The sequence below is a fragment of the Corvus kubaryi genome, unplaced genomic scaffold, assembly GCF_017639235.1.
Source record: "Corvus kubaryi isolate FWS band 111438036 unplaced genomic scaffold, C.kubaryi_AGA036_p1.0 37398, whole genome shotgun sequence".
Taxonomy (NCBI): domain Eukaryota; kingdom Metazoa; phylum Chordata; class Aves; order Passeriformes; family Corvidae; genus Corvus; species Corvus kubaryi.
The window spans coordinates 13553172-13611059 of NW_024581137.1; the positions used below are offsets into that span (position 1 = coordinate 13553172).

General features: G+C 44.3%; 2 protein-coding genes across 2 annotated transcripts; one reads left to right on the forward strand and one right to left on the reverse strand.

Moving 5' to 3' along the window:
• Positions 1-9777: 9777 nt before the first annotated feature.
• Positions 9778-35984, forward strand: CDCP1 (CUB domain containing protein 1). The gene is made up of 9 exons (XM_042043677.1): positions 9778-9909; positions 22415-22618; positions 23930-24286; positions 25609-25977; positions 28213-28440; positions 29143-29523; positions 29845-30210; positions 31440-31521; positions 32723-35984. The coding sequence occupies exons 1-9, from the start codon at positions 9834-9836 to the stop codon at positions 33171-33173; spliced, it is 2514 nt and encodes an 837-aa protein (XP_041899611.1). The 5' UTR covers positions 9778-9833; the 3' UTR covers positions 33174-35984.
• A 9885-nt stretch (positions 35985-45869) lies between these two features.
• Positions 45870-54173, reverse strand: CLEC3B (C-type lectin domain family 3 member B). Its single transcript, XM_042043718.1, has 3 exons — positions 53888-54173; positions 49099-49197; positions 45870-47777 (listed from the first exon to the last, which is right to left on the reverse strand). The coding sequence occupies exons 1-3, from the start codon at positions 53991-53993 to the stop codon at positions 47377-47379; spliced, it is 606 nt and encodes a 201-aa protein (XP_041899652.1). The 5' UTR covers positions 53994-54173; the 3' UTR covers positions 45870-47376.
• Between the last annotated feature and the right edge of the window lie 3715 nt (positions 54174-57888).

Consider the following 57888-nt stretch of genomic DNA (forward strand, 5'->3'; position numbering starts at 1 on the left):
CAGGGATCAGGAAAGAAAAAGAAGTTGAAAAAGATGTTGAGCCTTTTAAGGCAGAAGGACCTTACATTGCTTGCTGTTGCCAGCATGTTCTCCTTGTCCGATAAACTGGACATTTGTAAAGCAATTTTTCACCAAGTCTGTGCTTCTCCTAAGGATGATAAGTTGTTTTAGTGTAAAGTAGATGTTTTTTGAAGTTCACCTCTGAAATCCTAGGGAGAAGTTCTTCTTGCTGGAAGCGCTATTTGGTGTTGGAAAAGTCAGCATATGTGCCAGGTAAATACATTCTGATTTGCAGATCCTGTGGTATTTTTATGATGTCCACAGGCAACGTCCGGCAACTATCTTCTGAGAAATGCTGATCCTCTAGTACGTGCCTTTCACTTGAGTTTTGGTCTTTAATATATGAGCTTTGGGATCTGTGAATGTATCATCTCTGTGGCAGAAGTACAACAGCTTGCATTTAGAAGTCAGTATGCAAAAGAGCAGTAGATAAGCTGTAGGCACAAAAATAGAGCTAAACCTCACCCCAGGCCTGTATGTTACCAGGTTCTACAAAAAGTTTCTGCTGGCTTTGGTGACTGGACCTAACTGCATCTAACTGGATCTAACTGGATCTAACTGGATCTAACTGTAGACTTTGGTTAAAACAAAACTTTAACACTTCACGTTATCCTGTTGGGTAGAATCTCACTTTTTTTTTTGATACATTCTGTATAACTTAAAATAACTTCAGCATATTCTCACTTCTTTCTCATTAAACACTTCCAGGAAAGTCTTAGCAGTTTTACATGTGGAATAAGAAGTTTAGCTTTGGTTTCCTGGACAACATGCTGCAATTGAACCTATAAGAGCACCACTAAATCTCATTCAAGTCCACAACTGTCTTTAATCCCTGACCTAGTCCTTTTTCTTCCATGCCCATATGAGATGGCAAATATTTTTCCAGAATAGGACTAGGTATGAGTGACAACAGAAAATCTTGGGATGCAAGCTCCCTGCTTGGGAGCTTTATAAATCCATGATGGGAAGATGGTGAGTGCCAGGCACAATCAGTGTCTTTGTGTATTGGATCATTTCAGTAACAAAACCCCTTTAAAGGCAGAATATCATGCAGTAGGCACCTGGTTCACTTTCATAACAAAAGCCATAGGCCTTTATGAAGGCATGGGAATGCTAATCCCTGCGCACAACTCAAGGAGGAAACTTCAATGTCTCAAGCTCTTTTCAGCTTTACCATGTCTTTACCAAAATAGCTGATAGTTCAGGCACATCACTAATAGTTCCCATATAGAAGAGACCTATTTCATAGGTGCCAGTGTGGGAGCCATGGGGAAGGGCTGGTTTCCCCTTGGAGTCCCTTACATGTCTCAGGCTGTCTCTGCTGAGTACACATACAGGCGTATGTGCCATTTGGTAGTGGTATTCTATTCTACAAGTTATTTACCACACATAATATTTATAACTTTGGTTATCAGAGCTTGAACATCTGTACCAGAGATGTCTATACCAAGTGACAGAGATCCATACAGTATGCAATAAATAACCAGAGCTTACATGACGAGGAATGTTCCTGCTGTTAAGCTGGCCTGTTAGGGTTTCACTTAGCGACCGATAAAGATGATGAAATATGAATTCCCCCTGACAAAAAATTGGGTTTCTTCCCAGCAGCTCAGAAATGCCTGAGCCTTGAGGCTCTCTCTGCTGTCTCCTTTGCCTGTCTGTGTGATATGTGATGAGCACTCCCTTCCTATGCAAGCAAGTTACTCCTTTCTGGCCACAGTGTCTCATGGGGGAAGGCAATAAATTTTTTTTGCTGAACCACCCCTGACCACCATTTGGGAGCAGATGGATACAAACCAGCCAAACAGCCACTCTGGCCTGCTGGTATGTTTTTTTTTCTTCCCCTGCATTTGGCATAGTGCAAAGCAGAAGTGGGGAAAGCAGCCCCTCATGAAGTCCTGCTTGTCTCCCTTCCTGAGTAAATCCCCTTTAAACTGTGATCAAGAAGAAAATGGTAACTTTATATCCAGGATATATGAAAACCTAGTGGGGGGGGAGCACTTTTTCTCCCATTCTACTGTAACAGCACCACATTCTTCACACCCAGTTTCACGGGAAAATTACAAGCTATCTGTTTATTGAAGCATGCCTGGGGATAAATCCCACTCGTCTTCTTTAGGTGAATGAGTGAGCCTTACTGCATGAGAAGTTTGGCCAGGGGCAGAGCTGGCTCGCAGTCTGTGCCCCACCTCCCCCTGGCTCAGGGAGCAGCTTTTCGCATCCCTCTCCACTCTGCTGCTCCATCCAGCCCCGCTTGTGACGTCTCAGGCAAAGGGCAAAAGATGACAAGATAAGACCTTGAGCATACAAGTTGCAATCTTTGCAGAAGTCTGATTGTCTCATCATTTTCACATCAAGGCTATGACGAGGAAAAAGCCCCACGGTAACTAATCGATGGGAGAGCGACTAGTCAGCTCCAGGGCTGTTCGTTTTGTGGCGTGAAAACATTGAATAAGCAGTAACAAATGTTTCTGCACTCCCTGTGCAGACCTGCCAAGTCAATTCAGAGATATCAACAAGAACATTTTAAATGTTTTGGCAAGAGAAAAAATTCTATAAGCTATTGAGGTGCTTTGTGGGTGTATTTTCAGGTAACAAGCCTTGGCTCAAAGCCCTGCATTCAAGCATCACTGAATATCACTCATATTCAAAAACTAATCAGAATCAGCATTCAAGTGCTGTAAGCACTATGTTTCCTACAATTCATCTAACCACCATGAATAACTTGGAAATAATTAAGCTTTTGACCAAAATTATGTGCTGCATAATTTCAGTCTATAGACTTGATTTGTTGAATCCAAAATATTCCATGGATCATTATTATAGCTGGACACATTTTTTTTAAATGAATGATCAATAATTTATATGTTATGACAGATCATGCAGAGTTGTCTTGCTTATTTAGCATCGCGTATATCCTTGATAAACACTGTAATAGAGTAGCTCCCAAATACACTTCAACTCAGGAAACTTCCTCTGATCCTATATGGATAGCAATGCAAATAATTATATTTTATTGTCAAAAATTCTGTTTTATCCTGCAGACATGGACTTAATCCTGTCTCCAGAAGGTGGAGTGGACTAGATCCAGTGTCAGTACAACATTGATCATGTTGATAACATAATTATCTAAGTACATACCTACATTTATCAGAAGGGTCCTGACTCTAATGCACCTTGGCCTTTATGTTTGCTGCTCTCCCTTGCTCCTCCTGAGTCACTTGCTTCCCCCAAGAAGTGACTCACCAGACCTGGTCAGGGGTGCAGGGGCAGACTTAGCCTGTGGAACCACTTCAGTAGAAGAATAGCTTTGGCAGAAGAATTGCTGTAAGAAGTTATCAAGGGAATGAAATATGCTCGTATGGCTCACATTTTCACAAATACATAAAAGACCATGTGGAGCTGTACACCTGGCAGGCAATAAAAACCCCACCTCCTTCCTTCCATATTTGTTGAGATAGTCATGAGACTTCAACTCTTTCTTCTCCACACAGCTGCAACGCACAGCAGAGAGGAGCTGCATCCCACAAAAGCTGTGACAGATGTGCTGTATTACTACGGCTGGATGTTCCTGCTAGGATTGAAGCAGAGGAAACAATGTCTTTGGTTCTCTTGAACAGAGATGAGAAAACATAAAAAGCTCTCGCATCTTTCCTTAATATTAACCTGCTCTGTCTTAATTAGTCTGCTAGGGTGATGCAGCTACAGTATAAGGGGAATCGATAACTTCCATTAAGCATGGTAAGTAAAACTAACTCAAAAAATAAATAGGCTGTTACACATTTCCATGCCTACCTCAGGAGGTAGCACATTCATTATATTCCAGTAAGCTTCAGATAGCGATAAAAATACACCAAAAATTTCCTAGGGTTGAAAAATGCGTTATTTCCTGTGCTCTTGCAGGAGATGCTGTACTTTTTACCATTTCCCTGCCATACTGAGCTGATCTTCCAGCCCAGGAAAGCAGATGCTGTGCATCATTGCTGTTCTCAACTGCAGCAGAAGTGGGAAGCCAGCACACAGCAATTTCCCCAGTAAATCAGCCCCCAGTGATGTGTAGCTGCACTCACCCCTGTCCGGTGTGTACAGGCACCAGCAGCCTGGGTTGTGCTCCCTCTAACACATCCTCTTCCACACTATGTGCTTCTCCCACCTTTGGCTCGTGCATTTCCAAGCTCTGTGGAGCAAGGCTCATCCTCAGAGCTGGCACAGTGACAAGGCTCAAGCTCTCCATGTGAAGTAACGTCTTCAGGCATAACCCTGGTATAAGGTCATAAATCAGATGCCTGATCTGATCTTAACAGAGGAGATGAAATACTTGGAAATTCATCTGGAACACCCTAATTCTCACCAGCATGGGTACTTGTCTGATGTTCTTTGGGCAGCTGGATGAGTGTTGCACAGCCAGCTGAAAGCTGCTTTGGTTTACCCAGTGAAAGCAAATACTGTCTCATACAGCAGCTGTGTTTCAAGCACGATTAACTGCATTTTGATTGCTCTCTTTGAGTCTGCACTGGCTCTTCTACCACCTGCCTCATGGACATCTGCACTGAATACACAGCCCTCGGTTCAGGATTCACCAAGCTTGTTCTGGTGGTCAGAGCAGAGTAGAAAGCACCATCCTAAAAATTACTCAAGTGAACCTTGTCTCCTTAGGACAAAGAGCACCTGTGTTTCTCTTTCAGTGTGAAGTGATTGGATATTTTCTCATCAGAATTTTCCCTGGCCTGACCATAAGGGTCTATGCCCTCATGCCTTTATGATTATTACTTTAATGATTTCTTTCTAGGTGAAAAAAAGTAGGGAGTGGAATCTCTTAGTGACAACAATTGGTAGGGACAACACTGTCTCAGTCTTTGAGGTGTTTATTTAGCTGTTACACACACTGGATGGGGGGATAAGGAAGCTGAAGTGGGAGGTTTGCTCCTCAAAATCAGTATAGTTCAGAATTCATGTGCTTCCCTTTATAGCATTTCAGTGTTTTCTGGCAACTTGCTATGCATAATTTATAGGGCATTTCGAGGCAAAGGATATGATTTCCATACTCAAAGGAAAGGTGTATTTCCCATAAACAAATGATAGGAATGTTTTTGACTAACCAGCACATACCTGGTTTTTCTTACTGTATCCCGTTTTTTCCTCTTTCCTGTATTCTTTTGTTAAATTCACATGTCCATGATGATTAATCCCCACCTTTCCTCAGAAATGTGTCGACATTACTGTGGTCACCCAGTCAGCAAAGCTCACCAGTGAAATGCAGTACATGGCCCATGTGAAATGGCTGCTACAACACACTTCAAGACTTGCAGAAGAATACCATAAAAGCGGCAAATAATGTTAATGAGGATTAAGCTGTATGATTTTCAACACTGTTTCCAGCTGGACCAGGGCACTTTGCATTAAGCTAATGAGAGGTGAAAGCCAAATTAGACATTCTTGATGGAGCTTTCATTGTGTGTAGGCGCACACTGACTGCAGAAGCAATTATTTTTCAACCCGTGGGAGCTTCAATCCATAGGCTTGCACACCATGTCAAGCTGATCCAGTAAGTCTGGCCCCCAAATCCGACCCAGCTGACTCTTGTTCTTTTCCGGGAAATGACCGTAGAGCAGGGAGGAAGAAGAGTGTAAAATGACACGCGCTGCTCTTGCTTGCCTCCAGCCTGAGAGGGTAGGTTTGCTTACAAACCCTTTCACATTTAGCCTACATTCGGACTAAAAGTCCTTCCTGTCACTGCCAATATATAGGCATAACCAAAAAGATGAAACCCAGAAATGTTTTAAGCAATGAAAAAACCCCAGGATGGAACAATTAAAAAGAAATTATTTGTCTTCAATAAAAAGACAGACTTAGGGAATTGTTCATCAGCTGCAACAGCCAAAATAGACATGTGGACAAATTGACAGGATCACAAGAGTGTTCACCTTCTCAAAAAAGTACACCGTGGTGAAAGCTGGTAACTACTTCAAACGAAAGTTTGGTTAAAAGATACGTGAAAGGAAGAGTCTCTTACTCTTCAAATTTTTCTTCTTTCTTCATCTTCAAAACAAGGGTGAGGCAGTTAAGGTCATAGCAAAGGAGATTAAGTTACTTTTATGTTTAGCAGATAAACTCTTGTCACTAGAGTGACAGTTCTTCACCTGTGGTACTCACTTTTTGCAGAGGGGAAAAGTCTGATTTTAGCAGGGTGCCTATTTAACAGCATTCACTGTCAGAAGATGCTTCCTTACCTCCTAGATGCTCAGATATCATCACATAGGATGATGCACCTCCATTTGAACTGTACTCGGAGGGTCAGGGTGTTTTGGGGTAGAGGTGTTGGATTTGTGTGGCAAGGGTTTGGTAGCAGGAGTGGCTTCTCTGAGAAGTTGCTAGAAGGCAATGCCAGCCAGTCCCAACACAGATCCACCACTGACCAAGGCTGAGTCCTTCAATGACAGCAGTAGCACCTCTGGGACAACAAATGCAAAGAAGGGGAAAAGGAAGATAACCTGCAGAACAGCATCAGAGAGAACAGCGAGAACATGTGACAGAAACAGCCCTGCAGACACCAAGGTCAGTGCAGAAGGAGGGGCAGCAGGTGCTCCAGGCACCAGAGCAGAGCTTCCTCTGCAGCCCCTGGTGCAGACTATGGTGAGGCAGCTGTGCCGCTGCAGCCCATGGAGGTCCATGGCGGAGCAGAGATCCACCTGCAGCCCACAGAGGGATGTGGCTGAAGGAAACCCCCATAGGAAGCCCATGCTGGGACACGCTCCTGGCAGGATCTGTGGATTCATGGAGAGAGGAGCCCATGCTGGAGTAGGTTTGCTGGCAGGACTTGCACCTCTGCAGGGACCCACACTGGAACAGTCTGCTCCTGAGAAGCTGGAAGGGACCCATGATGGAGCACTTCATGAAGAACTGCACCCGATGGGCAGGACTCATGTTAGAGAAGTTTGTGGAAATGTCTTGCATGGGAAGGACCCCACGGTGGAGCAGGAGAAGAGCATGATGAGGAAGGAGCAGCAGAGACAACACGTGATGAGCTGAACTGGAACCCCTGTTTCCCATCCTCCTGTACCACTCAGGGGGGAAGAAGGTAGAGAAAACTGGGAGTGAAGTTGAGCCTGGGAAGGAGGGAGAGATGGGGGAAGGTGTTTTTAAGATTCGGGTCTATTTCTCATAATCCTACTCTCATTTGATTGGCAATAAACAAAATTAATCTCCCCAAGTCAAGTCTGATTTTTCTTTCACTCTATTTTCTCTCCCCTGCCCAGCTGATGGAGTGGCTTTGGGTACCTAGCATTCAGCCAGGGTCAACCTGTCACATGCATGGAACAACTCTTTAACCAACTCTGCCAGCCCCTGAGACACTGCTATAGCATCCTGGTATGCCTAGACAAAATGTGTGATGGAGGCTGACTCCACTGCTGCTGATCAGCGACAGCCACTAGGACTGCTGCCACTGTAAGGAAGCACATAAGCTGTGTGCTTCCCCAATGAAGCCAATGGAAAATCCTTCACTTTGTGTTGATGATGTTCCCCCCATAAAATTATATGTATAGACAGTCAATGTTTTTCGATTTGAAGCGGTTGTTTCTGCATGCTTTCCCATACCAAGTATATGGGTATATTTAAAATATCTTAATATATTTATATTTATATTTAATATGGGTATATTTAAAATATCTTAATCCAACTATCTACACTGTTTATGCAACAGTAGATGTCCAAATCTACTAGAAAGTGACTCTCAAATATGGCCAGTCCATCACATGCAGCCCTCTGGACCCTATGGAGGAGGAGCACTTACTCTCTTATCACAGCAGGAAAGTCATACAGACTGTCTCTTGGCACATCAGCTCCAAATCAGAGCAAACTGAACTTAGTTGTCTCACAGACGTGATGTTAGCCTGGCCAGCAAATGTTTATAGAGCTTACAAAGGGATTAGATGGTGATGTCCTTGTTTGGAAATTCTGGCAAGCTGCTGGGAAGACTGAGGACAACACAAGAGCAGCCAGACAGTGGGCAATTTCCGGTTTTGTGCACCAGAATTACAAATGACAGACTAATGTTAAGATTTGTAATGGACATAAACACATGTCCATTTTAGGAAGTCTAACTTCTTAGGAAGTCTAAGCTTTTTCCATGTTTAGATATTTTTAGGGGGAAAAAAAAAAGAGGAACTGTAAGGTAATACAAAGCGGAGATAAGAATTACTTTTAGTGGAAAAGTACTGAACTTTATGAAGATGTGAAATTTGGTAAGACAATTAACATAAACTAAATGCTTCCTATTTCTCCAGTAGAAGAAAATAAAAACTCTAGACCTCCCCTATTTCCTTAAATTATGGAAGTGGTATCAGATCTGATTTGAACCCCTCAGAATCTTTCTATTCCTCCTCATGTGACCATAGAACTCCTATCCATTCATTTCTCTGCAGTCATATAACCACTTAATTACTTTCTTGTTAACACTACCCTGTTCTAAAGACTGATTTTTTTCCCTAAATATATTTTCTTTTAATTGCATATTCTTTGTTAAGGTGAGTAAAAAGCCGTACTATGCAAAAGATCACTGAAAAATAGATTTATTTATAAAAGAGGTGTAGGGATCTCCCAGGAGAGCTGAGTATGCTCACTGCCAGCTGAAATCAGCAAGGGCAAAGAGTCATCTCCAAAGCTCAGTCTCAATTCTGTAACAGGCTGCGAATTTATGATCTTATTAGGACTTTTCTCCTTTGAACGTGAATATTCCTGTGTACATTCCCATACATTCCTATAACAGCCAGGTGCTGCTGTGGGCTAGTATAAATGTATTGGGGTTTTGTAATGATAGCACCAAAGAAACAAATGCTCCAAAGCAACTGCATGGATTACTAGAAGATGAGCTGTCTGACATTAGTAAGGTATTTAGTCATTGGGTAAACATCTACTCCAGACTATGTCATGATCGTTTCTGCTCAGAGTTTTCCCTTGAAAAGTCCCCAAATATTTAACAAGCAAGATACAAACTACTGTTCGTTGGGAGGCACCTACTTCTGTCTGAAACGTGGCACTTCCAAACACAGAATGGTTTGGGTTGGAAGGGACCTTTGAAGGCCATCTAGTCCAAACCCCTTGCCATGAGCAGTGACATCTTCAAATAGATCAGCTTGCTCTGAGCCTTGTCCAACCTGTCTGTGAATGTTCCCACCACTTCTCTGGGCAACCTCCGCCACCGTTTCACCACTCTCATCACAAAACATTTCTTCCTCATATCTAGTCTGAACCTGCCCTAGTGGTTTAAAACCACTACCCCTTGTCTTATTGCTACAAGCCCTACAAAAAGTCTGTCCCCAGCTTTAAGTTCCCTCTAAGCATCGAAGCTCAGAGATGCTTTGGCAGGCAAGGGGCCCTTTACCCGGTAACACGCCGGCCACCCTCCAAGGGGGAGAGGGGAGCTTGGTGACCAACAACGCAAACCCCTTTCGGTAAGTGTTAATGATGTCAGGAATGGGCAGGGAAAAGCGTTTAGGGCAGGAGTAACACGTCTCTGACAAGGACCTGGGCAGGAATCACACCTCTCTGACAAGGACCCGCACCTCCGGCGCCCCGCCAAGCCGGCTCCACCCCGCTGCGCCGGGGCAGGAGGCAGCGCCCGGGCGGGGACGAGCCAGCCCCGCCGCCCAGGAGGAAGAGGAGGGATTTCACCTGCGCTGCCCGTCCCTCCAGGTGCGAGGTGGAGCAGGAAGCGGCGGCGGCGGCGCCGGAGGGGACCCGCGCCCGCCTCGGCGCCGGGTCCATGCGGGGAGATGGCGGCGGGCCGGGCGCTGGCCGCGCTCCTGGCCGCGCTCCTGGCCGCCTCCGCGCAGCTGGTCCCGCGGGAAGGTAGGGACAGGGACAGGGATGGGCCGGATCCCCCTACCCCCGGCTCGGTTACCCCTACCCCCGGCTCGGTTCCCCATCACCCCCAGCCCGGGCTCAGTTGCCCATCCCCTCCCCACCGCGCCCGAGGGGCTGCCCGGGCCGGGGGGACCCGCCCGGCGTGCGGCTGAGCCCGGACTCGCCTTAGTTGGCGGCACCGTAGGCGGGAGACTGGTGACTCTGCCTTTATCCCCGTGTCCTGCTGCTGATTTAATGACTATTAGTTATTGAAAAGAGGCAGGGGTGGTGGTGCGGATGGGATAGAATCGCATCCGTAATGTTTGTGCGGTGGGACATTTCAGTTTCAGCGCTTCTCCTCCGAACGCTCTCTTTTTTTCCTCTTTAAAAATGCTAACAAGATAAATTTGATCTTTACATGCTCTCTTGGTGGGGTATTGAATATGCAAGTAACTTTACAAAGTCCTTTTTGCTGGAAGCCAGAGGGGCAGCTGAATTCTCTGTAAAGGGCAGAAGCTCCTAGGACTGTGTACTGTGTGAGATTGTGCAGTTGCCTGAGCTTTTCAGCAAAGAGAATATTATTTATGTAGAGCAATGGGTGAACTGTAGATGCAGGGAAATGGAAAGGTTTATATGCCCATCTGAGTCAGATGGTTTAATGCTCACTACCAGCTCTGCATCTCTTGAAATCCCTGGATGTTTGTTGCAATCCCCCTGTATCTAACCCTATGTTCGACCCCAAAAGAATTCCAGCTATGGACACAGGGACAGTGTGTGGTGTTTTCTCAATTTCCAAAGCTGCTTGATTGCAAAAAATGCCCATCCTCAAGACTAAACAGTCTGTTTCACTGCTATCAGTAGTCCTGTTAAAGGCTCTTGAAGTATGAGTCCTTATGTACAAAATAACTGGTGAGTTATTTGCAGTGACTATGAATTACTTAAAGAGTCTGATGTGAAATTTGTGCCTTTTTAATATTTCTATTACCTTTAACTACACTTCTACTGGAGTGGGGCTCAGGCCGTTACTATTATAAACAATGCACTCTAAATGTTTCCTGTGAAATTGGGCAGCCCTGAGGTTTGAGTTTCAAGCTGTGTAGTATTTTAAATAAAATATTTGCATTTAATGTATTGCCTCTGAGTTGAGTGAATAAAAGCAATTTGCCTCTTTAAGTCTCTTCAAAGGAAAAAGAAAGGATATTATGCTGTGGTTAATTGTGTTTTGTTTTCAGAGTAAACAAAAGTTTAAAACCTTAGATGGGTCAGCACTAGAAGCAGAGAAGGTAGACTGTCCAAGGATCTTGGCTTAATCTGGAGGAACTTGGGAGAGAGAGAGCTCGCCAACCACTGGCCTTGCCCTTTGGTAAATCCTGAAGTAGATCTTTAAAGCAAAGTTAGTAAGAGTGAAGTTGCACAAAACACCACTGAGAGACACAGTGGTTTGCTGCCACTGATGGTGGCCCCTCTTCCTACGTCCTTCAGTCCCTTCCTTTCCAGCTGCATGCTTCTGCCTTCTGGTCTGTCTCCTGCACAAGCACCACCACTCCTGCGTGCCAGGTCCTGTGTCATCCTCTCAAACTCTCTAACGTGGTGCCTTCCTCCTCTTTGTGACCCCCCAGTTCCCCAAAAAAGGTGGCTCAGTCTCAGCCACACTGGCAGCATGGGTTGGCAGGCTGAAGGTTGTGATGATGTGAGTGGGACAGGAGAGGGAAATGGTGCCTTCCCGGGTTCGTTGGCACGTGAGATCTGGTGTGTCCTTCCTTCCAGTGGGAGCTGCTGTTGTTATTGCACAACCAAAACTGTTGGAACATTTCCCTGAGCAAAGGTTTGTCCCGAAAGCCCAAGAAAGCTCAGGTTAAGATTTTCCTCTGCACTCCTATGTAGTTTGTAATTTTTAAGGAGTTCTTGTTGCCCTGGTGCTGATGTTGGTACTGGCTCTGCTGTTGCTGTGTTTTGGCTGCCTCCCTTTCCTTGGTTGCAGCTTCCTCCCTTTCAGCAGGGCTGGGTTTAGCCTGGGTGTGCACATGGGGTGTGTATGAGGTACATGTGCCTCTTCCTGGGGAGTCGTGATGCCCTGGTGGGATGGCTACAAATTTTGGTGTGCCTGTCTCTAAAGCTGTCTCTTGTCATCCTTGATGAAGTTCCTTCTCCTCTCTCCCTCCACCCTCTCCCTCCACCCTTTCCCAGCAGGAACAGTATTACAGTGATGTTCCTGTAGGAAGGTGTAGGTCAAGCGTGGCTGGTCACATTGTCCTCAGAGGAGCTTGTGGGTTTTCTTGAGATGCAACTTAATGCGTAAAGTAAATTATCAAATGAAATACTGGTTCTAACTTATAGCTGGAAAACTACAGAAAGAAGTATTTGGTGTGATAGCTGTGCACAGACGTGGGAGTGTGAACAGAGTATTGCTTAGCTGACCTTTGAAAATGTGTTTTCCAACTGAAAATGTTTCTTTGAGGCACTAATAATGAAGTTAATCAGACTTTTATGCTGTCTTTGAAACATAAACAAACGTTTCAGGTTTAAAGTATCCTTATAAATGTGATAAAATCTGCATATATATTCTGGGCTTTGTCTTTAAAATGTCATTGTTATAATAAGTGAGTTTAGAGATAGTGCCGTGTTGATTCTTGCTCTACCCTCCAGTTACCTTTTTCTTGGCAACTGACTGATTTGAGTCACACGTCAGTCTTAACATGTAAAGCTGCTTCATTTAATAAAATAAAAAACCCTAAGCTGTTAGCAGGGTCTTTCTGCTGCTCTGACAGAATATAAATAACTGCCCTGTTTGTTCTCCTCTGAAAGTCAGTGGAAACTGGATTATTTCCATTCTGAATCATTCGATTGAGACCTCTCCTTTTAAGACTACAACAACGTATATGTGTTGAAACTTTTTTTTTTGCTTGCCTCATGCCGTTATCAGTCTGGAGTGCTAACTTCTTACTCTCTAGAAACTAATGTGTTTATAGTAAATTATTTATAGTGTGTCCCAGTTCTGGTACTACTGCCTTAAATTCTCCACCAGAAAATACCCTTAATTTTTTTTCCCCCCACAGTTCCAGAACTTTGTGTGTTTGAGATGCTTGTTTTTAAGAGGTGAGCCTTGTCTGTGTATATTTTTTGTTCATCTGTAAGTCTGAAGGGATGTAGAGGTAATGTGAAGGCCTGAGTGGGTACGTGAGGAGGTGGGAACATGAAAATATTTGAGGATTAATACACTGAGCTGACGTTATTGTCCACAGCAGCAGAAATGACCACCAATTTGAATGCCCCCCCAACTAGAGATCCTCAGCAAGGTTGCGATCTCTGGAGCTGTGTGAATGAAGTTTCTCCAAGAGCTGTACTTTTGATCCTGGGCTTACTCATACGCTGAACTGGAAACACGAACAAATAGCAGCCCTTTGGCTACAAAGTGGCCCAGGAGAGAAGAAATGGGATGTGGTGAGCCAGCTCCTCCTGAGCCTGGCTCCTTAGGTAGCTGGCGTCTTTTTTGTGCCTGGGGTTGTCATTTGGTGCGGTGGCTCATCAGCCAAACAATAATTAGGGGAAAACGTGCTGAAAAGGATTACTTTTTGGCACTGGCTCAAGGCAAAAGACTAGTCAAGGGAGAGACAAGGTGAGAGAATTGGAGTCTGCTGAATCTCATGTCCAGAGTAGCACCATGGACCTGTGACATGGACGAAATTTTGTTAGCTAGAAAGTTGTCCTCCTCTCATTTTTATTACAATTCTGTGTGTTGTCCTGCTATACTGCAATGAGTTTCTAGATACAAATCAGGGCTTGCTCTATGAAATAAGGGAAAAACCTTTCCCCTGCCTGATGTCAGATATCATTTGGGTCACTTGTGCTCAGGCTTGTTAATTGTTTATAGGAAATATCTATAAATAATGTTGGAATAGAAGAAAAAGTAGGAGAAAAATTACTGAAAAATAATCTGACCTCTTGAAATATGTAATAGCAGCTGCGGTATTTACATAAGTAAATGTTTCTGGGGTTTGGTTTATTAACGTAGCCCTTATCACCCAGCTTAATTGATATTTATACAGGCATATGTTAAATTAAAAGCTTTGTGATCCACAGCTGCCAACCCCTCAGTCTTAGGCAGAGGCTGAACAACTCTGCACTTAGTGCATTCCAGAAATATTTCAAATATGAAATAGCATGAGGAGCCATCCTGTGCTGAGAGCAAAGTCAAGATACTTTTGGCTTTACCTGTGTTAACTAAAGCTATGGGTGACAGGAGCATGGTGTGTTTGCAGATTAGTGTAGATCATGGCTGAGTAGCTCCTTTTTGTTCTTCACCAGTTTCTCTGTATTGATCACATTCTCATTTGCTTTTTGTAGTTGCTGATGGCAAAACATGACCTTTTTCAGGTCCTGGGCAGTGAGAGATGAATGGTAGAGAAGAGCAGTGAATGTGTGTGGAGTGGTACCCCTTTGTGTTGTGGCCAGGGCGGGATCAGTGATGGTGCTGGGTTGTTCCTGGGGCTGTGGGGGAAGCAGGGGCTGCTCACCACTGCCATCAGTGGGCTGTGCCGCTGAGCTGAGCAGTAGTTCTCTTACAGCAGCCAAGCCCTCCTGCTCTCTTCTGGGTGCTCCCTGGAGGTCTTCCTTTGGATGTTTTCTGGTTTTGGTGTCCTTGGAAGGGCTCCTAGAAAGACTCAGCTGCAGCAAAGCGTGTCAGGCTAGAGGATATGGGGAAAATGGCCTTGGATGCCAGTTTTGATCTAAATGAGCTCTTTTTTGGGCTACTCTTGTAAGCTTCTGTTAAAATATTTTTTTAAATCTGCACCTTTAGTAATTTCTGTAATTTATAAACCTTTGCACAATTGGGGGAAAGAGTAAAGACGTCACTTTAACACAAAGCACTTCCACCAGTTTCTGGGACAGCATCCAACTCACTGATGCTGCTCAGGTGTCTCTATCAAGCCTCAGCTCTGGAGAGGACAACACACCCACTGCAGCACGGGTTGGCTTGTTGGAACCAAACCATTAACCAGTTCCTGAAGAGCATCTGCTGACTTTTGGTGCTCTCTTAGTAGGATTCAGCCAACAGAGCCGGGTCACCATCCCTTGATTCATAAAACTCGAATCTCTTGCAGATGTTACTGTACAGTTTCTTCTTGCTTCACATCTGCTTGTGCCACCAGGGCGTGAAGGAAAGGACGTGGGCTGGGCTGTGCTTAGTAAATTGTTGGCTGCTGGTTTTTATGTTAGAGCAACATCTTGAGTTTCTGTATTGGCTGGTGACAGAGGTGAGGATTTGCTGCCTGCAGCAGGGCCTGCCTGGTGTGGATGGTATTGATGTGGCCTCCTGGAAGACCTTCAGCTGAAGAATTGTGCCATAGTGTCTAGTAGATATGCATTTCAGGTATGTTAGTAAGATATAATCTGCGTGTGAGTGTAGATTTTTTAATCTATCTCCTGTACAGGGGACAAGGTCTCTACTTTGCCTGTTCTATTGGACAACTTTTAACAACCATCCACAAGGGTGCAAGGGGGCAGCCTGCTTTGAGCTGTGCCTTTTGATTTCTTGGGGAACAAAGTGAGTGTGGTTACTTGATGTAGGATCAAACTCTTATTTTGGGAGGTACAGTAATGCTGGCATTTTGGAGTTGGCTTTGGCTTTTCTGAGTCTCTGGCTGTGAGACATTAGCATAAGGAGAGAGCCAGCTTTGAGGAGTGGAAAGGGATGATCTGGAGTTTCTCAGAAGTGAGAGACGGCAGGATGTTTAGCGTGGGAGGGATCCCTGATTGCGAAATGTGCTTTTACACCTTTGTTAACCAGAGCCAAGACCGAAGAGCTGCTCAGACATGCTCCGAGATGTTGTCCTCTTGCTGGCTTAAATCAAGGTAGGGATAAAAACTGTGCAAGCAAACACCCCTTTGATCAAGGGAGGCTCTTGCTGGGACTTGTGTGGTGTCAGTGTTCCTCGAGCCAGTGTGACATTTTCTCATCAAGCCGTGCAGACCCGTGTGTTGAACATTTTGTATGTTGTATGCAAGCTGGTGATCAGCTCATACACGGTGTTTGATGAGCTCTCCATCTCACCTCCACAGAAGCAGCAGCACTTCATATCTGTAAAATAATAGTTAAGAAAAGGCAGCTCAGAGTCAACACTTTCTCCCACTTGTGGTGAAAAAAGCTTCTTTTAAAAAAATCTATTACACGAGTTATATGAGTGTCTTAATTATCTTTCAAAAAGGTTCTAGAGAAAGGGGTAGAAGTACAGAAATGTATAGTTGTTCGGGGCTTTTCCCCCAGTTATTTTAAATCTGAAGGGACTTTATTCCTGTTACAAATTAATGAATTAACAACTTTTGAATGAGCAGCCTTGCTGGCCTGGGGTGCTGACAGATCTTCTCTGGTGAATTGTGCTGGAATGGCTTGTAACATCACTATGCCAGTAGTGTCTGCCCTTCCTGATGAGGAGAGAAATGTGTGACATCCCGCCTGCTTTGCATCCCCATCCTGGCTATCAGTTTAAACAATCAGTGAAGATTAGGGGGCAGTACTGTGATGGCGGAGAAATGGGTATTCTCCCCCAGGTGCCCTCTCAAGGTGTGTTTACCACTGGCATAATAGCAATTGGCAGCATCTATCTGTAAGAGTTTACAAGCTTTGCAGATTTTATCACTGTAATTTTCTGGGTGATTCCCTTAAAGCAATCCTTTCACAAAATATGGACCTCATATCCCAGGCAAATGTGGTGGTGGAAGACAGGTCCAAATATGAGGAGATAATCATGTAATGTAGATAATAGTTTACCTTTTAAATGTAAACAGAAAACCTGGTTGGTGTACAAAGTCAAACAGAATTTCAGCAGCTTGCAGCTGAAGAGGAAAGGTTGGCTGCAGTTTGTGATGGTGCTTGTGATCCCCTTTTTGCTGCTCATGGCACTGTTCAGGAGGTGAGAGGAGTCCAGGTGTGTGGGTCCCTGACTAACTTTGCTAAGGGCTTGAAGAATGTGAAGGCAGTCACCTGGATTACATTGCAGGTGAGACTGGAGGATTGAATGATGCTTGGGCAATTGGGTGCTGCAGCTGAACTGGAGAGTTGGACTCAAATTGTGAAAGAAGTTGTTAATAACACAGGTGCAAAACAACTGAGTTGGCAAAGCAGGGAGATGTTTACTCTCTCAAATATTTTTTGACGTGTTTTTGGCCAATTTGAGTGAACTGTGCAGTGAATTGTGTTGGAGGTGATGCACCACCACACTGAGTTACTGTGTTGTACCCCTTGCTTCCCACCCCCTTGCCATGACTCTTGCAGCAGATTATGTGTAGTGGAATAACCTCAGCAGGCTCTGAATGTACCTGCAGGTCAGCATCCCTGCAAGGGCTTGCAGGAGGCAGTGAGCCTGTAGGAGAGCCTGCCCAGCTGTAGAGGCACACAGCATCCCTGTGCCATCCTTGTTCCAAGCTGGTGGCACGATACACTGCAGGGAACGAGCCTGTTCTCCGAAGAGGTGTGTTGGTTATGTGGGTTCAGATCCCCCTGGGGCAGAACAGGGGTTTGGATACAGGTATTTCCTAATCGGAGCAAGTGCTGCTGCTACTCGTCTTGCACAGCAGCCCGGCTCCTCCAGCTCATGAATGGGGTCTGAGTCAGCTCTATCCAACTGGGTTTCGGTAAAAGTGGCTGTCATGGAACAAGCCCGTGATTTAACTGGAATGAACAAACCAACAGTTTGTGTACATAATTCTGGGATAAATTAACATCTGGGATTTTGCTGTGTGTTTTGTTTTCTTGGTCTGTCTGGGGCTTTTTTGATTGTTTTAATCCATCCAGTCAAGTCATGTGAAACAATCCATAGATCTTTATGGGTAAATTACTGCAATAAAATGCAGCTGTCAAGCCGAAACTGGTTGGACTCTGTTCTAGCTCCTGCTTTGTGTAGCAAGGCACTTTACCTAGCCATAAAAATTGCTGTTCTGCCAAGTCCTTTGCTTGTGCATACTTACACACACTCTCTGTGGGTGCCACTGCCCTGACTTGCTCGCCAGCTGTCTTCTACATTGCACCCCCTCTTGTACAGGAAAAATGTCCTTTTGGCATTTATATGTACATGTTACAATAACTATGAGATTGTCAGATGCAAACACTGTGAATAAATTTAGGCTCAACTCTCTGGAGTAATCGAACTTGTTTTACACTATGCAGTTTGCTTCTAACCCCAGTGGGAGAGCTCTGAGCAGTAACATAGAAGTTTGGAAATATCGTACTGTTGAGAAAAAGCTGTGCTTGTGCAGAGAGGGGCATTACTCTAGTGATAGAGGGATGCTGTGATGACACGACTCTCATGAAGGCACGTTCTGAAATGAGGATGAGCAGTAGAAAAATCCAGTTGTGGAAGGGAGGGTGCAGATTGAGATAAGGGCAATTGATGAAATATCCAAGGGAGGCTGCAAAACTGTAATTGCTTAGAGGAAGAAAGAATAGGGTGAGATCAGCTGTCTGCATCAGCTGTGAACCAGCTCGGGACTGGAGGCTTTACCTCCAACTGAACGATATCATTGTTGTATAGACAATGAGATGAGATGCAGCTTGGCAATGCTTCCTCTTGTTGGTTTGGATATCCTGTGTGTCATCCCTGTGCAGCAGCAATAAGGCATAGGAATTGCTTCTTTTCAAGACGTGTGTCCGGTTACTGGTAATCCCAATAAAAAGGCATGCAGTGCGAGTCATAGACAAAGACAGAGTAGTGTGAATCATGAGTAGACTCACTCGTCTTCATAAAAGCTCTCCAATAAAGGTGCTCTTTAAGTAGTCTCTCTATCGTGCTGCTCATGTGTGGCTGTAGTTTGGAGGGTTTTAGCCATTTGTTCATTTATTTTTTAGCATCTTTGGGATCACTGGATATACTTTCTGCATGATTCTATTATTCTGCTTTTCCTATTAGATTTGATAGTCTAATGCAGTTTAGCACACCCCTAGCAGCTGGCTGCTGTTGGCATTACAGCACCGTGCTCTTATTTCTTGGCCAAAATTATTTTCTGTGGATTTTCATCTGTGCAAGCTGTTTGTTTATGTGCTAAAGGTGTCTGTTCTCCTGAGGGCTTCTAGCAGGCAACTGTGCTGGCCTAATTTGGTATAGATCTGCATCATTGTTGGCTACTGCTGTGATGATATATTGATCATTGAAAACATTTCTGTGATTTTGGGCAGGTCCTATTTAGGAAAGCTGAGGAATGGGACAAATCTATGCTGGAAAACTATATTGAGCTGACAAATATCTTATATTCTTGCAGAGGGATCAAGTGAAGAACGATTATATGGTCATGAAGTCAGCAGGAGGAGGGGGAAGGAGGGAAAAAAAGTCCAGGCAGCAGAATTTGGGTCTTTCCAGGGTTGGGGAAGATGATACTTTGTTTTGACCCTTGTAGGAATGCTTTGCTTATTTCAAAATGTTGAAAATTTCTGTTCCTTGGTTTCAGCTCAGGGTGTGTATTTGTTTTGATTTAAAACTAGTCATGTGCTTAAAACTATGCTTAAACTTAATCTTCATGACTAAAAATTAGAGCCATGTGCCAGCATGTGGTGCAGGAGTGCTGGCTGTTGGTGGTCCTGGACCCTGTCCTGCCAGGTTTGCCATATGGCTCTGCTGTCCCAGGGATGGGGAAAGGAACAGTGATAAGTGTTTGACCAGAGAGTTAGGAACAGACTTTTTAGTAATATTTGTAAACTTACAAGATGACTATGACAATTACCATGTGCAAGAAAGAAGTCTCTTTTGTCCATAGTTATTAATTATTTGGTTTATGCTGTTAACGCTTCATAGCTGGGTGACTTAAACATCGGCAAAATGATGACCATCATGGTCAAAGGTATTTTGTGCACTTAGTGTTATAAATAAAGACCCCAAGAGAACCCAAAAAGAATCCAGTAGTATGGGAAATAAAACTCTGGGCTAGGTTGGAAGTAGTTGTTTCACTTTCTCTTCCGGAGACTGCTTCCTCCTGAAGAATGAGGAAGAGCAGCACTGACTGCTTGCTTGGCTTTACTCTCTTCCCCACCCCATGGACATTGCCCCTGCAATTGTCCCCTGTGTGTTTTGAAGGTCATTGTACAGGCAGCTCCCAGGCTACACCATCATCTTTTTTATTTCCTCGGGAAAAAACACTGCAAAAGCATTTCTAAGGCAGAAACCCAGGTGTAAAGTGTGCCAGCCATTGGAAGAGGCAGGAGAATTCAGTGTAGGCTCTCAGGTCAGAGAACTGTCCCAGCACTGAAAAGCTGTAGGAAAGTTACTCAGTGACCAGGTACTCACTAATGGTATTAGAGGGTTGTGTTTAAAAATATGTGCTGCAATTTGGCAAGCCTTGTGGTGTTTGAGATTTTCATTTAAAACCTTTGATCCTGGAGGCAAATAGGTAAGGCAGTTTCAAGGACTTGCTAAGTCTGTTGACCCCAAGATTGTGTAGAAAAGCTAGAAAGGCTGCAAAAAAGCTCAAGTCCAACGAAACTCAGATAAACACATGATGGGCTCTGTCTTTGAGTACTCTATTCTGCCCTACTTCCCCTAGCAGTTGAATTTTTGATGCCTGGTGTTGGCAAACCTGGAACAGTAATGTTTCCAGTGGCAGGGACGGACCATGCCGACTGCTCAGTCCCCAGGGCTTTTGCAAAGCATTGCAGTGAAAGTCTGGCCCTGCAAAACCGTGAAATTCCTGTAAAAATTAGGTTTTTGAACCTCTCTTCGATAGAACAGATGGTTTTTGTGTGAAATTGAGTCACTAATGCAATAAGCTGCTTTCAGCAGCTGCGATGACTGAGGTTTTGAGCTGGGTGGGTTTTTTTGTTGAGGGTCTCTGGTGTGCTCGTGTGCCATTAGAGGGCTCTGCTGATCAAAGGTTCCCATGGTGTGTTCAGCCCCGCTCCCCACAACCCCACCAGGTGAGTCCCTGCATGTCTGGGCTCTGACCAGCATCCTTATCACCCCTGCATCAGCAGCAGCTGACATGGACCAGACTGGTGCTTGAGGGATGCTGAGCAGTTGGACAGAGCCTGGGGCATCCTGTGGATGTGTGTGAGCCAGCTGCTTTCCTACACCTTCCTGACATGCTGCCTGGTAATTGGAATGGCTTCACGGGCTCCCTCAGGGTGCTGCTCTGCTGGGTTTGCCAGTGTAAATCTTCCTTCATTGAGGTTAATGAGCAAGAGGATTCCCAGCCTGGCATACGGGCAGAGCTTTGTCTTGCAGCCCTGTGTGATGTTCCACTCAAGGAAGAAATGTTTTTGAACCGAACTTGGGGTACCTTTATTTCTAGATCTCTTATGAATTTTTATATGTGTGATTTTTTTTTGTATACACTGATAGCACAAGTGCTGTAGACACTATGATTCTATCTTCCACACACTGAAATAAGGAAGGGAGAACAGTGAAAACAAGCAGCGGAAAACTTACTGACTGACCTTCTTCAGATTTTCACCTGGGGCTGGGGTATGGTTGACTTCATTGCAAACTTGACTTATTTTGGCTAGGGCTGGGCTCAATATTTGCTAAGCATCCAACTGAAGTTAATAATAGTCATGTTGGATGTCCAGTCAGTGCTCCCTGGTGTCTTATATTGTGTGTATATTTTTAGAAGACAGTCAGGTTTGAGTAATTTTTTTGATAAACTATTTTTTCATGAAGCTCTTTTTTTTTTTTTTTTTGATAAAATAAAAGAGTATTCAACTAGCAGTTTATTCAGTGGCTGCAGTACTTCCTGTGAGAGCTGCTCCTGCATCTGGCAGTACTTGAGGATAGGTTGAAATCTGTGAAGTATTTCCCAAAAGCTGTGAATCAGTGATGGTCGTGTCAGAGATGGAGAGGAGGTGTCCAAGCACACACAGTCTGTTTCAGGCCACCAGATGCCTTCTGTGGTGGTGAGGGGCACTGCACAGGCATCCTGTACCTTCAGGGAATGAGTTGTGAAGGGTGGGGAGGGTGAGAGAGGGCCATGACTGCACATAAAAATATCTGTTGGTATGTGCTTTTGGTATTGCTGGAATACCTCATCTGGCCTGCAGTAATTGTTGAGTGGTACCCAGAGATTCACCTGTTATCATTGTTTGTGCTTAAAGTTGAAGCTCGTTTTTTGTTTTTGCTGCTGAATAAACTTCTTGGATTGAGTCATGACTTGATGGGCGCCTTCAGAAATGAAGCAGGCTGTGTGAAAACAGACTGAAAAGAAAAATCACGAGAACAAAAATTTGAAAGAATAGCTGAGCTACTTTTTAAGTGTGAAATAAATGACACTGGTGAGGGTAAACTGGAGCAGAACTGATTCTGCACAAATTCCCTGTATACCTCTCCTGGGCACATGCAGCAAGCGTGTTTTTATGTTGTCTGTGCTGGAAGAGAGAAGGTGTTTTCCATTGGTACAACACATGGGGCTCCTGAGAATGTAGATGCTAATATTCCCTTGGACACTGTGGCGTCTGTGGGGCTGTGTGGAGAGCCCGGTGTTATTCATATGTGCTAATAACAAAACACCTCTATTCTACATATTTTTTCTTTCTTAGCTTCCTTTACGATCTCTCTTCATAAAGTGGACAACACCACAGTTACGATTAAACTGAGACCCGGTGTTTCACCAAGCTGTCGAATTCGCATTAAAAATGTCATCAGGTCTGACCTCAAGATAAAGTCTGGGGAGAATGTGACTTTTACCTTCACCTGTAGTACTCCAGAGAAGTATTTCATCATGGAAATTCAGAAAAATATTGGTAAGATACAGATTTTTAAATTTTTCCCCAGAGGTAATTTTCCTCCAGTAAAACCACATGCTCTTTTTCCTGCTACTGTACTAAGGTATCCCATAATCTTAGGTAAGAAGAAATCTCTGAGCACTGATAAAAAAACCTTGAATTACTGCTACTACTATGCAAGCTAAAGAAGTCTGTATTGCAGGTGGCAGAATTAGTGTTGACTTGGCTGTGTTGGAAACAGCTAGATGGCAGTTTGTTGCATCAGTTCCATGCTGCCTTTCGTTTTCCCACAATTTATAAACCCATCAAAGAATCTTTTTACTCCTGTCAAAAGCCTCTGAACACTTATGATAATATATTATGCATTTGATGAACAGCTTGATTGTGTCTATAAGGACAACAGAAACATCGAAGACCTGCACGTTTCTTTATATTTAATGAATATTATTGAAGTCAAGAAACTGTAAGCTCAGAAGTGTAACTAAAGCTTCTGCTTTGAATGTTATCCTTGGAGTATGTACTCTTTAACGGCATGAACACGTGCTACTTGTCATCTAGATCTCAAACTTCATTGAGTATTCAGTCTTTAGTAACATCTTCATTATTTTTGGGGTGATGTTCAAGGATAATTCTCTTAATGTTTTGGAATTTTATTCATATGATTCATACAGATAGTAACACTCACTCATATATAGCTCATATATTTGCAAGACACACTTGTGATATTTCTGCTTTTGAGTTGAAGCCTAGATATGGATTGAAGTATATTTATTTTGAGTGTCAATCAATTGTTTGGATTTTTCAGATAAAAGTTTTTTGGGTTCCCCCCGGAATCCTGCAGTGGCAGTTCTTGTTGTTCATCTGGGCACCAAGGGAACAAAAATACAGTTCATGGCAAGCAGTAAGAAATTTAATGATGAATGATTTGCCAGAAACTCTCTGGGGGAGATGGGATAAAATGGATTCTCTAGACCTGTGATTTCCAGCTCACTTGGCACTGCATTTCTCCTTTTTCCCCATTCAGACTCTACCCTATTCACTAAATACCTTCTAAATTCTTCAGCAAACAAGGCGGAATACTAGAGACAATGAATCCCTTCTGTTAGTCAGCCTGACTAAAGCAGGTTTATCCTGTCTATTCTATGGGCTGGGAGTCCTGTTTGGAGACAAGCTGTGACCATGTGACAGGAGTGTCTTTCAGTGCACATAGAAGAAAACTTAAGTGCAACATAAAAGTTGTGATAATAGCAAGGAAGGGGAAGTATCAAACTCCCCATTTAATGGAATGCTTTCCAGAGTGTATCACAGCTCTTCTCTCTCTGCCTTTAGACTGTGTGTCAGGTCCATGTCCCTTTGGAGATGTTCATCTTTACCCACTGGGGCTACCTCGCCTTAACAGGACTTACATCTGGGATGTGAAGGCAAGTACAAAAGCTGGACTTGAGCTAAAATTTTCTACCCCATGGCTAAGACAGATTGAACCAGGAGAGACATGCCCAGACTCCATTAGCTACAACATCAACAGCTGTATTGATAAGGCCACAGTCAACATTGGCACCTTCTGCAGGAATGGCTCCGTGTCTCGTGTCAAGTTGCTGGGAGGAGTTGTCATGTCCCTGCACCTCCCGTGGCACTCACTTCTCACCACCTCAGGCTTCAACATAGCCAACAGGGCTTCCATAAAACGTGAGTACGGAGTACTGAAACTGCCTCCTGCAGATTGCAGCAAAATTTACTTCAACCTTTCTTCACAGTTACCCTTCCAGATTTGGTGCTGCTGTCCCTAACTCCCTTCCACTTCATCTTTTCTGGGAACTACTGTTGTATGATTCTTAGTTTGGTTAGATGGTGCTCTTCTGTAGTCAAAATATCTTAGTTTGGTTGATTGTTAATTATGAAAACTGTTCTGTCTCTGGTTTTGGTGCACATTAATCATTTTAAATCTCTTTAAACTTCCTAAAACTTAAACATACCTGCTTTCTTGGTTTTGTGAGTTTTTGCCTAGATGAGACTAGGTAATATAATTAGAATGAGCCAGAGAGTTTTTTGCTGGTTGCAGTGTGTAGTGTAGTCTTGTTTATTTTTGAAAAAAGCTTCTTTAACTTCTGGAGCCTCAAACCAATGCCTCTCTTCAAGAGAGGAGTATGGGAGAAGGGAAGCAGTGCATGGGAGGCACATGAGGCTGCTTAAATACATTTATCTGTTTCAACCTGCACAGTAACATAAACTGTTGTGTAATTATCTTCCTAAAACACCTGGAATATTTTACAGCAATCAGTGGGTTACTTTGTGATCTCATGACAAATCTTGCTCTGTGCTTGAATTCTAGTGTTGTTGCTATCAGTTATAAAAGAAACCTGGTCCAGGCTTGAGCTACTGGAACATGAGTGTTTTGTAATTCCTGGCACTCCTCACAGCTACGCATCATCACTGGAGCCCTAGAATGGGACCATAATCTCTATGTACCCAACTTTACACTGCCGAGAGTTATCCCAAGATAAAGTGTCTTACACAGCCTGCACAGTTCACATTTGTGTTTTATTGTGCCTATTTGTGGCTCTTTGCTGGTGTGCTTTTGTTAGACTTAGGAGGTTTTTGTAAAGAGAGCTACATGCTGCTATAAAAGCTTGCCTCTTTTGTTTCCCAAAACCCAGTGAAGCAGAAGCAGTTATCAGGTTGAGTGTTTGCTCTTGCAAAGCCAGGCACAGGAATTAGGATCTCACCTTTCCCGATAATAAAGGCTTGTCTGTCCATGTGCTTGAAAGGCTAACCTGCTAAACTGAAAATGCAGTATTAATATATTCCTTACCTTTGCTGTAATTGAAGACAAAAGAATCAGCTCAAGTATATGTTTTAGTCTGAGTGTTTTGTAATAACCTAACCTGTAGTTGGAGTGGGTGATCTCACTGTCAAAATGAAAATTCTCTGCTTCTGGAGTGCTGGATATGCCAGTGTGTCTTCAGTAATTGGAACTTGTTTGTTATGTTGTGGTTCCCTCCCTGTTTTAGGGTTGTGCATTATTGAATCCACTTTGAAGGGGGAGTCTTCGATCACTCTGATGTCCCCTAACTACCCGCTGGGCTTTCCAGAAGATGAGCTTATGACGTGGCAGTTTGTGATTCCTTCCAACATGAGAGCAAGCGTGTTCTTCCACAACTACAGCCTCTCCAACTGCGAAAGGAAGGAGGAGAGGGTGGAGTACTACATCCCGGGCTCCCCCAGCAACCCGGAGGTGTTTAAGCTGAGTGACAGCCAGCCTGCCAATATTGCTGGCAGTTTCAACATGTCCCTCCAGGGCTGTGATCAGGATGCCCAGAACCCGGGCATCCTTCGCCTGCTTTTCCAAGTCGTTGTTCAGCTCCCACAGGTTGATGAGAGTAAGTACCTGCCTGCTCCTTTTGTTGCTTTTGCTTACAGATATCTGGACTGAGCACCACCAGGGAGAGAAATACTCTTTTGTCTTTGGTCTCTCTCTGAGTTTAAGGAGGTTGCCAAGCAACACTGAGGCCTGTTTTACTGCCCTACCACTGGCCACCGGTACAGCAAGGCAAGCAGCGATGCTGAAATTTGCAATTTGCAATGGAGTATTAAGTGCTGTTGTATTTTTTACACTGTAACTTATAAATGGAGACTCCTTTCCCTTTCCAGCACCTGAATCATGTAATTGAAAACTGCCTTTAACAGTTTTGCTTTCAGACATAAGACTCAACATTTTAAAGATCATTCTTAAAATGTGAGCCCAGTTTTCTGCTCCCTACATGAGCAGTTGCACTTAACAAGGTGAAACCCACTGTCATGGTAGGTAGCAAGATCTGTGGCATTAACTGGTGAAACGAGAGATGTAAAATTGTCTCCATATTACTAATGGCATCAATATGCATCTTTCCTTCCTTTCTTCCTTCCTTGGAGTTTTATTTTACTTCCTAGAGAAGGTTGAACAAATGTGAAGAAGTCACATTAAACACAAAAGTTGTCAGTAAGGTATTCCAGTAATAATATCCCCTACATATTTGGATGTTCTTCATTCTTTGAATTTCTTTCTCTACACTAAGAAAATAATTTTTTGTTTGTTTGTTTGTTTTCTAGCCCAAAATTCAGATTGGTGTAGCACAATGACTTGTAATACCTGAGCATTTCTCTAAAAACAGAAATAAAAGGCCTGTCTAGGTAATGAGCCATGGAGGTAGTGATTTAGCCTCTGACTTCGCAGCTCTGACCTCAGTTCAAGGTGGAGGTTGATAATCAAGGTTCACTCACTGCAGGAGAGCAGGTGCAGGAAAGTCCACACTTGACTGCCACTGTGTCAGGAGCTACTTAGAGGCTTTCTAAGTAATTTTATAGAGAATAAGGTTTGAATGGCTTGTGCCCTGAAGTCACATATCCAAAAAGGATCTGTAGCATCTCACTGTTACAATTCTTTGTTCTTTGTCTGTCTAGCCTGGCTCCACTTATGAACAGCAAATCCTCACAGAATTGTTGTTAACAAAGTTGTGTTTGCTTACATTTACTGTGTGTTGCATCTTGGAAGCTAGACAGAATGAAAACATTATATTCAGTTAATCAGCTTTATCTCCCTTCTACTTTGGAAAGCAGAGAGAATTTTAATATATTTATGGCCGGTAGACAAGACGATAATCACCTAAAAAATTAAAAACAGGTTGTCATTCTGTGAATGAAATGCAAGTAATAAACCACTTGGATTTGAGGGACAACAGTGGTTTCTCTAGGGATTTTATAGAATTCCATGATTGATTTTGTAGTTATGTAAGTTCCATCAAAGATTCAAATTCAGCCCTCAGGTTGCCAACTGCAACATTGCTCTTATTAAAAATGCATTGGTATCTGCGTATTCTCAAAGCTTCCCAAACATTTGGGTATTCCACAGCTGTCTGTGGTGCTTGTCATTAAATAAGAAGAAAATACAGCTCTTTCCAGTCACAATAACTTCTCGATCTAACTCTTCCTGTGTTTAGCTGCTGCAGGAAAAAACATTCTGAAAAATGATAACCTTGTGGTAGGGGTCCTAGGTTATGCGCTTGGTTGTGCCAATGGCTTGGATAATTGCATTTGACCACTTGCCTTTTTGTGTGTCTGATTTCCCACACAGGAGAAAGCTATTTTATTCACCTTTTGTGTAGGACTTTGTGTAGGACTCTGTAGCTAAAGCTAAAACCTGAAAATGAAAAGTAGTAATAGAGTATGTGTGTGTATGTGTGTATATAGGTACACTGCTTTTTCCCCCCCTCTCCTTTGTAGAATCATTGAATGGTCTGGGTTGGAAAGAACCTTAAAGTTCATCCAGTTCTAAACTGCCCTGCCATGGGCAGGGACACCTTCCACTAGACCACCTTGCTTTCTTTGACATCAGAGAGAGGTGCCTTATTAACAGCACCAGGATGTTGTGTGGATCCAAAAATCTATCTTTCCACGTGATAGTCAATCTTTATGAACTACACTTGCATTTTTTTCTCTTTCCTTCTATTTTCTCCTTCCAGATGTTCCGAGTATTTGCTGTAACAGCTGCTCATATAATGGGGTGAGAAGAGGCAAAGGAGGTTCTGGTTCACACTATGCTTCTTGCCTGTAATTGCTCTGGGGTGTTTTTATTGCAGATGTCACCCATTTGGTCGACCTGAGCAAGGAGAAGAACATGACTGTGACAATACACTTGGAAGGGTGGCCCAGCCAGATCCCCCTCGTGTCTGAACCCGTATGCCTGATCTGCAAGGATCCTCGCACCTGCGACCGTGTCTTGACTTTAGTCTCTGGTGCTGTCTACAGGATCTCGTTTCTGTGCAAGGACCTGTCCCGCCTGAGGATCACGGCTGAAAAAGGCATAGGTTGTTATTACGAAAGTGCCTTAATGCTGGTTCTTAGGGAGTGCTTTTGCATGTTTTTCCCCAGGGGTCAGCCACATCTTCTCCCTCACTTTGGCTTTAAATGGATTGATGTTGGAAATGAGGTGTTGGCCAGCTGGGAGATGGGTACAATGAATCTGGAGGTGACCTTGTTCAGTACATCATTCTACCTTTAAGAACAGAAACTGCGTGGCTGTTCCTAGAAGGGGAGAGGTAGAAGTCACCTAAGAATCTTCTCACTGCAGATTATGGAAACAGAGCCAGAGAGCCATCAATCTGCCCATGAAAATGCAGGAACAAGGTTGCCATCAGGAGTGCATCTTGTGCTGCTTGTGTGTCCCCTTGATGTAGGACTTTCCCAAATGCTTTCAACTAAGGATAGAAAAGAGATTTAAAGTATCCGTACCTTGACTAGTCTGCAACAGTGTCCCAGTCAGCAGGTATATCTTGAGTGAGGGACTTGGAATCTGTTTCTGTTTGTTTCTTTGGTGTCCTGCACCTGTAAAATAAAGCTCTTTAAGTACAAACAGTACACGTTTGGGTAAAGGTTACTAAGAGTGGATATTTTCTTAGGTAGATGCTTATCTGGGTCTGTAATGCAAACCTGACAGTACTCTGTGTGTGCCCAGGTATTTCCTCTGCAAGAAATACCCAACCCTTGGGATTTTGTTTTTGTTTTTGCAGGCTGTATGGATATTCGTTGGTGTCAGAGGAAGGTCTATTCCCTTTCAGTGCCCAAGGCTATTACCCGATTGCCAATTCAACTGCATAAGTTTATTTGGAAGCTCTTGGCTACTGATCTGATTAATGTAGAAATTACATCTCCGACCTTGAAACTTCGGCAACATGTCCCAGAGCAGAAGTGCAACACAAGCTACAGTTACAGCATTGTTAGTGCCACCCCAGAGACTGAGCTCAATGTTGGTGTATTCTGTCCTGGTGGCTCTATTGAAAAGATTCAGATGAGGAATAATATCACCATATCCTTAAAAACATTTGGTAAAGGATTCATCAATGAGTCTATCCCTCAGGATCTGAAAATGTCTTTTGTGCCACATATTAAAGGTAAGATAGTGGGTTTTATACTACTTTGTTGTACAGTGATAGATCTCTCAATAGGCTTATTAAAGCACATATGGTTAAACAGAAATTAAGAGTTCAATTCTATAGCAGTGGCTCTAGGACTAGACTCTAGAATCAGTCTTTATCAGAACCAGTGATGTGGTTTATTTCGGGAAGAGAGAAGGAGCTTTGTATTCCAGGTAGTGGATTGTTGATTGTGGGAAATTCTGCAGGTATGTCTGTGTTTATTGTGATAACACTGATGTGGAAAAGGACGATAATTATCAAAACTAAGTTTTCTTGTCTTTTTTGCCTTCGCTGCAGATGAGTGCACATTCACTGTGAGTCCAAATCCAAAAGCTAAAGTTTACTTGCAGACTCCCAACTGGCATTATGGTTTACCTCCTTACATTTCCATATCCTGGTTCATCATTGTGCCCAGCAAGCAAACTGCCCGCCTCGGCTTCTCCAAGGACCGCATGGGCATTGCCTGTGAGACGGGCCGTGCCTACATCAACATAAAGGAGGAGACTCCGGGAGCAGAGGAGACCGTGCGCCGCGAGGACGAGCTCCTGCCTCAGCCCCGAAATATGCATCACAACTTCTGGGTGAACATCTCCAACTGTAAACCTGTGGATAAGACACAGCTGACCTTGCAGTTCTGGGTGACTTTTGCTGACAAGCAGATAGGTGAGTCCTGTAACGTCATGGTGGTTTGTGTTCTGCTTGTATCCTTGCTTGCCCTTGGGGTAACAGTAGTGGATGGTGGTCCTCCTTAGATGTGGGTAGTTTGTGAGTTTCCTGCCTTTGAAAACGTCTGTCCCTCAAAAACTCCTGAGAGTTTCAGCTGGGTACTTCTAGGAGCTGGGGAGCAAGGAGGGGTTTTAATGTGGTATGGTTTTTTGGGAGTGGGAGGTGTGTTTCCGAGTTTTCTTTCAGTAACACAAGCAATTGCAGGGATCGGGGTAGTAAGACTAGATTTCATTTTTTAAAAAGTTTTAATTTAGATTTTTTAATTGGAGATAACAGACAGAATGTATAATAAGATCAAGTGATGTTTTTCCCTTCCAGGGTCACAGACCTGGTGAACAACTTGGGATTTGATTATGCAAACTTATTCATCCAAGTAGTCCTCACTTTATGTTAGCAGTTCAATCAGTCTCATTGTTCACATGAGCAAGAAATCCTCCCTAGGACAGGTCTGACCATTTAATGGAGATTGGGCCCTGACTGCTAGCAGCAAATTCTGCATTCTTGTTCTCTTTCATCTCCTTGAAACATAAACAGTTTTTTAAAAAAAAAGATGAGGGGGCATTTTTAGGCTAGGCTTTGCTTATGTAAATTTGCTTCACATTTGCACTTTCTAATTTTTTGATCTTTTTTCCCCCATTTTTTTAATGTATACTTCTTTTAAAGCATGAAGCATTTTTCTTTGCTCACGCATAGACTTTCCTAATCAATTTTATGACTCCTAGATAACCCCAGGTCAACACAACCTGTGCATTTCAGAGGAAAGGATGGTTTTGAGGGGAAGATGTGGAAATGTTACTATTTCTTCTTTTGAGTCTTTCTCTATTTCTTTCTGTGGTTTCATCTCTTCCTTGCCTATTCAGCCAGAGATCTGTGAGGTGCTGTGGGTAAGTTTAGCAGTGCATGAACTGTATCAAATTCTTTGCGGTGGGTTGGTTGGTTGATTTGGTTATGCTCCACTGCCAGTAGTGAGAATTTGCTGTTGCTTGGCCTCCAACCTCTTGGAAATGGCTTGGCTTGTCCTGTGGCGAGCATGGTTTGGGAACTCCTGCTCTGCAGGCAGCTGCTATGCTTAGAAGCTCTTGACGGGTTCAAACCCAGACAGATTTCAGGAGAAAGCTGGGTGTTCTTTCTTCTGCTCAGTGTCCTTGTTCCTTGTCTGTTTGCAGACCTTGGAATCATACTTGCTGTGGTGGCCGGCGCTGGAGTTCTCACAGCGATTGGACTGACTGTGTGCTGTGTTAGGAAGAAGTAAGTTCATAATTCAGGATGTGTAACTTGGCAGTTCAAGAAGGCTTTTTGGGAGAACTGCTGGGCCCTCTGTTTCACAGGTTGATACAGATCCCTTGAACCAGGGTCTAAAGTATGAGGTCTGTAGTGTGACCCCCAGGAATGCTTCTTTATTTTAAATTGACTGACTTTAAGAACACAGCAGTCACATTACTTCAACCTGCAGAGCAGTGCTTACCTTGGCCTTAAGTGCAGGCTTTTGGCTGTACTGTGAATCAGGTGTTGGTTGGACCTCCTCAGCAGTCCCTGCCACATGAAATCCCAGTGAATGTGGCCGGTGCATGCGTGGCATTCTACTCAGGTCTTTGTTCAAACAAGCTGTGAGCTCACACAGATACACTAATTCTTTCATCCCCACAGCCTCCAGCAGCTCCTGGAGTCCGCACATCAAGTGGGAGCATTTTTCTCTGAGATGAGCCCTTGGGGAGAGAAGTGGGTTTTGCAAAGCTTATGTGCAAAACATAAAAACATAAAAATAAAAAATTATGTTTTTACTCATACAAGCAGAATCGGAAGTCACTGATAGCCTGGGCTCTCTGATACATGTATGCTCAGTGCCGCCAAGGTGGTTGGGTCCTGAAGCTGTAGAGCTGGAAAGAATTTATGCAATATGGTGACTTGTGCAGTTAGGGGCACATTTTCCTGCCACACAGGAAAGACTTTACAAATAAAGGCTTAAAAGTCTTCAGTTCAGCCTTTGCTCTTTCCAATTTAGGGACAGTCACTCAGGAAAGCATAACGAGAAAAGTTCATTTGACTTTCATTTTGACCCACTATCTTGTCTTCAGTAACACTCAGCCTTGTTTTTGTGAGGATCTAATGGTCTCTGGGTCTTATTAATGCCAGTGGATGTTGTGGGACTCGGTACAGTGCACAGCCAGGATCCCAGTGCTTGGGAGACCATTGGAGTTAATCTTGCAAACTTCAGGATCAGCAGAGCAACAGTTGGTAACCAAATAATGTGAAGTTATTTTCCGCTCTGTTGAAAAAGCGTGTCTAGTCTCAAGAGTTACTTTTCCCCAAATTGTGAGCAAAGCCTTTAATCCAGGTAGGCTGCCTGACACTGTGTGGCTGGGATGAGTGAACAGAAGCTGTTGTTATTGAGTTCCAGCACACCAGACGTGTTGTTTTTGACCTGTTAACAATTTCAACTCTGTAACAGGAAGAAGAAAACCCAGAATCCCATGGTGGGAGTGTACAATGCTAATGTGAATACCCAGATGCCTGGAAAAAAAGGCTTATTTGGGAAAGGGAGGCAAAACAATGAGTCTCATGTCTATGCAGTTATTGATGATGCTGTGGTCTACGGACACTTGCTGAAGGAGTCCAATGGCTCAGTCGCTCCAGAAGTTGATGTGTACCGGCCTTTTGATGGACCCATTGGTAGCTTGCCGCCTTCTCCACCTCCATTCTCCTTCAGAAAAGACATTAAACGCTCTTCTAACACCGAGGAGGAGCCTCCACCCCTGACGGACACAGACCAAGACACTTACACATTTGCTCATCAGAAATCAGGGCAATCAAAGGACAGTGGAGATGCCAATGAAAAGGATAAGGGAGATACAAACGTGCCCTTGCTGGAGAATAAGGAACAGGATGGTTTAGTGGAGTAATTTTATGCCAGGTATAGCAGTTTCCTGTGGAAACACAGGTGTAAGGACAGTGGCCTAGGAGAAAAACATACTGGAGAGGAATGTTATTTTTAAATACATTTTTATGTTGTTTTGTTTCATGTGTGTGTTTTCAGTTGTTTTTTGTCTTGGTTTTTTTTTGTTTTTTTTTTTAACTTCAGCTGTTGATAGCTTTCAGTTTTACAGTGAACACCTAGCAAACTCAATACCAGTCAGGACTCTCCAGGACTGGTTGTGAAACAGGTGCCAAAGGTATGCTTCTGCTTTTTACTTTAAAGGCATCAGGAAAAGTTAATTCCTAACCACCAGCTTAAAACTGTGGCCATTGATAGTGGGGAGAGTATTCTGTCCAGTATTTCCTCCTCTCACAAGCCATTATTTGTCTGAGTGTTGGTTGGAGACTCCTAGAAGATGCAGACTGCATCACTGTCTCAAGGCAGCTCCAGGTTGCACATGTCTCAGCCATCTGCTAATATCTGACCAAAGGTGGGGACACTGTGCTTTCCATCACTTGCAGCTTGAAAACCCATCATATTTAGCATGCCAGTGGCTATGTGAGTGTAGTGAAAGACCAAGAATGCTGCCTAGAAGAGCTCCGTGCCTGTAAATCAGTGTGATCACTTGAGCTTGGGCTCTTCTCCTTCAGGAGATAAGTTATGGGTTTTCTCTAATTTTTGACTGATGTTCTATTTGGATTGCACCATGTGAGCTTACACCAAAGACTGTTTTCTTTGCTCTTTTACAAAAACAGTTTCAAAAGTCTAAACCAATTTGTGCTTCTGTTCAGGTGCCTGTGATATTCACATTTTACTAATACCTTGCACTTTTGGTTCAAGTGAGAGTAAGGATTCAATAAAGAAATAATGATGTGGTCGTTCAGCTGTTAACTAGTGCTTTTCACTTCACCTGTTACATAAGGTTTAAAATACAGGGTAAAAAAAATTGTTTCCAGTAGTTGGTGTCTCTTAAATGTGAAGAATGAACCCGTAAGAAAAGCCTAGATGTTTTAAATTTTTTTTGTGTATCAGTCTGAATTTAGCAACCATGTAGTTATGATGGTGGGGACAGTTCTTGACTTCTGGCAGAACTTACACTTCAGTTGTCTAGCTGCCCCTGAAAGGCATCTCTTGAAATCTGGGGAATAAAAGGTCTCATTTTAAGTGCTGTAGTTAGTGTGCCCCCCAGTTTCTGTGCCTTTTACAACACGAGGGTCAGATCCTTGTGGCTATATGAATGAAGTTTCCTTTTATATACAAACATCTGTCTTGTCCAGGTGTACAGTTTACTGAGGATGTTTGCAATTTTGTGTGCAGCGCTAGACTCAATGATTGGAGAATTTATCTCCAAATATCTTATGGTGACTGTTTCTTGCCTAGAGATACACAGAGGTTACATGAAACGTTTAGACAAGTGTTGCATGCAGTAATGTTAAACATATAATAATATTTTAAATGAAACTGTCTTTATTAGAAACCTTACTGTTTACATTCCATAAAAATGTGGATTTCTTCCTGTATTAAATATGCTGGCATTGCTTACTGACTATTTAGTTGGTCAAGTGTTTGTATTTAACAGTGTGTACCATTATACTGCTTGGACCACTAGAAGATTCAGTAAAAAGTCATACCTGACACAGTTTGCTGTAGTATATATCAAAACACATGCCAGCTGAAAGTGCCTTTTAGTTGTTCCAGGTATCTTCCTGCTCATTTTTATCACATTCAGTACAGAAACGTGTATTCCTCGACCTCTGGCTACTCACTGGGATCACATATTTCAAAGTGTACTGGGTCATTTTGATGTCATTTGAGAACTTGAAAAGATTTCTGCAATACTGGTATCAGTTTTTCTCAGGTAACTGAATTGCCAAAACCATTTTCTGTCGGTGTAGTCCAGTTGTGCATTTGTCTGGGCAACATTCCTCAGTTCTGTTTTATTGAAAAGTAGTAAGTCTGTAAAAGAAATTCAAGGCTTTCTCATCCCTCCAGCTCAATTTCTGCAGTTCCTTAGATGAAATTTTTAGTTTATGTTCCTTCTAACCAACTGAGGAAAACATAATGGAGGTTGGGCTTTTGTTCACCTCTTGATCCTTGAGAATATGATTCTTGTTGACTGATACTTTTATGTATTCTATTTTAACTCAGCTTTCCGTGTGGCAATATAAACCTTAGTTTACAGATGTCTTCAGTCTGAGGCTGACTTTCACTGTGCTTATTTGGTATGTTTAAAGAAAGAGTTCAAGCACAGATTTCAGTTTGCTTTACAGTAAGAGAAAGTTGTGACTTAATTTTTTCTTTTTTTTAAGAAATAACTAAATTATAATGCTACTTCCAACTGGACTAACTAATGTATCTCCTGTGTGTGAACTCAGGCTGAACTATTTTGATGTCTGCCTGTTGGTGGCTATGCCATCACCCTAGACAATAGAAAGGGGTTTCTAGGGAACCTGGTTTCCTGGGATAATAAACTGCTATCTGTGCATGTCCTTATTCTTGCATAGCCAGTGATATGCTGTTAATGACTGTTTTTAAAGACGTGTTCAGATCATTGAGGAGAAGGGTTGTAAAATATTTCTGGATTTCATATAAAAATAAACAGTTCATCGGCTTCTCAGTAGGATCGAGATGTTTGTAATTTATTCATGCCCAACTGACAGATACAATTGAACTCAAAATTAATTTCTTTTCAGGGATAATAGCACATTCTATGAACAGTCCTTCCGCCCAGCAGTGACCCTTATGAAAATGTGTGAAGCCCATTTTGTTCCAAATAAAAGTTCATGGACTCAATACATACTGATTGCTCTTTTGGTTTTTATTATTTATTAATTTATTTATTTTGGGGCAAGTTTCATGCACATAGAAAATTATGTTTGCAACCCTTACTACCAAGGATCCCAGTAATTGCTGGGGATGGGTCCTAGGTTTAATTAATGAGATCTCCTCTTGGAAGGCGTGGGAAGTGCAGCAAGAATTGCCCAGTCTCTAGGCCCTCTCCAAAACTGCCACTTAATACAAATGTAAATGCAAGTGCTTATCATTTGTATCTTTACTACAATTGTGCCATCCTGGAGTAATTCCTTGGCAGTGGTTTTTATCTAAAAATGAAAATTTCTAAGTCTAATTAGCCATTAATTGAAAGGTGGGGGTCCATAGGAGGACAGCAGTTGCAGAACTCCTGGCCCAAATGTAATTTGCTTTTGAAAAACAAAGAGAAGCTCAGGGTTTTGTTGCCCAAACTGGCAAAGCTGAAAAGATACCTCCTGCTTCTTGGGCTTGAATTTGTAAGGTTTGGACAATCCTTAGCTATCAAAATACTCAGTAATTTCTTTATTTTTAAGCATGTTTGTGAATAGTCTAGTTAAATTTCCAGCCAGATCCAAAGCCAAGTTACTATTTTGTTGCATTACAGCATAATCTGTAGAGCACCAGTAGGAATTGAGAACGTAATTTTTATTCTTGACACCAGATGAACAGTGAGACTTGAGCCCCTTGACCCTAGGGAGTGAAAAAAATCATGTTACTCTGAAGAAACTACCCTGGGATACCTGTGAGTGTGACAGCAAATACATTTATTTAAGTCTGTGAATGTTTTGGGGGGAGCAAGGAGAGAGCAAAATACCGAATATCACTCATCCATGTGCATGTCTTCACCAGCCAGCATCTAACAGCAAACTGTGCTATACACAAAGGTGGGAGCAAGTCTGCCTCCCCAAAAACTTTGAAGCTGGAAACAAAAAAAAAAAAAGTGGAGGATATATTTCTTTAGTATAAATGGCTTTCTACATCCAGCTTAGTGATCTTCTTTGAAACTGAGGAATTGTGGCGTGGAGAACTGATCCAGCCTGGAGGAAGGAGCAGTCCTTTTACAAGGACTTTGAAATAACATGCCAGAAGTTTCTTCGATGTAAATGAAGCATGGCAAATTGTTTCAATTAGCAACACTTAACACATAATAAGTGTTTTTTGAGGTTTGGGCTGCATCCATTTCTTGTCTTAAAGAATTGCTACACTCCTGCACACAAACCAGGCTTTATGCTTCTGGGCAAGATGAATCTTCAAAGATCCAAGGGACTGCTTTGTTCCTTACTTCATTTGTGAGTGCATTTTGTATACAGACATGTGCATTTATCCTGGTACAACTGCTGCAGTTGCTCACAGCTCTAGAATGAGTGCCATGATGCATCCTGTCAAAGATACTCCAACAGAGCAGTGCTCTCAGCACACAGCACGTTTTTTAGACATGAGGCTAGAAAAAATGACCTCGCTTTCTGTGAAGTGCTTTATCAGGAGAAAATGAGGGAAAATGTTTTGGCAGTATCCTGTCATCTTTGCAACAGAACTGTTTTTTTTTTTTTCTAGCTGGAGATCATTCGATTTGAGAAAGTATTATTTAGAACTGACTAAATGTTTCATGTAAAGTATGTGCTCCCCTTTTTATTTATTAATTTTTAATAATTTTAAAAATTAAATTATTTTTCATTTGAAATTGCATGTATTTAATATTTAGTTTCCTTTAATATTTACTTTCTTTAATTTATTTTATTTATTTTAAATTTTATTGTTATTTTAGTTGTTGTTTGCTATTGTTGGTTGCCGTTTATTTTGGAGGCTGCATCCTTCGGTGGGCTGGTTTGGGTAAATATGGAGAGAGGTGAGGGGGCACTTCCCTTTCACCTCCTTAAATTAAATGGGGACAGGTTTGGGTGTTCCTCAGGAACCCTGGGCATGGTTTTGCCCGAAGGGGATATAACCTTTGCCAGTTGCCATGATGGAAAAAATATCCCATATTGGTCTTTGCCTTAAGGGCTAAAATATGGCAGACAGAGCCCATATGGACACTTCCCTCCATACATGAGATTAATGGTGGAAAAGCAGCTACTAATTACATGTGTAAATCTGGTTTTCTGCACAGAAGAACCTGTCCTTAAATGAGATTCACCGCTTGGTCTCAGGAGTGAGCCGCAGACTCCTGAACCAAATTGTTTTAGCATCTGCTTCAAATTCATCATCACAAATGCTTTTTATTTAAAAGGTGCTGTGTGGTTTTTTAAAATAAAGGAGATGCAAACTAGTGGTGTGTTCTTCCTCTCAAAATGCTACTTTTATTTAATTGCTGGCTTCTGGAAAAAGTAACCCAGGAACAAATGCACAGAGGTGTTGTTTTATAATACAGGGTTAACTACAAAGGGGAAAAAAACCCTACTGCTCTACAGTTTAAGCTGCTAAGTAGAGTTTTGCTCATACTAAATTCTGCATATGCATTCTGGGGCATGACAGCCTGAAGCTTTCAACTTTGAAGACCTGGACATCCACTGGCAGCTTCTCCTGAGGCAGAAACTATCAGTGTTAGGCTACTTGGAAAAATGTCCCTGCTCCTGATTTCCTCAGAAATGAGGGCTTTAAAGGAAAATGCTGTGATAAATATTTTTGTACAAGAATTATCATTTTAGTAAGATGCAAGCTCAACAGCTTGAATCTTTATAGATTCCACACTTGCATAGTAAATTAAAACTGTTCTACTTTCTGCCAAATCAAACCTGTTTAGATACTTGTTAATTCCTTTTACAGCTGAATGCTTTACCCATTCGAAAGCTTATAAACGGTTAATAGGTTTTCCCTTAGTTTCCTTAAGTTAATGAGAGTTTATTTAACAAGAGGCAAACCCTAAAAAGTAACCAAAGGCCTAATAAAATATTCTGGTATGATTGTTTGGTGAACATTTTATAGGTTAATCTTTCGGACCAATTAAAAAAAAAAGGCAGCACACAGTTAGATCTTCCTCTCTAATTTCTCTTCTTTGGGCTATTGAAGAACAAATTTCTAAGTATCTTAAACCAGCCTGGCAAGGCATATGGGTTCAAGCATATGTCTAGTATCCCAAAAGATGGTATTTTTCCTTGCTAGTCAAACATCTTAGGAAAATGGGCAATTGAATATATACTTATGTATTCTGACATTTTATATATTTGGCTGGTCAGCTCTGTAGGTCAAACTCTCTCATGTTCTCCTTGGGTTTTTATGGTCACCCATCTAGGTTAAAGGACAAGATACAGCTTCAGCTGAAAGGAGTTTATGAATTTCTGTAAGAGCGCTTCCCAATATAGCTTGTGGGCAATGTTTAAGGAATCTGTGCCCAGTTTATGTCTGGGAAAGTAGCGCTTCTGGACCTAAGACAGCTCAGGCTCCAGAGGTTGAACCATGCATCAATGAAGGTGCTCAAAACACCACTGAAAAATGGAGTTTTGTCATTACCCTCCTTTCTTTTCCTACTGTCTTTGTCTGCCTTTCTCACCACATTTGCAACCAGCGAAGTTCAAGATAGAGTTCTCCAGAAACTGATTCTTTTGGTGAATGTTCTCTCAGTGTTAGGTTATAAACCTCTGTCTACAATATATCTCTTGCTCTAGCTTCACCTGAACCTGCCTGGAATGCAGCAAAGCTGCTGGGTGAAGTTTGCTACAGCAAGGTCCCCAGGTTTCGCCACAGAGCAGCCACAAAGCTGCTTCAGCACTGAATGAAGTGGCAGTACTTGAAGTAGTTGACGTCTCAAGTAGCTGGAGAGGTACTTGGGAAAGCATTAATATATGTTGGAAAAACTCAAATTAGTCTGGAAAGTACTGCTTCTCTTGACATGAATGACCTCTTGTATAAGTAACACCTAATTATACACCAAATTAGGTGGAAGGGTGCAGAACAATAACCCAGGTCCATGGATGGTGCAATGAATCATATCTCCACCAGTAACCTTTTTCCAAGGTGCTTTTTAAACTTTTTTCCAATCTGTACTTGCTTCACTAACATTGACTGTAGTAAAAGCATCTCCACCAATTCGCACTGTGCTTTAGGTGGTGCAGTGGTCACGACTTGGTGGCTTTCTGGCACTGAGGAGCAAAACAAAGGAGAGACATTTCCCTTCCTGCCACCTCGAAGTAGAAAATGATGATGAGAATAATGCATCCATTCACTCTTGAAGGCTCAGATATTGATTTTAATTTTAATCATTAAGCTGAAATTTAGGGCTTATTCTGAGGGTGGAGATTTTTCCTTTGTGTTTCCTTTTGGGGTGATTCCACCTCATTCTGATATATCTTAATTTCCTGATTTTAAGGTCCAGAGCTTTGCAGCCGTCTCTCTTACTTTTTACCCAAACTGAATGCAACTTCAAGTCCCTGTCTCTGGAGCTATCAACTTTAATCCCCAAGGAGTGTGAGTTCAGGGCACTGGGAAAGGGCAAGGAGAGCAGGAAAGGTGTTGATGGCCCTGCAGGGAAGGTAAGAGGATGGTGACCACAAGGCAATATCTCACTACTGTGAGCTCTGCCTCACCTGATGCAGCCAGCTCCTGAGACTCAAGACCAAGATTTTCTAGGGACCTCCAGGGTCATCCCAGCCCCCTCATTAGCACATTAATCAAAGGCTGAGTTTTTGCTTTGCTCTCTGCAGTTTGGCCTTCAGGGCTGTCTGCTCTCCTTTTTTAATGGACATTGATCACCTGATCAAAGTCATGAGGTGGTTTTATATCTGGCTGTGAACACTACATACGTCTGTAGTTTCAGCAGGCTTAAAAATAGGCTACTCATATGGCCTGGCAAACAATTCCTATGAATGTTTAAAAGAAGGCAAAGTTCTCAGTAATGATGATTTCTGGCTGCTTTCAAGCTTTCCATATTTTATCTGTAAGGTGTTTTATTCCCTAGTACTGTGCTTTCAGGATTGTTTACCTTTCTCCAGCCATACACTTCAACTACTTGCTGTGTTTGCATTATTTTTTGGTGCACACATTTTAATTTAGGAACAAACCACACTAATTGTTGTTCTTCTTTTTTGAAAGCAAGTTTTGTTTCCAGGCTGTGTATAAAACTTGTCGGTCACTCTGTAGGTACACATCACCCCACCCACGCAGCTCCTTCCAAGTTCTCACAGTTCAATGGAACCAATTGTTTAACCCTGTTTATAATCAGTGCGATTTCTTGAATGTTTCCTAAAATTTGACTGGTTTAAGGTCTCTTGGGGGTTTGGCTTTCTGCTCTAATGTATTATAGAACAAAGTCTGGGAGCCTACCTCAATAAATGTGTGTTGCAGCACCTCTGTGCTGGTGCTGGGGCAGGTGTGACCTGTGCCATTGCCCATCTCCTGGGGTTTGGATCCCCATGTCAGCATGGCTTGACACTCAGGGGCTTTGGATCAAAGCCTTCCCAGTGGCAGAGCAATGTCCACATTGCACATGAATCTGGATGAAATTCAAGCTGCCCTTGGACTGTAATCTGCTCTAACAGTAAAGCAAATCTGTCACTGCGGTTGAGCTGATTCATATCTTCCATCTATGCACTCCTCAATTGTGTGTTTGGATTGAATATTGAATATTTTAAAAATTATTTCATTTGCTTTTTGGTGATTTGGTGGAGTTAGTTTCCGGTTTCCTTTTGGTTGAATAACTAAATGAAGTTTCAGCTCTTGTCTCCTGATCATAGTTGGCAGAGCAGCAAGACCTAGTTAGGATCTAGAGCTCTGGCAGCACTACAGTGTGGAAATCACATCCCACAAGGGATTATTTTATTGGCTTTCTTGCTAACCTTTTTCTGTAGGAAGGCTTTTACATGACAGCTCATCCAACAGGTGTCTGAGGTCATCTGTCTGCTCCTGAAGTGCGCGTTTTTCTCCTGTGACTGTAGAAGAGAAGTAGGTTATGTAGGTAGGATCCCTTGCTCAGTGGCTGTGTTTGCACAGAAGTTGACGGGACCTCTGAAGATCCCCAGATTACACCTCCTGCTCAGAGCAAGGTCCCATTGGCCAGGGCCATGTCCAGTCAGGTTTTGAGTACCTCCAAGGGTAGAGGCTCCACAGCCTCTCTCAGCAATCTGTGGTAGTCAGGGTCTGACTACCCTCACAGAGAAAAGGGTGCTCTTCTCTTTAAGCAGAATTTCTTGTATTTCAGTTTGTACCCATGCCTGTGTCTTCACTATCCTCCCCCATCAAGCATTTAAGCTAAGATCCCCTGAGCTTTCTCTTCTCCAGGCTGGGCAGTCTCAGCTCTCGCTCTCTCTCACACAACAGCTCCCCAAATCCCTTCTACTTCACTAGGTCCTTGTCCCTCCTGTACTGGGGAGTCCAAACTAGACCTGGCACTCCAGATGTGGTCTCACTGCTCCTGAGAAACACAGAAGCATCAAGCTATTGAATGTCAGAGACCTCACTTTTGGGATCCTTGTTAATGGGTGTGATAGAAGTTACTGACACTGCAGTGGGAAACCAAGCTGTCTGTGGGGCATTTCTGCAAAGCAGCAGGGGTTGTAGGTTTTATTTCCCCTCCTGCATTTTCTTTTACAAGCTGCAGTGCTTCCCAAACTGTTTTCTAAACACAGCTTCTTGAGGCACATTCTCCATTGCCAGGTTGGCAAGTGTCTTGGGTGTTGTGTTCTCTGTCCCAGGCTCAGAGCCAGCTTTCTAACACGGCTGAGGCGAGAGCAGCCATGTTCTGAGATCAGCAGCTGGCTTCACCTCTTGGCAGCACACCATCTTGGGTTTTTCTTTCCTTCCTGGAGGGATGCTGCAGGCACTGGGGTGCCTTGTGGCTGCTGCCAGCACGGATGACCCCAGGCCCCAGCACAGCAGGATAGGGAGGTCACAGGGAGGTGATGCAGACACTGACCTGTCTGCACAGCACAGGACAGAGTGGAGAGGCTGCCAGTTGAGAGGCTAAAATGGTTGTGATTTGTTTTCAGCTGTATTTGGAACAGTCTCCAACTGTTACCTTTGGACTCCCTCTGGGTGCTTCTATATATAAAAGCAATAAACCTTTTTTGTTGTTTTGGTTTGGGTTTGTTTTGGTTTGTACACAGTAGCCTGATATCCTCTCTATCTTCTATCCCCAGGGAGTTTATTTTCATGCTCTCCATTAGTTTAGTGACACCCCAAGCTGGTTTATATTTATGCTCCCAGGGGTGTTTTGGCCTAGCCTTATTTGCTGAGTCTCACAGATCTGTACTTCTTCCCTGTCTATGGTGGTTTCTGAGATGGAGAAAAGTAACTGTAATTTAGCTTTTTATTTTATTTGTAAAAGAAGAGACTGACAGTGGGGGTCAGTGCTTACACAGGAGCAGGAGCAAACAGTAAAGCCTATAGGAATCACAAGACTCAGTGGTTCATGGGCAGAGGAGGTCTTTCCCTTTGGAGGTTCATTCTACCAATGGTCTCATTCCACAGCCACAGAGGTGGGAAGTGTGTTCTCTCCGTGTCAGGCAGGAGCAGAGGTGTTGGGGGAAATGGAAAGCCAGAGTTGTTGTTGGTGTTCCTTGCAAAGGATGACAGGGAGAGGGTGCACCTGATGTAGAGAGAACCTCTGGTCTGAGTAACGCCCAGGCTGAGTGGAGACGCACAAGGAGCAGACATGTGGGGTTGGGTTTCTTGTTAGGATTACTACCAAGTCCCACAAAAGTGTTCAAAGCTTGAAACAAGCTTTTGGCTCACAACTCCCAAATTCTTACCTACCTTTGCCTGCCCAGCCCTTTCACTGACTGAAGCCAAAAGCAACCTGGCTGCTGAGGTGTGTGACTACTGTGCTGTTCTGGCCCTCCTGCAGAGGGAGAGTTTGGAAAGGTATTACCTGTTTTATGGTTTTAGCCATTTCACTCTGACCCATTTGGTCCTTTCTTGGACCTTCAGGTAAAGACCTAGACCAGGTCCTGAACTTTCAGACCAGGGTGAATTGGGCTGGGGGCAATCAGTGGGGTGGGTTAGTGCAGCTCTGTTGAAGTCAGCTGTGGATGGCATAGTGCTGGGGGAACTCCTGTAGGCTCACCCAGTAACTTTTATTCTTTTGTTTATATAAATATATGTACATTTCATGTTTCATCTTTCCTCTGCTGTGTCACAGAGCCACAAGCAGCTGAGCGTTGCCATCAGTGGCACAAGGTCTTATACAACATCTATTTTTAACAACATGAGGTTCATTAGGGATTGCAGGCATCACAATACATTGATTCAGACATGATCACCTCCACATTTCCTTTTCCTGGGGGAAAGAGCTGAGGTTTTGTTCCATTAGTCTGCATGCCTTTGGCTGAGACCACACTTTGTGGACAGCATATGTTCCACTCTGGCTTGAGTGCCAAAGGATTTAATGGAAGATCAAAAAAGTGATTCCTGTCCTGGCCCCCAGCAGATAGACCATGTGTGCTCGGGACAGTTTCCCTATGGAGGCAGCCAGAATCCCCTGTCAATCCCTCCATCCTGGCATTCCCTGTGACCACAAAACACATGGTGGGACACAAAAAACAACATTGCTGTGGTAAGCAAGGCTGAGGAATCTTCTAGAAATTCCTTCTCTTTAGCTTTTCAAAGAAGATTTCTAGTTCATAATGTACAGTATGAAGAAGATTGTAAGAACAATATCAAACTTATAAATGTAGCACTGAAACAACAAGGTCAGTTCTGTCATCCTGGATCCAACAAGTACAGCAGGGGCAAAGCCATCCTTCCCAGTGCTCCTCCCAGCTTCAGAAGAGCAAAACATCTATGAGGAATGGTGCTGGCAGGAGCTTAGCTTTGTGAAAATAGAGAGCAAGAGAGATATGAGCAAGACATCTGCTGAGAGCGACTTGTTATTCTTTAGATTTGACAGATTGACTCCTTCATGTCCTCTCTGGGAATATCCTTTGGCATCCATCTCCATGGCTGTTTTTCAGATTCACACTCCACGCAAAGATGGTCCAGCTCCAGCACCCACAACTTCCCTGAAGCTCAGCATTGCCAGGGTCCATGGCTTTCACTCTGTTCCTTTTTCGTTTCTGGGCCCCCATAAAAGCCCTCTGTTTTATTTCTCTGACCACACATTTGTGTTTTAAGACCTTGTGGTTTATGACCAGTCAGGATTAAAGCCAGCAACACTTCCAGCATTGCTGCTTTGCCTTCATGTGTATCTCAAAATATGGAGGGAACATCTGCCAAAGGAACTAGAGGATTTGTACTGAGACAAGCTGGCTTGTAGGGTGTAACCATGACCCACAGCAAAGAGAAAACGTCAGGAGCAGGGTCCAAAGTAAAGCTCACTGGAGGGCTGTGCAAAAGAGACCTAATTTCACATGTGGTCCTGCAGATGTTGAAACTTCACAGACTGGTGTGAGGCACCATGTTCTACATGGATGGTCTTGTCTCCTACATGGGACACTGGAGAGGAGGAAGAGAAGGAGGAAGAGGAGGAGGAGGAAGTCATCACCACCTCAGTGGGTGAAGGAGAGGGACTCTTGGTGCTGATGCAGCTCTGCTCATTGCAGAGGAGGTGGGAGGCAGCTTGGGAAGGACTGGCTCCATACTGGGATCTGAGATGCCACCTCTCCCGGCACCACTACTGCTGCCAAACAGGGCTGAGGGAAGGACCTCCCTTCTGGGTTAGCCTGTATTTCAGAATGAAATTTCCCAGCAGCAAGGGAAGGGAGGAGGGAAATCTTATTTTCTTATAAAAGGATTCCTTGCCTGTATTCTGTGTATGGCATGTGACTGGGATGATAATGGGCAGGAGGGGGAGAAGCCTATAAAGTGTATTACAGGGTGGGAGGCTCTCACTTTCTGCTTTTCCCCTCTGTCTTATCTCCAGCCTTCAGACAGATCCCTGGAGCTGCTCTGAAGAGAAAGAAAAGAAGGAGAAAGCACTCCAATCACACTGACACAACTCCATTCCTTCAGCAAGCTATATAGATATTTTTATTTTATAGTCATTTGAACAGTGGAGAGTTTGGCAATAATGACAACCTCAGAAGCATGCACTCTGCATTTGTGTGCGTGTGTGTGTTTCCAGCTTGGCTCAGACTTGATATCTTGGAAGACCTAACACCATGCTGCTTTTATACAAAGCAGCAAAAGTGGAATCCTGTCCCATGGGCAGGATCCTGTCTTGATACCTCCAACCTGGAAGTGCAGGGTGTATGACCCAAACTGGAAGGGTTATTACCAAGCACTGGACAGCAAAGGACCACTGATACCTTTTAGCCAACAGCCAGCAAAGCTTTGTTAAGCTGCCAGGGTGACCTGCACTTCTTTCCCACCATTGCTGTTTATTTGTTTTTTTTTTTACTTTAAACCTTTTCTCAGTAAAAAATCACTGAGGTCAGATCTTCAGATGGGCATGAATATATTGGCACAAACAGTGCTTAGCAGATTTATGTTTGCCAAGGACTGTACCTGGACCAGCAAAGACTGGACTAGTTCATCTGGGTTCCCATCATATAAACAGGCCCGGTCATTCCTAAGCTGCTGGAGTGAGTTATCCTGGGGCTTGTTTTCAATACATAGTTGTTTTTATATAGCAACATATTCCCTAACAGTACTACATTAATGTTATTTATGTAATACATACATCTTCTATTTCCAATAATATAGTTGACTAACTATGCTCCAAGTCATCACTGTTTCCCCCTTAATACTGTAGCACAAAAAAAGCTTCTGATGGGATTTTTTTCAAATATCTGGCAATGGGTCTTGCTCTTCCACTGAAGTCAGTGAAACTGGCTTCTGGCTGGTGAGAAAAGGACCAAACATGCCTGTAACTTGCCAAGTTATTCATGAATATAACACGACTAGTTGGACAACCTCTTGAGCAGCTGGTACCATGCCAAATAAGCCCAATGGTATCTCTCAATGCAAAGCAGGAGTAGCTCCCTCTGCCCATTGAGACAGGACCTTGATCCTTACAAGGCTGAATTGGGACACTGTGAGGAACAAGGAGCTCCCACAGATTGCTGCCAGGGCTTATGGGGAAGCAAAACAAGAGAAGAAAGCAGAAACTGGCTATGCTGGTGTCCCAAGAAAGCTCAGCAAAATGGGAAAGGACACTGCAGAGTGACAGACCTGGGCCACCGAGGCAGCTGGATGCCAGGCTGGACTGCTGCACTGTGCCAAAACAACTGAGCTGTCCTAATAAATTCCTGTGTAAAAAAATATATCTATAAATCGTGCCTTAGGAAGAGCAGTGCAGCTGCGCACAGGGCTGGGTGTGGCCGAAGGAAATGCTCTAGCACTCTATAACCCGACAGCGAGCCACGGCAACTCTCTTTGCAAAGGGTGACTCTACTGGAACACGTGCATGTGGGTGTGCGATGTGCATGGACGTGTACACACAGCTACAGCTTCATAATCCTGCTGCCCAGAGGGTACATCCAGGCTGCGGCAGGCAGGGGGACGCCCCGCCGCTACACGATCATGAACTGGCAGATGTAGGGCAGCTGCTCTCGGCACTTCTTGTCGAACCACTTGCCGATGGCGGTCCCCGACAGAGCTGCACAGTTTTCCAGCTTGCCACCGTCGGGCTGGGTGGTGATTTCAGTCTCCCAGTTCTTGTAGCGGATGGGGCTGCCCGTCATGTCGACCCACTTGCCCTCCGCGGCCATGTCGTTGAGGCCCAGCCAGATCTCGGCCTCCGAGCCGATGCTCTTGCGCATGTAGTCGTAGAGGGCATCGTTCTCCTCCCCGTTCTGGGGCGTGCTGAGTGTGCCGCCCTGAGAGATGCAGTTTTCGCTGGCCTCGTGGTATGTCTTGGTCTCCAAAAATGCCAGGAAGCATTTTAGGTGAATTTTGGTGCCTTTCAGGCAAACTGAGAGGTTACCACACGAACAGAATAAAAAGACAGAAAGAGAATTTGGTTTAAAAATGATGCCCAGGAAGAAGCAGCAGCAGCAAACCCAGTAGCCAGGCTGCAAACTTAAATTTTTAGGCTGCACAGTGACCCTTGGCAGCATGGGATTCCAAGGGCCCTTTTCCCTCCCATGCAGGGCAGTTCACAGTCATGGGGACATGCCCTCCCCCTCTACAAACCATTGGGTAAAAGGGATTTTCAGGGTGCCCTTGCCACCCTTCTGGGCTCTGCTGTTGCTGGAGCAGAGGCACAGCATGGTCCTCCTGCTCCTTGCCCTGGCCTTGTTCTTTCCCAGTCAATGCTACTCTTTCTCTGATGAATTTGTTGGAAATAAGGTTTGTCATGGCGACCGCCAAGTGTTGGAGTGTTTTGGGAAAAGGCCTGCATGCCAATTAAATCATCTTAATTATGCAAGATGAAAAAAAAGTCTTTTTTAATAAGCTTTGATCAGAAGCGTTGTGCTTGCATAGCTTGAGGTCTTCAGAGGAAATTACTACTTGCCTCTGATTTTAGTGTTAAGGATATCAATTTATTTTGTTTTTCTTTAAGCTCTAAACCTTGAGAGTGTTGGGTACTGTAGCCAAACAATACCTAATCAGAGCCACACATTAATATCCAGACCAATTACTTCTCAATGAATGTGAGCTTGGAACTAAAGCCTTGATTTTGCTTGTGTTCCTTTTAACGAGAAAATTCTCCTTAATTTGCATTTTCATCTCATTTCTGCTTCATGTTTTGCAAATCCTACTCCTACTGATGTCAGTGGAGTTTGCACAGAATAACTATGGGGCATGTCTGGAAGATGGACACTTTGGGACTCTCCTCAGTGTATGTTTAATGAAGCAGGACTGACCTGCAGTGCAGTTCCCTGGGCAATACCATGGTATGTATCAGAGATCAGGTCGCCATTTCACTGGGGTTCACACAAAAGAGTAAACTGCATTTGGTTTAAGCACAGACTAATCCAAATCCCATCCCTCCACCTCATAAAGGAAAATGAACATCTGGCTTAGCACCACAGGAATATCCATAGCTGTACCAATGGGAAGCAAGTGAAGAGGGGGGCCCCACACAGCACAACTCCCATCATTAACTGCCTGAGGAGGAATTGCAGAGACCCACACTCTGCTTTGATCCCCCAGCCTCTCTCCCCATGATGGGCTTGTTGCTGTGGGGTGCTTGGGCATGTCTCATCAAGACGTGTGGAGCAATTGCAGCCACTTTATGAGCAGCTCCTCTCTCAAAGCAAAAGCCATGTGTTCTTCAGCAAGCCCTTTACCTGTCTGGAGTGCTTGCTTTTCCTTCAGTAGAGCAACCTCCTGAGAGATGTTGTCAATCATGGCCTTCAGGTCTTCAATCATTTTGAGGCTCACACCATCTGTTGCAGGAATCAAAGAAAAAGCACAAATATTGGTTTCATCCCAGGGGAGGCAACCAAATCTGTTCCTATCATCAAAACGCCATGTTTCTTTGCCCTCAGAGAAGGTTAAACAAAAGGAATCCACAAAGACAGCACCTGTGTCCCCTTGCACATCCATCAGAGCGTTTGCTTGACAGCCTGGTTCTGCTATCAATAACAAACTTGTTTTCCCAGTTCAGGTTTTGGGGCTGTGCACTCCACGGGGCTTCCTGCTGCAGGGCTCACCCTTTGGGTTGCCACTGCAGTGCTGGGGAGGAGGTCACATGCATGAGCACTGCGAGGTGCAGGCTTGTCTCTGGCACCCCTGTGTAGAGCAGTCATCTGGGGTGGTGCTGCATTGGGGTCGAGCTCCCAAAATGCAGGAGCATACCATCTGATGCTGCCCTGCCTGAACAGAAGTCCTGTCACACATGAGTGTTTTGTGGGCAACTTGAAGCTAATGATGAAAAGGATTTCTTTTTTCCGATTCCTCAAAAACATGCTCTATCTGTCTTCACAGCACACCCTCCTGGCTTCCCTCAAACACCCTAACACATGATGTTCCTTGTATGCAGTCCTGGCTGCACCCACCTCTTGTCCGCTGTCACTGGTGGATTGGTAGGAAAGCATTTTGCCCACCAGGCTGATGTTCAGCAGGAAGGGGCTGGAAGGGCTGCAGTACCTCCATTAGATCTGCCTCTGCACCACCAGGCACCAGCCTCTGCCCACCGACCACACCATCCTTTGGACCATCACAGCTGCCTCTGCCTCATCTCTACCTTCATCACCCCCAGTGTAGGTATCCAAACACTGTCCAGAGCTGCTCTCCTGCTGTGAGAAGACGCCTCTTTGGCTGGGGAGCTGGGTGCAGCTGGCTACCAAAGCCTACATCTTGCTAGGTGTGTTGCTTCTGCAATGGCTCCAACCAGTTCTTAATCAGTACTTGGATTTCTCCTAGACTGGAGCAAACTGACCATTTACACCTTGAAGGTGGTGGGAGACTGGACATTGAGGCAATTGTATGCCTCTAGTAGTTCTCACGTAAGCATCTAGTAGCTCTCATGGGGTGAAAGGAAAGGGGACAGCTTGCCCATGAATGCAGTTGGAGGGGCTTCCTTAAGGGCCAAGGAGCTCAGGCACCAAGCTAGGCAAGTGGGGAAGCAGCTTGGATGCGGACCAAAACCACCAACCCAAGATTACATGGTGCCATGAATATGAAAAGCCAGACACATCAGGAGCAGGGCATTAAGCTGCTTTACTCGTTGCTCAGTTAATTTTAATGGATTCACTTAACACTGAGGCACTAGATATTATTTTGCTGCCTTTGATGAAAACACTTTGTGGGAAATGGCTAATTAATCGTGGGGTTTTTTTCCATGCAAGCCTGTCTTGCAGCAGAACAAATGTTCTAAGGTTTAAGTAACATCCAAAGGCCATGGCAGGACACTGCCAGTGACTCTTGCTGGGGCAGCTCCTTACGGTGTTCCAGCTGGATTTGCAGGTGGGTTCCCACCTTGAGGGTCCCTGCCATGAGAGGTGACATGTCTCCTAGATAACCACCTAGAGTCCCTTTTCAGTACCTCATTTCCAAATCCTGGGCCACAAGATGCTCCTGCAGCAGTGCATTCACTGGGGTGTCTCATGGAGAGCCAGGACTGGTTAACTCACCCTTCAGCTATAAAGTGAGGACCATGGCTACATCAACAGACATTGTGTTGTCTGTTTTATTGCCACGGGTTTTTGTCTCGGTGCTGTCATTTCCTCAAGGCTCATCTCCTGAAGCCTGGGATCAAGCCTGTTTACAGTTTGGGTTTTCTGTGACGGAAGCTGGTGTACAGGACGCTGATGCTCCCGTGGGAGCTGGAGTGGGCCCTTGTGCAGCTCACTGTGAGCAGCAGGATTAAGTGTGGGCAGAGGCAGGATCAAAAGGAGACTCACAGAAGGATGTGGGACGCAATAGTCTGTTGGTTTAAAAGCCTGACCAGAAATGTATTTAAAGCTACAAATGGGAGCACTCATCCATTCTAATTATATGGTGAATAACAAACAAATCCCTCTGTACTTAATTTTAATGTTTTAACTATTCCTGTATGAAATTTGGATATATATATATGGGCTTCTTAGCTTTGCCTGGAGATCCAAACAGCTATCTGTCCCTCAGAGAAATGAGCATTGCTCTGGTTCACAACGGCTGTCATCAAACCTCTCTGGCCATTTCTTCAGACACCAGGCATTTCCCCAAATGTACCAAGTGGAACAGTAAGGTCCCATATTGCAGTCTGTCCCTGGATCAAAGGAGGAGACTGAACACACCCACACTGGATTTATAGCAGTGTAAATATTCACAGACGTTTTCAGAGAAGAGCACCCAGACAAGAGTACACCGAAATTTTGGGCAGTAGGTGGCATTAGGAGTGAAGCCCAAATTAGTCCCTATCCACTGATTTAAGCATCCGGACTCCGATTTCTGTTTCCAGTTACCTTAGAAATACATATGAGAGCTATGCAAAGATGCTCCTTTCCGTGACCCCAGCACCCCATGATGGCTGTGACCAAGGGGAGCCCCTCTGGGGCTGGTGCCTGCACCCCAAGCCATGGGGTGTCAACACTGGCAGGGATGCCTGTGCCTTCCTCCCCTGGCCATTCTTTTGGATGAGACATCCAGAGCTGCCAGACAAGGGCAAATCCCATCTGTGCCCCAAGACATTGGGGCTCAGGGAGAGTTTGCTGAGCTACTGCATTTGGAACCATAACTGGGGAGTAATTTGAGGGGGAAAAACACAACAGCAGGAAAAGTGAATGTGCTGTCTCAGCATTTTCTAAATACTGTGGTTTGGCTTTCTCAAATTGAAATAGCATCATTTTTCATTCTGATGCAGAACCAAATGTAAGCAATAATTACCAAAAAAAAAAAAAAAAAAAGGAAAAAGAAACATAAAAAGCTTGGCTCAAAGCAGTGCTTTCTTTTCTAACATTTTCGGTTTGGCTGTACAGATTAAAAAAATAATTCCAGCCAAACACCCCAACCCTCCAGTGGCTTTGCCCTGCCTGACCCTCCCAGGCAAAGTGCAGGGGTGGAACCAGGACCGGGGTACTAGAGGCCTGGATGAGGATGGGATGGGGCCATCCTGCCACTGTTTAGAGCAGAAGTGGCTGAGCCCTAGTCCCTGTGGTGGCTGGGCAGGCAGGCTTGGAGGTGGAGAGGGGCTGGAGGCGAAGACGAGTTTCATAGGGGATTTTTAGCACTTTTTTCCCTCTTTTCCCACCCCCTGGCACTGGTAAAAATCTGAAAAATATTAACCAAGAAATACTGGAAGTTTCCAGTGAAAGCAGGGCAGCTGATCCCCTGTGGGGCTGGATGTGACTGGTCAAAAATGCCAAGTTGCTGGGTTTTTCCCTTTTCTCCACACAAAATAAGACCTCTCCTTTGAAAAGGAATTCTGAGTAAAACCTGCCACCAGCTGGTCCAAATGGCTTGATTTTCAGGACACCCCCCTCAAAAGTTTTTAAATCAGAGCCGCATTTTCCTGTCAAAAAGGTGATTTTTCTCCTACCTTCTTGTCACTGATCTATTACAAACAGCAGTTGCAATGACGCCTAGAGAAAACCAGGATTTCTCTAAGAAATGTCTCTCTCCTAGTACCTCCAGTGAGTCCAACGCATGTATGTGCCCTATATGAGCCCAAGGGGGTATTTTTTGCTCTAGAAAACAGTCACAGACTGTTTTCTCTGTTATTCCATGTCCTGCAGAATAAGCAGTTAATTTTGTGAATTCATAGAAAGATCCAACGGGAGAAAAGGCAAAATTTTCTCAAAGATGAAATTTGACAAAAATAGCCACTGGGTGAGTGTAGAGAGCAGCCTGGCCAAGTGAATTCCAAGGATGCCCTCTTCCTTGCTCCCCACTTCATTCCAAGCAGGAAAGCGCCTGCCAGAAGCGGTCCAAGCCCACGAGACTGCGGTCGGACACATCAGGCAGGCAGGCTCACATGCTGCTTCCTCACCTCACCTGCCTTCTCCTGTACTTAATGTGCATTGAGTCAGAAGGAGAAAGGATGGGACAGGAGGAAAACAGGAGAAGAAAAGGAAAAACAAACCCACGAAGGAATAGAAAACCCAGGTACCTTTGTGTGTACGCTGCTGTCTGTCAAGACTGAGTAGACAGAGCTCATGTCTGGTGTGAAATACACCCGAGGCCAGCGTTTTTAAATGAAGAACCTTGTTGATGCTTAAAGGATTGTATGTTTTCTGCCTGCTTTTGTCTCCAAAATTGTCTGTCATCTGCCACTTACTTGCTTCTGAAAAATGAATGGGGGGGGTGAGGGGGGGGCTACACAAAGGGAGAGTTTAGTAGAGGAAAAGTTTGGGATAAACCTTAGAGGGAACATGAAAAATGAGTTCCCTCTGAAATTCCGACCAAGCTGTCCCAACAAATTTATTCAAGTTAGGAACCCACCAAAACCGTTTCAATACTCTCATTGTTTTACAGAAGAGCTACACAATCATTCCCACGGAGGAGGCTGGGAGGAAACCACTTTATTAGGTTTTTAGATGCTTTTTCTGAAGTTTCACTAAAGCACTGTTAAATGCCCAAACGAGTGGGCTGACTGCAACCCCCCCCCCAAGCCCTGCAAGTCTTTCTTGCAGGGAAGGTGCCGCTGCCCCTTACCTTTCTTGGCAGCCGCCGGTTTTTGCCGGACTTTGCCGTTCTGCTGGCCGGAGACCTGGGACAGGGAGAGGAGGCAGAGGAGGAGGCAGGCTCCCCGGAGCGCCATGCCGCTGCCGTCTGGTCCGAGCGGAGCTGCAGTGGCTCCGCTCTGCCCGCACACAGCCGCCTGGACACCGGCTGGAGTCAGGAATGACTGTCCCAGCAAGCCTCCCGCTGAGCCCGGGCCAGCGGCAGCCTCCCGGCCCCGGGGGGGGGGGGGTCAGGCGGCTCCGGCCAAGGCTGAAAACCTCCCAGAGGGCTTGCAGCTCCTAGCACGCTGCTTGTTTTTGTTAAAAACAAAAAAAAAAGAAAAAAAAAAGAAGAAAAAAGCCGGGAATGAATGTACCGACAGTCTGCTAAGCTAAACATCAGGAAAGGCTGGGAGTATAGCTGGAACGATTTCCTAAGGCTTTTAGCAAAATGCCACGAGTTTGATCTCGTGTGTCAGCGATGGCAACGGCAACGTGAGGTGTGAAACAGCGCTTGGGTGGCTGAGGGGACACAGAGGGACCACCTGTCCCCCGCCCCTCAGCAGGGATGCCCGTAAGGAATGTGCCGGCACCAACAGAGGCAGAGGGAGCACCTGGGGGGACTGAGCACCCCGGCTCCCTGCTCACAGTGTAGGGTGGCTCTTACCCCTCTAAAAAGCAGTTCCACTGTGGCTTTGATAGGGTCGTCCCGCTGTCATTGCTTCTCCATGGGATGAGTGGGACTTGGGATAAGGGGCACATGTTCCACAAAAAGCCATTCTCCCAGAGACCCCTTTGCACGTTCCCAGCCTGACTTCTTGGAGCAGCTGGGCTGTGCTGAGCAGCTCTGCAGCCTACACTAAGCTCTGCAGCCTACACCAAGACCACTGACTGTTTTTTGGGGTGGTGTGGTCCTTCAGCAGCTGCAGCACAAGCAGCTAAGTCCTTCCTGCAGGAGGAAAAGCAGCAGTTTGAACAAGTGGAGGAAATTCATGTAGAGGGAGGAGAGGAGGGATGGGCATTTTGAAGAACAAAGTGCTCCAGACATCAGCCATTAATCTTAAAAGTTTTCTGATAATTTAAGGCAAGATGCCACCCAGAACAATGTGAACTTCTGGAGTTGTAGGAACATAAAAAGTCCAAGATAAACTGGGATGTGACCAGAAAAAGAGCTGCCATTAAGTTAGTTTGGCAACCATGGTGTTACCCTGCCTTACACTTCTACTGAATAGGGAAAATTCCTGCCTTGATGTCTTAGCTGAACAGAGAGCTCTCTTGCAGTCCCAACTTTTGAAGCATAGGAGGAGCAGTTTGATTTTCACTGCCCTTTACCACATGCACCAACTGTCACTCAAATTTAAACTGGAAAATACATATTTTAGGGATTTACTGTTCTCCTGCCTGGACTATCCCAAAATGGGATGGATAGAGCCCAAGAAATGGCAGACACCTACATACACATACACGTTCCCTTTCCTTGACAGTTGAAAGTACTTTTGGTAACTCAGTACCTCCCAGTTTTCCTTGGCTCCAGATATGCTTGCCTGCCTTTGCTTTGATTCATGTGCTGCCAAGCTGGGGAAAAAACCAAAATGCTCCCTTCGCTACTGCCCATGAAACGGATGGCTGTGGTGTGGAGTCTGACAGCAGTCCCCAACCTCAGATTTCCGTGTGGCTGGGGCCCACTGGAGTTTTGCCCAGCTGAAAAAAGAAGGGCAGGGTGGCTTTCCACTAGTCCCTGAAGAACAGGTCTGCACCAAGGGGGCCCCTCCCTACACCAGCCAGCACGTCCTGTGCTGTATGCCACGGTATTTTTTCTTGAAAAATGAGAAAAATGAAAATAAGTATACTCAAAACACTTGTCTCCAGCTGTAACACCTATCCACAGAGAGCGTTGCCCCAATTCTGTCCAATGTAGACTGAAAATAAGAATCCTTGACATGACAAAAGCTCATAAACTCCCGCCAACCCAGCTGATGGGAGCAAGCAGAAATGTTGCTGCATTGGATCCAGAATGAGGATGCTTCAGAGAACAGCCATCCCCTGCCCAAGCTCCTGCTTAAGCCAGAGGTTCCAGTTAAATAATGGGACTCCCAATGGCCATTTGCTCTTGAGATCCTGATGATTCACGCTTTTATGTAAGAGAGGTGTGGGAGGTTAGTAAAGGTAATCCTTTTTATTAGATGAACTAATAGCCCTGGAAGTCATCAGCAAAATTATGCCAAGAAACCAAGGTTTTGTCCATGACTTTAGCATCTGTGCAATTACAGATTTTACTTCCCACTAAAGGCACTTTACTCCCTGGTTTCAAGCCCGGTCTCCTGGTTAGAGAGCAACTCCTGTTAATTGCCAGGTAACTGGTTTGAGATGAAAAAAAGAGGGTAGAAGAACCTATGCTTATGGCAACCATTCCAGCGCTGCAGGGAAGCAGACAGAAAAGTTTACGTGGCTCTGGGAAACCCAGTAAGAAGGCTGTGATGCTGAATTTGGAAAGCTTTCAGTTAGCAAAGCAGTAGTTGGAATAAGCCCACAAAGGAAGCTGGATGCTCCTGGCAGCAATGCAGACCTGTGATTTTGTGCCCAGCTAGGCAAGGAAATGGGCAGAGAGATCAGAGGCTATTTTGCTTTGGCTCCTAGAAAAAGAGCAGGTATGGCCAAGCCAAGAAATGAGGCAGCGCCGCCGCACAATGGCTGAAAAGCGCAAGGGTGGACTGGGTAACAGTATTCACACGGTTATTATCAAGATCAGCAGTCACCAGACCTGGCCTTTCAGGGCTCAGTCACCAGTTCAAAGGCAGGCCACCTCAATGCTGAATGATGCCAGCTCTTTGCCTGAAGCTCCCCTCCTCTGGGAAGGCTCCTGCCTCCCCTGCCAGCACTGAGAGCAAAGGGGAGACCCAAAGCATCTTTACGTGCGGGGCCCTGCAGCTTGGGGGCCTGATCCATGGCTGGGGCAGCACACTGGGATTCACACCTCTGCTCCCTTGAGATTAGCTCAGTCCATTAGAGCCTGGTGCTAAAAGTGCCAGGGCTGTGAGTTCAATCCCTGTACAAGCCATTCATTTAAGAGTTGGACTTGATCCTTGTGGGTCCCTTCCAACTGAGAATATTCTGTGATTCTGTGACATCCACTCCGCAGGGGTGTGATCTGTGCGTCAGTGGCACCACAGTAACCTCAAAGAGGAACAGGAGAGAAACAGCAGTGGACAGTGAAACACACTCCGTGAGGAAGTGGGGCTAGCAGAAGAAAATCTCTGATATTCATTAGCCGCTGCCTGAACTCGTGCTGGCATCATTCCTGATTTCCACCGGCATAAACATCAGAACAGGTTAAAATGGAGAGAGCCAAATCTATGGATCATTGTTTTGGAGACCAAGCAAGAAGAAATGCAATAGTAGTTCAGGAAAGGGCGGTTTTCATAAGGACAATGATGGGGAAAACCAAGGATTTTGCCAAAATGTTAGATCCAGCAGCAACTTTAGGAAACTGGCTCTGAGCCTAAGGAGGGGACCTTCCCATCATATCCCATGGCAAGCACAGCTCACATCCCTGTAGCCCACGTTCACCAAGGGCTACAGGACAGAAGGATCCATTCTACAGGAGATCCTTGGGCTTTAAACCAGATGCAAACATGGAGCACTTGACTTTAAGTAGTATCAGCTGTTTAAAAATCCTTCTGTTTGGAAAGGAGCTGCACCAAAAGACTCACACTCCCTTTTGTTTGGAGACTGCAGCTCCTGTAGGCTAAAGGTAATCTGTCTTCACTGCATTGTGTTTGCCCATCACCCAGATTTCAAAGTCCAAACAGCCAAAGGAAAACCGTACTGAAGTGTCAAAACCACCAAAAGTCTGGAGAGATTCCTAACTGTCTAGGTCCACTGCCTGTCACAGCATCAGTTCAAGTGAGGTCACCACTGAACTTGATGTCAGTATTTTTGGACTGGCAAGCAGACAGCAGCTCTGTCATCTTAGGCCCTTATTTCATGTCATTC

What these genes read in the sequence shown, in the direction of transcription:
- CDCP1 (XM_042043677.1), top strand. Translation starts at nt 9,834, where the DNA reads ATGGCGGCGGGCCGGGCGCTGGCCGCGCTCCTGGCCGCGCTCCTGGCC. An exon ending in GGAAATTCAGAAAAATATTG is followed by an intron (nt 22,619 to 23,929) that starts GTAAGATACAGA and finishes CTCTGCCTTTAG; the next exon opens with ACTGTGTGTCAGGTCCATGT. An exon ending in CAACAGGGCTTCCATAAAAC is followed by an intron (nt 24,287 to 25,608) that starts GTGAGTACGGAG and finishes TCCCTGTTTTAG; the next exon opens with GGTTGTGCATTATTGAATCC.
- CLEC3B (XM_042043718.1), bottom strand. Translation starts at nt 53,993, where the DNA reads ATGGCGCTCCGGGGAGCCTGCCTCCTCCTCTGCCTCCTCTCCCTGTCC. An exon ending in ACCGGCGGCTGCCAAGAAAG is followed by an intron (nt 49,198 to 53,887) that starts GTAAGGGGCAGC and finishes TTCCTGCAACAG; the next exon opens with ATGGTGTGAGCCTCAAAATG. An exon ending in AAAGCAAGCACTCCAGACAG is followed by an intron (nt 47,778 to 49,098) that starts GTAAAGGGCTTG and finishes GTAACCTCTCAG; the next exon opens with TTTGCCTGAAAGGCACCAAA.